The sequence below is a fragment of the Saccostrea cucullata genome, unplaced genomic scaffold (assembly GCF_032062105.1).
Source record: "Saccostrea cucullata isolate Sc308-1 unplaced genomic scaffold, CSIRO_AGI_Scuc_v1 ctg2479, whole genome shotgun sequence".
NCBI classification, from domain to species: Eukaryota; Metazoa; Mollusca; class Bivalvia; order Ostreida; family Ostreidae; genus Saccostrea; species Saccostrea cuccullata.
Genome location: NW_026938970.1, coordinates 27,218 through 88,795, shown reverse-complemented (window position 1 = coordinate 88,795; position 61,578 = coordinate 27,218). Strand labels below are relative to the sequence as shown.

General features: G+C 34.0%; 1 protein-coding gene, 1 long non-coding RNA gene and 3 pseudogenes across 2 annotated transcripts; all 5 read right to left on the bottom strand.

The window, feature by feature from the left end:
* Positions 1 to 857: 857 nt before the first annotated feature.
* On the bottom strand, positions 858 to 19,657 carry LOC134251966 (uncharacterized; the record flags this gene model as incomplete). Its single annotated transcript, XM_062734377.1, has 5 exons — positions 19,601 to 19,657; positions 15,250 to 16,147; positions 10,624 to 10,836; positions 1,837 to 2,337; positions 858 to 955 (listed from the first exon to the last, which is right to left on the bottom strand). Coding segments are annotated over exons 2-5 (1,638 nt in total), but the record flags the coding sequence as incomplete, so codon positions are not given.
* On the bottom strand, positions 16,979 to 18,449 carry LOC134251965 (uncharacterized; annotated as a pseudogene).
* A 187-nt stretch (positions 19,658 to 19,844) lies between the features above and the next one.
* On the bottom strand, positions 19,845 to 28,309 carry LOC134251961 (uncharacterized). The gene is made up of 3 exons (XR_009988860.1): positions 28,192 to 28,309; positions 23,093 to 23,224; positions 19,845 to 19,972 (listed from the first exon to the last, which is right to left on the bottom strand). It is a non-coding gene; the product is annotated as an uncharacterized LOC134251961 (long non-coding RNA).
* A 14,861-nt stretch (positions 28,310 to 43,170) lies between these two features.
* LOC134251963 (complement C1q-like protein 3) lies at positions 43,171 to 46,625 on the bottom strand (annotated as a pseudogene).
* Positions 46,626 to 48,534: 1,909 nt separating this feature from the next.
* Positions 48,535 to 51,313, bottom strand: LOC134251960 (uncharacterized; annotated as a pseudogene).
* Between the last annotated feature and the right edge of the window lie 10,265 nt (positions 51,314 to 61,578).

Below are 61,578 nucleotides of genomic sequence, written 5' to 3'. Positions count from 1 at the left end.
AAATAAAGGACCTGACCAAAATATGCTAAAATCTCAGGATCGAACATCCTTAATTTCTGAGTTGCTGCGAAGTGGTTAGTTTTATCGATCATATAGGACTACACCAAACACCCAAGCTGTCATACCAATTAACCTGTCACAGATACCCAACATGAGCTTGGGATTAATTAAGATTCACTAGGTTTGAAGGTCTTAATTGATAGCCACTTGCAAGAATGTTTGAAGTCGTGATGCCAGGTGTGTTCAGTAGACCCCAAAATTCACTGCACTTTGAGATAAGCCAGGTAAAAAGGGTCTTGAGATGTTGAACATACTTCGTATTCAAGATTACCGTGTTTGACAAAACAGGTGTTTTTTTTTAAATCATATTTATAGAGAATATGGACGGGACCGGCATCGACTTCGACAAAAGCGGGGTATTAGAGATATCCCATGTTCGAGATAATGAGTGTAATTTGTGGCAAGTTTGGTTGATATTGGCTCAGTGTTTCTTGAGAAGAAGAGGAAAACTTTAACATGCAGTTAACTCTGACAATGGCGACATCGACGACGACTGACAACGGACAAATTTTGAACATGAAAAGCTCACGTGAGCATTTGGCTCAGGTGAGCTAAAGAAGTAAGAGACAAGGTTAGTGAAGTCAGATAAGCTCAATTGAGTTTTTTGCTAAGATGAGCGAAAGAGAGTGATCTGCATATATTTAAAACCAGGGAAAAATCCATTTTTACTCCCTTGACTTTTTAGCATAACTTCTTATAATTGACATCTAGTATGAAATATTTACATTTCAGTTCAACTTACATCTGTTATATCAGTTATCTATTATATATATAACTGTTACATCAGTTATACTTACATCTATAGATGTTCCTTCTGTGTGTGTGACAATAATGAACAGTGGTGCCTTAGTGCCTCCAAAAGTCTTGATTGAGGTTATCCAAAACTTCAGGTAGTCTGACAAAGAAATAGGGCGTCGTAATAGGATAAAACAGAAAAACATCATTGACGAGAACTAACACTTCTATTGTACTTACAAGAGTGAACAGGAACAGGCTTTTTCTTTTTTTTTTAAATGCAAAAACGCTCAATAATTATGTAAAAACGCTCATTAGACTTTTAATTTTATGTAATTGCAAAATGTATAGTAAATAATGAATATTAAACTGCCTGTGAAATCCCTTTTAAAAATCACTTACATAATTATATTCAACAATTTACTACTGTGTATAGAGTCAGTAGCAAATTGTATGTATGCAACAAACCATCAGGCAATCTCATAATTATTATAAACTTATCAAGGCTTAAGCATGCTAGCCTTTCTAGAAAGAAGGATTTTTTTTTTCAAATTTATCCTGTAATTTCCTATTAAATCATTTTGGCCCATTGTGGTCCTTCCTTTCTCTCTGGGTACACGATTTGAACAAACTTTAATCTTCACTATGAGAGGACTCTGGATGGTTCTTAGAGAATTTTTTGAATGCCATTAATTGATCATTTACTCTCAATTATCTTTCTTTTTTAAAGATGGCTTGGTCCTTCAGTTGCACAGAATTGAATAATGTATACCCTAGGACAATTTGTAAAAAGTGTAATTGAAACTTGTCTATATAACTGGATCTTTAGAAAAGCAAATGTGAAGTTAACAGTCAGAAAAAAAAAGCTCCCTGGCTAAAGTGAACTACCCCCCCCCCCCCTTTGAACTTTCTCTAATTTTTTTTAATTTTCTCTTACATTTTTTTGGCAAGCTAGAGTGTCTTATACTGCATAATGTTTTTTCATCGACATGAGTGTAAGCCATACAGACAAAATTTTGACATGACAATACTATGTCTTACCTTTGTAAGTCCACACAGAGAAGATGGATCCTTCTTGATTATCTTTTTCCCTATCAACAACATCCTCAAACTTCTTGGTCATGTCCAACACAAGGATAAAGAAGGCCTTTGGTGTTACGTAAATTTGGTGACAGGCATAATACGCTAACTGACCAGCAAAATCAAGCATGCTGACAGTTGGTAAGTTCTCTTTTTCAGACAAGATTTTCTGAAAAATTTCATCTTTCACCCTTTTTTCTTCTTTTGAGGAAAGAACAAGGGCCATTACCTCTACTGTATTGACTTCTTCTTTGCCTTCATTAGGTGAACTAGACAACTCAACTTTCTCTTCTTCTCGGCTATAGAGCATGGTTTCCCCCCTCTCTTTGTAATGACTTTTCAGTCCCGAATTATCTCTATTTTCATTTGGATTGGAATGGTCAACTGCACTGCTTATTTTTGGCTTCAGGTCCGCGGCATTTATCCTGATAAATGTCTTCAATGGTGAATCGTCATCAACTACTGTAAAAACATGTATTAAAATAATTTTCATTAAAATTATCTTATCTGATATGTACATGTACAGTACTCAAGAAATATTTACTAACATTACAAATTATTACAGATAATTTTATCATATTCGCCTTCTTTTAAATGCATATGATATGTTTTAAACAAGAGATGTTTGCAAAACACTTATGCCGCCTTCCCCAAAAATAGGAATTTCTCCAAAAAGGGCAAAACTCTGTCAAAAATGGTATGATTGTACCCAAAACAGAATTTGGCTTAGATATTCATATGATAAATCTGTATACTAAATTTCAATTCAATTTTGTACAACAGTTGCAAAGAAAATAAACAGAAATTGCAAATAATTGAATTTTTTCTAAGTCTAAGGGGCATAACTCTGACAACAAGAGGCCCATGGGCCTTATAGGTCACCTGAGCATTATGCAACAACTTTCCAGTGATTAAATTTAATTCATCATAACAATACACTTAGCAGTTGCTTAGTTTGTTTACTTAATACCCATACACAAGGTAGGGGAACAAAAAATGCATTTCAACTAATGAGTTAAATTCAGCAATAATCAGTAGTGTCCCTACCACACATGAACCCCTGACCCTTAGGCCTTGATATTTGATTAATACCAAGGAGCAGATTTCAAACCATTCATTCATTTTCAGTATATAATTACACCCCCCATATTACCCCTGACCCTGGGGCCTTGAAATTCACAATTCTGGAAGATTCGGGCCCTTGTAGATAATAACTATATAGGTAGTTCGTCTGCTTAATACCCTAGAGCAGAGAAGAACATTTTTAAAGATTTAATGAATTTTCACTATATAATCTATAGAGCCCCGCCCTAACACAAGAACCCCTGACCCTGGGGCCATAAAATTCACAAATCTGGAAGAGGCACTCTTGCTCATCTTTACTATGTGTTTAGTTAGTTTATTTAATACCCAGGAGCAATGAAGAAGATTTTCAAAGAAATAATGCATTTTCACAATATAATCAATAGAGCCCCACCCTAACACCAGAACCCCTGTCCCTGGGGCCATAAAATTCACAATTTTGGTTGAGGCACTCTTGTTCATCATAACTATGCACTTAGTTTATTTAATACCCCGGAGCAGAGAAGAAGATTTTCAAAGAATTCATGTATTTTAGCTACAAAATCTTTAGATCCCCGCCCTAGCACTAGAATCCCTGACCCTGGGGCCATAAAATTCACAATTTTGGTAGAGGCACTCTTGCTCATCATAACTAGACACTTAGTTTGTTTATTTAATACCCAGGAACAGAGAAGAAGATTTTCAAAGAGTTCATGTATTTTCATTATATAATCAATAGAGCCCCCCCCCCCCCCAATAATAGAACCCCTAATCCTGGGGCCATAAAATTCACAACTTTGGTAGAGGCACTCTTGCACACCATAACTAGGCACTTAATTAGTTTATCTAATACCCAGGAGCAGAGAAGAAGATTTTCAAAGAATTCCTGTATTTTCACTATATAATCAATAGAGCCCCACCCTAACACCAGAACCCCTGACCCTGGGGCCATAAAATTCACAATTTTGGTAGAGGCACTCTTGTTCATCATAACTATGTACTTAGTTTATTTAATACCCAGGAGCAGAGAAGAAGATTTTCAAAGAAATAATGCATGTTCACTGCCTACTTATTTAGCCCCACCCTAGCACTAGAACCCCTGACCCCAGGGCCATGAATTTCACAATTTTGGTAGAGGACTCATTGCTGATTATAATCATGCAAACAGTTTGACTGCTTGATGCCCAGGAGTAAAGAAGAAGATTTTTAAAGATTGCATTAATTTCTTGGTTTTGGCCCCGTCCCTCAGGCCCCTGGGGGGCAGGGATCATGAAATTCACAAATTTTGTTCCCCTTCACCCATAAATGCTCTGTGCCAAATTTGGTTGAAATTGGTTCAGTGGTTGCAGAGAAGAAGCTGAAAATGTTCAAATGTTAACGCACAACGTACGACGACGGACGAAAACAGATAGCAATAGGTCACCTGAGTAAACTCAGGTGACCTAAAAATAGTCCGATTGTAACCAGAACTTGACCTAGATATTCATGTGATATATCTGAATACCAATTTCATTTCAGTATGTGTAACAGCTGGGAAGATAATGTACGGAAACTACAAATAATTGGAATTTTTCTAAGTCCAAATGGCATAACTCTGTCTAAAATGGTGCGATTGTTGACGTTCCAAAACAGAACTTGACCTAGATATTAATGTGATTTATCTGTATACCAAATTTCATTTCAATATGTGCAACGCTTGTGAATAAAATGAACAGAAACTAAGGGACCAACAGACAGCAGCAAAGCAATATGCCCTCCCCTCTTCGAGGGGGGGGGGCATAATGAATAATATTGAATATAGACAGGTACATATTTATCATTATAACAGCTAATTGATCTGAAGAGTCGTACAACGTTGAGTTGAAAGGTGCGGATCATTAGATCAAACAAGACACGAAGCGTCCAGTTTGTTCTGATGATCTGTGCCTGTCAATGAGACGTGATACGACTCTTTGGATCAAGTTACTGTTATACACTGTAATGATAAAGAAGAAGGTACAATTTGGACTTTATTGTGCCCTTAAAATTTTAATGTTCTTAAAAAAAGTTATGAAATTGTCTCTAACAAGAGTTGAGTAGATGGATATGATAAATCATTAAAGAATATGACGTGAAGGAGGACTTTCCTGGAAATATGACATTATCAATTTGGTATATATTTCTAATTTTAATGCAGAAAAGCCTCCTGTGCTTATTTTCCTTTAAAAAATAGTGTCTGCCACCATTGCCCAATTCAGTTTTTGCATTTATTATGTAAACTGCTTTGATAAATCACATGTCTCAAAATCTTTTTGGGTGACGGTAGCAGAGTATGTTTTTTGAAAGAAAGCATCACTGAAAATCTGTGTTCTGAAACTTTTTAAGAAAATATGGGAAATTGCACAAGTTAATGACAACACAATAAGCATTTAGGGCATGGAATTCCAATGAATCAGAAAGAATGAATCTTAATTTCTTATATAACTTTCATTATTTTAGAAAAATATAGGGCTTAATTTGTATTGAAACTGTTACTTGTTCTTTATTATACAATTTAATACCCTCCTTAAAACTATCAAAATATAGTTTTAAAAATAAATAATATTTTTCCTTGTAACAAAGCATTTTGTTAAGGAACATTTTGATTTGCTAGAAAAAAAATGTTATGTTTCTGTGTACTACATCATCAATTTCAGAGAGAAATGATATGGATTGAGAAAACAATTGTGCACGGGTATGTTAAGGAAGCATATAAGTATTTTCTCGAGAAATTTAGACTTTTTAAAGAAAATTAAGTTTGATAAATTACCAAAACTGCTAATAAAGGTAAATTAAACTGTTATTAACTATTGCATACAGATAAAAGAGTGTCTAACGCAAAGACGTGCACCACCGCCACAGCATCACATGACTTCTATTCATAGTGAAATTTTACTTAATAAAAAAAGCTAACAGAACAACAATACCACGGAGTCTAATAATTTCTTTAAGTAAAAAATAGAGTTGAAAAACATCTATTTTGCCTAAAAAGTGCTGCTAGAATCCCACTGTCCTTTCAGTAAAATAATTATTCCACACATTGGCACGAAACCTTACCCAATGTTTTGAATTTTATACATTTGAACCGAGATTTTTCGTAAAACCACGCTTAACTCGGGATTCTAGCAGCACTTTCTAAGATTGTCAGAAGGCAAACTTTCCATCTGTACAAATCTTATGTTTTGAAATATCCAGCTTATTGTTGTTCTGTTGCATTATTTTTGTAACGAATGACAAAGGAAAGACTGACCGAGATTCATATAGAGCTGACTGTCTTCGAAAGAGAATATAATTGATGAAAATAAATTAGCATACCTGTTTAACTAAGTGAACTCCATATGAATGTCACACAATATTCACAATATTTCCTTTTAAACTCCATTTTACGTATCTTTGTACATGCCGTCTTAGCCAAATTCTCTTTACATGACATGATGAATTCCCAAGTTATTTGAAGTACACATATGACGTCATCGGTGATAGAGTTTAATCAAATGACAGATACAGCATAACAAAATAAAAACATTTTATTTTTGTTAATGTTTACACACGTATCTATTCATTTTCTAGAGTTAAGGAAAGGATTGCACGGGTCCGTGAAAAAATTCTGCCCAATGACTTTTTTTTCATTTTTACATATAACGTTCCTAATGTCAATAATACCATTATATCAAAGTATCAAGCATGATCATCAGGCTCATAAGGAAGTTATGGTTGCCATGGTATCACCATTTTTAATCTTTTGATATCTATGAGGTGAATGTTTAATAATGCCATATATGCAACAAAATTGAAGCAAATTAAAAATTTTCTTGCAGATATTTAATAATATGCTTTATTTTTATTGAAAATAAAAATTGCTTCGGAAACTATTGATAAAAGTAGTAATGCCATTGTTTTTTGGGGAAGTATTAATTGTAAATTTGCAGTAATATTTTCACCTAAATAGCAGTTTTTAACGTCTAGACAAAACATAGGTAATCAAAGATTACGAAGCTCACCTCGACGAATGTTATCAGTTTAAGTAATGCAAATCCTACATCATATTTTCTTAATATTAAGTATTCATCCCAACAACAATATTCTTGCAAGTTGTTCTTAACCCTCTACAAGGCATTTACACATTTAGTGTTAAATCTGCAGATATCAAAGACTTCAAGTTCATTCGGATTGATCTGTTACCAAAACTTTAACCTGGTCTCTTGTATGGAAAATATAGGTCAGATCCAGCATCCCAAGCAAGTCTGATAGTGTCCATCCTAAGATGCATCATCCCTGCAAGTTTGGTTTAGCTAGGGCTTACAGTTACTTGGGAATGAAAAATGAAAGTCAGATCTAGCATCCAAAGCAAGGCTGGTAGTGTCCATCCCTAGATACATAATCCATGCAAGTTTGCTTCAGGTAATGCTAATAGTTACTTGGGAATGAAAATGTAGGTCAGATCCAGCATCTGAAGCAAGTCTGGTAGTGTCCATCCCTAGATACATCATCTATGTAAGTTTGGTCCAAATAGGGCTCATAGTTACTCAGGAATGAAAATGTAGGTCAGATCCAGCATCCGAAGCAAGTCTGGTCGTGTCCATCCCTAGATACATCATCCAAGCAAGTTTGGTTTAGGTGGGGCTTATAGTTACTTGGGAATAAAAATATAGGTCAGATCCAGCATCCGAAGCAATTCTGGTAGTGTCCATCCCTAGATGCATCATCCATGCAAGTTTGGTCCAAATAGGGTTTATAGTTCCTGAGAAATGGACATGCTCCAAAAACTTTAACCTGGTCACTCATCTAGACAATGTAGGTCAGATCCAGCATCCGAATCAAGTCTGGTAGTGTACATTCATAGATGCATCATCCATGCAAGTTTGGTTCAGGTAGGGCTTATAATTCCTTGGGAATGGGCTGCTCCAAAAACTTTAACCTGGTCACTCATCTGGAAAATGTAGGTCAGATCCAGCATCCGAAGCAAGTTGGTAGTGTACATTCATAGATGCATCATCCATGCAAGTTTGGTCTGGGTAGGGCTTATAATTCCTTGGGAATGGACCTGCTCCGAAAACTTTAACCTGCTCCAAAGACTTTAACCTGGTCACTCATCTAGAAAATGTAGGTCAGATCTAGCATCCGAAGCAAGTCTGGTAGTGTATATCCCTAGCTGCATCATCCATGCAAGTTTGGTTCAGGTAGGGCTTATAATTCCTTGGGAATGGACCTGCTCCAAAAACTTTAACCTGGTCACTCATCTGGAAAATGTAGGTCAGATCCAGCATCCGAAGCAAGTCTGGTAGTGTACATCCCTAGATGCATCATCCATGCAAGTTTGGTTCAGATAGGGGTAATAGTTACTTGGGAATGGACTTGCTCCTAAAACTTTAACCTGCTAACGCCGACGCCGACGCCGGGGGTATAGCATAAGCTCATCTCGACTTCGTCGAAGTGAGCTAAAAATTACCCAATGAATTTTCCCAAAACTAATATATGCTGTACTAGTCATTATAAGTGACTTATGGTTAAGATATGAAGTAAGGTAATCAGATTAATTTTGAAGGTACACGCATTTCAGCCCCCCCCCCCTCCTAGAATATTAAAAGATTTCACAGATTTTCATATGATGGTTTGTTGTTGGACCCTAAATATGCATAATCTGTTTAAAGACAATAAAGGCCATATGTATAGATAAATAAATACTTTTTCTCTGAAAATCTGGCAGCTGATGCTCATTTTACATGTGAAGCACAATTATTTACTTATTACCGACAGTGGTCACGAAAATAACTTTTTTTTTTTCAAACTCAATTTTTTATCTCCAAAACATTCATTTTGTTACTATAATCAATATATATAAATGATATATTATAAACCAGTGCACAGTCCTCAAAGGCTTTATTCCTCGCTTGGAACACTCAGCGAAGTTTCTTCTCAGTGACCTGGAATCGGGGGGGTGGGGGGTGGGGGGGTGTCAGACATTTAAACAGATTGAATGAATAGAGGTTATTTTCTAAAACGTGTTTACAACTGCATTATTTATATGTTTTTTTTTATATAAATGTATTCATCATTAATAATCTTACTGGCCAAATTATAGTAATTCTGATTATTCTAAATATTCACATTTAGTCATTTACAAGTAGTTTTGCTTCCGATTCTTTTCAAGTAAGTACACTTCATTTCCTGTACATTGATGAGCGCTATCTCCATTGTGACGTCATAATGATAGAATTGACGTCAAAACTATAGATCTACTGTTTTGATTATAAAATAATCATTGATTGAAATCACTTTCCGTCGCTTTATGATAAATGCTGGAGTGAAACATCTATGTTAATGTTCATGTGATTAAAAAACAAACAGTTTTCAAATGTATTCCCATAAGCATGATGAGTTCACATGTTTCTTTTATTTATTTATGTTCATTTATCTTCCCTGATATTCTTTCAGAAGTGTGTTGTGTTTCAATACGACGCATAAAACATTTTACAACAATCGTTTACAATATATGTGCGACGATGATTGAATGTTTACGCGGTCGATGTTTACTGCTGAAAATGCTAAAGATCTAATAGGAGAAAACAAAATCCTCTGTGATATTTTTTTTTTAAAAGATATCTCTTCTAGCCCTAAGTGGTCATCGCCGTAATACATTTATCAAAATCGCCTTCCTTCATCAATATTTATACATGTATCTAGTAAATCACGCCGTCTGAATCTCTTATTGGAAATTATTTACAAATAGATGTAGATCCTATGATAAACAACAATTTTAAATAAAATTCTAATTTCAAAATGAAGATATAAACCTCAAGTTATAAATCAAATTTATTTTTAATGAAATAAATTTCAATGTTCAACGAAAAACGATAGATAGACGTGTCAAATCGTAAAACATGCACGTTGATAAAAAATATGATCAACGCTCACCAACACTTTCAGTGCATCGTCACAATCTTTAATATCTTATACTCTCTCTACTTTAGAAAAAAAAACTTTTGTCAAGCGCAAACATACGACGCTCCTTATTCCGGTAATAGTTACAGCAAACATTCTTTTTTTACTCACCATATGACGTGATCACGTGACGCCGTGCAATCGAGTCCTTGAATTACATATGTATATACCAATATTACGAAAACTTGTTTTATGAAATTGACGTCACCTCGCCTACTATGACGTAATAATGTAGCACTAATTTAGTCAAGGTAGAATATTTTGTATGTTTCCTTATTACCCCTGCGTGGTGATTTGGAATATTGGATAAAACTCTGTAAAATTAACAGTTACAAAAACAAGGAACTTTAGGGTATATACTAGTAATAAAAGGCTTTATCACCCCAACCCTCAAAAAGGTGAAAGTTAAAGTTTGTTAATGTAAGTTCAGCTCGAAAGTCTTGAAATCCAACAATTGCTTTCTAAGAAAGAGAAAATAAATAAATTCTTGATTGTGTGTTGTTTGACGTCTCATTTTATCAAAAATTTTCAGTTATTTTTCTCTGAAAAAGAGACACTGCCATTTATCAGTGAAGGGCTTCAATTTTTACTTTTACGCAGGAAACAGAGCCACAGTAAATATGGTAAAATGGTATTAGTGAAGGTCTTTAGGTCTTTGGCTTTAAAATGTAAAATCTGTAAAAGAGCAAAAAATGTCTATATATCCCGTGTAAGTGTATCAGTTACCTTCTAAAATTCCATCTTTAACAATGAAAAGATGTTGATGGACTTCCAATCCCCTGGTGGACTCTGTAACTTCACCGATATTTTGACTTTGCCCTCTTAATCGCTTCAGTAGCGTTGTTTTTCCAGCCTCAGCACATCCAACAAGTATTCCTCTGGCATGGGTAACAGTTGTCTTCTCCTTTCTCAAGAACGTCTTTAACTCATCAACTTTATCTAAAACATCAAAGGTTGGATAAAAAAGTCACAATCATGTTCTATTTAAGAAGAGTTCTCAGAACACAATAGAAATTTTTTTCCATTAAACAAAGAATAAAATTCAGAGGCCCATGGGCCATAATAGTCACCTGAGTATAATACAATACTGTAAAGATACATAGACATAAAAAGCCCATCAGCCACATACAGCGCTATGACAAAAGTATTCGCGATTTTTACGCAATGGCGTCTTTCTTGCGCTGCGCCTCGCTCGGGGAATGGGCAATAACTCTAATTAGATGCCGTGTTGACATACGAAATTTTTACAGAGTTGTCTTCACATCGGAAGTGACGTTATATGTAAGTATTTTTATCGTCTGCTGTCTTGGATTTTATGTAAACACACAGATATTACGATGGGTAGGAAATCTACAGAAATATCTAATGATGTCAAAAAATTAATTGTGGAAATGAAAAAGGAGGGGCAAAAAACATCAGTAATTGTGAATTTATTACAAATACCTGAGTCAACCATCAGATCTATTTGGAAAAAATATTTGTCAACTGGTGAAGTCAAAACTTTGAAAAGAAAAGGACGTCCCCGGAAGCTGTCAAAACGAGATCGGAACTGGATTATTAGACATACTAAAACTAACAGAGGACGGGTTTTAAAGGATATTACTAATGAATTTAATGAAAGCAGGGATGCTAATGACTTTGTTAATCCACGGACAGTCCAAAGATTTTTACGTGATCATGATTATAAGCGAAGAGTTGTTAGAAAAAAAATGGTCGTTTCCGAGATCAACAGAAAAAGGCGTGTTGCATGGTGTTTAGAGAAAAGAAAACTCACAGTGAATAATTATTGGAACACAATTATATTTTCTGATGAAAGTCAGATAGTTTTAGGAGAGAATCATAGAATGTATGTGTGGAGAACATCTAAAGAATCGTACTTGCCGCAGTGCATGTGCCCCCCTCGGCAGAGAAGGATTTCGGTAATGGTGTGGGGATGCATCACTTACCACGGGGTTGGTACACTTTGCATGGTCAATGGAAATATTAATGCAGTAAAATACATATCCATTTTAGAAGATCAACTTTGGCCCGTCATTGCCCGACATTTCCTCAACAAAACCTATCGTTTTCAAGACGACAACGCCCCCGTCCATAGAGCTCGTATTACTGTAGATTACAAACAACAAAATAATATTCCTACAATTGTATGGCCAGCTCAATCACCGGACATTAATATCATAGAGAATTTATGGCTAAAAATCAAGAGAACTCTGCAAAATCGAGCTCCAAATATAAAGACTCCGGAAGAATTGTTCGATGCTATTTTACACATCTGGACTTCCTTCGACGAAAACTATATCAAATCCTTGTATGAATCTATTCCCCGTCGACTATTAGCAGTAATCAAGTCTAAGGGCCACCTCACCAAGTATTAATAAAGGTAAGTCTGTTATTTGTTTCACAATTTATTGTTTATTTTTACGAAGCGCATCGTGTTTACGTCCGCCATTTTTGAAAAATCGCGAATACTTTTGTCATAGCGCTGTACCTCATCTGACCACATTGGTTAAGAAAAGGCACAAATCACTTTATCATTGAAATGTTTACATAAAGAGGTGTGGGTGCCAAACTTGAATTTTAAGAACCCTCTCTACACTGCACGCTAAAGAGTTCTGATTCTAAGGTATTTTCTGCAGTTTGAGTGATCTGCCCTTAGATATAAATTCTAAAACATAAAAATTTACAATATATTACTCAATATGTAATGAATTTAAGTATTCTAATATTTTAAAAGGCCAAGATAAAGTAACTGAACGTGTTGTTTACATGTATTTTCTCCATTGAAGTAATTAAAGTGATTTCTATTCACTTATACTGTGATGTCTTTGAACATTTTTCCCGGGGGTAAATGCCATGCACTATAATGTGAAAATTAAATAAATAAGCTCAATATTAACTCCTTTATACAATATATTTTTCTCAATGTCCAAAAAAAATTTGCACTTGTGTAGAGAGGGTCCTTAAACTAGCTGATGCTCCTTCCTTAATGGTATCAATATTACAAATAGCTTTAGTTGATTGATCTTGAGCAAAAGTTTTGAAGATTTTTACCTAATAAATTTGAACAAGCTTGAATCTACAGTGGACGTTCAGATATCCCGATGCTTGCCTTCAGTATCCAGACAATTTTTCACCAGAACGAAATTTTTAATTGTGTTATTTTGTCTTGTTTAACTGGTGATTCAGATATCAGGATGGTTCACATATCCGGGAAAAATTGACTAGGAACCAAACCGTCCAGATAAATGAGACTCCACTGTACACTTCATGGGGATGCTTTCATATAAAAATTTACCAACATGTATGTGCTGTTCCTGGGCAGAAGATTTGATCTTTTATATTCCAATGTACATGTAAAACTTTGATCTTCCTTTGTGACCCTACCCTTAGAGGTTATCATTTCAAAAGATCAAGAACATTTGATCATGGACATGATGGACATGATGTAATCTAGAATTTCTCAAATCTTGTAAAAAAAAAAAACATCTTTTCTATGCAAATTTATATTCTATAATTGCCAATGAGCATAGCATTTCAAGTTAATAATACAGTGATTTTCCCTATAAAGTCAACATAGCCTCACTTTAACACTAGAATCCCTGACCATTGGGCCAATTTGGAACTTACAATTGACAATTTTAGAAGAAGCACTAAAGATTGCTCATCATTACTATACACTGAGTTTGTTGTAGTTTGTTTTCTTATTATACAGGTTTTGAGAAGAAAATTTTCAAATAGATAAACATCTCCCATCAATCAATAGAACCCCCTCCCTTCCTAAGAACTAATGACCCTGATGCAACAAAATTCCTCAATTTTTTACCTACATCATGTACATGTAGTTTATCTGATTTATTTACAGGAGAGAGAGAAGACTTTTAAATAAATTATACAATGTTACACTATGATCATTAGAATCCAATCTTTAGACTCTGGGGGTGGGGGGATCCATGGAATTCACAATTTCTTGATAAGGCCAAAAAAAATAATAGTCTTGTTTCCTGCTACCAGCCAGAAAAAAATAGGGTAGGTAGGTTGGAAAATTAGTTTATTTTTTCCAACAGTATTTTTTTGGATATGAACTACTACAAAACCAAATTGAACATGTCATAGCTTAGGTAGCTAAGGTCAATATCATCTTTTAAAATGAAATTCCATGTCTTTGGATGCACATCTCGAGCAATTTTACAAAAGTCCATATTTTATTAAACATATATGTCATGAAATACAACTTGAGAATATATAAATTTTTTCACTTTGAAACATGAAATTTCTAAAATTTTGAATTTTTTCCCCAAAAGCTAAAAAAAAACTTTAGGGTCGGGTGCAAAAAAATTAGGGTAGGTCAGTTAGCAGGAAACAAGACTATTTTTTATTTTGGCCTAACTTCTACTAGATGATGTATGTCAACATTGGTTGAAATTTGTTAAGCAGTTTATGAGAAGAAGCTGTAAACATGGTAAATGTTTGAATGTAAATAGACAACTAATGACGCTGGACAAAAACCATATAACAAATAGCAAAAGGTCAGTGGATTTACTCATGAGACTCCTACACTTTTAGTAGATTTCAGCCCAAAACTTTTAATTCTTAACCATATCATTTTTTCATAACCTTTATATTTTATATACAAAGTACATATTATAAGTACAACTGTATTATATAGGTATTAAATGTATACACTATGCTTTTCTCATGTTACTAAATTCCAATTTTCCATTTTAATTTTCAAGTGATTTACATTCTCAAATAGATAAGAAACACAATCAGTCCTAAACAGTTCTTTATTTTAGAGTTATTTCTCTTTGCCCAGCCCACCATATATATAGTTAGAAGTGATCTGCATTTGATCAACAAACCCTTTTTATGTACCATGATGTACAGAGACAATTGTTTATATGCCTCAGTAATATTAACCTGTCAGTGATTAAGTTCTAAATGGGAGATTATTTAATTCCAGATAATGTTTTAAATGTTTCCAAAAACTTTACATTTATCAATAATCTGATTCAATTTTTTTCTCTGGACATGCTGGAAAACCCTGCCTTGCAAATGTGTTTAAAAGTATTCTGATCAAAAAATGTATCAGTACTACAATTTATACTTAAAATAATAAAGAGATAATAAATTTATCTTTTCTATCTTAGAAATATTTCTTGTTACTTCGTGTAACAAATTATAATTAAATAAACATGTAACATGTGTAATGTTAATACATGTATTATTTTTAATGTTTGGTATTTACACAAAAAAGTATTTAACAGTATATAAAGATTTAATACTAAAATTATTTGACTGTACATACAGAATATCATTAGATAAAACACACAATCATATAAGAATGTAACTCACCAGTCAGATTGTCCCCTTCAACGATAAGTCTGTAAATGTTTACTGTGTTGTTGTAGTATGATCCAACCCAGAGAAGCTGTGTTTCACAATCATAACTCAGGCTCCATGGTTTGTCTATCCAGTGTTGTTTTGTCTCAATCTGTGACAGAAAGAGACTGTCCTGGTCAATGATATGTACTGTGCCTGTGTTAACATCACATACCAGGATGTGTGACAGCGCGTCAGTACAGATTCCTTGTGGATCTAGTCGTGATCCTGATGGAGGACCTGTGTAGGAGAAGCGATGTCTACCTCTTCTGTCTGTCACCACTACACCATGCCAGATGTCAGACACAATAACATCTCCATTGCGGTTCTCTGTGATGTAGAGAGGTCTACTATACAGTCTCTGGCCTGTGTTGTCGTGCTGTATGGTCTGTATGTGTTCTCCTGTGTCAGAGTAACGGTTTACCTGGCTTGTCCTTGTATCAGTATTATCCATCCCGACCAGCAGGTCTCCAGTGGAGGGGGAGCTGTAGACACAGTATGGATACCATGGTGATGTGATCGGTATCACTTTGGTCTTTACTTTATCTGTAGACAGTTTAATGAGGTTATGGTGACTGTCTTCATAAATCACACCACTATCTCGAGTCACAGTATGTACTCCACCAATATATTTATATAAATCTGTCACACGATCTAGAATGTCACCTCTCGTGTTAGTTAAGATGAGATTGCCTTTAGTATCACTGATCCAGACCCGGTCTGATGACACGTGGGTAATGTAACTACACTCACTAACACCAGACACTCTGACAGATTCCTGTAACACCAATCTATACATCACTGACACCTGACTTCTGTTTCCTGTGACTTTATAATCCTGTGTGGATTTCCTTCAGTCAGGAAGATCTCTCTGTAAATTACATCACTGTTCTAGAACTTTCTACATCAATAACAAGACTCTCTTTATACATTACTCCTGTATCATTGTCAGATTCAATGTTCTGGTTTAAAAAAACTTTACCATTAAATAGAATTAAAACACTTATAAACATAATATATTATATTACAGTAACACTCGGTTATAACGAAGTCACAGAGACCAATAAAATTACTTCACTATATCTGTATAAGGAATTCATTAAATTTATACAGCTAGGGATCCAAGATTCCCTAACTATATCAGTGAATTCACTATATCCCCGTGTTCGTACTTAACAAGTTTTGCTGTATATATAATTTTTTTATAAATACCTTTACATTGGGAACTGAGTCCTTTTGATGTCTCAGTAGATAGCAGCCTCCAAGTGTTCACAATATTACCTATCCAACAAATCAATATTTACAAATCACTTAGTAAAGTAAAACTATTTTAATAGATCAATAAAAATATATTTTTATTTGTATATTGCATTTCTATTAAATTGAACTTGTATCATTGATGCGGTATTTTCCCTTTGAAGTTGCCTAAATGGTAAATCCAGTTAAAATGAAAGGGGGTGGAGCTTAAGTATGCGTTAACTTCCTATGTGATAACTTGTTATTGCACACTTTTAAAATAAAGAGAAAGTGCTAACAAACAATTTATTTTTTTTTCACAAACCAACAAAAAAAAGGTTGACACATGTACTGTCACGTATGATTTAAACCAAATTTTTAAAGTTTTCCTGCATTAAGCCATGTCACAAGCGTTTGTCTCAAAAATTGAACAAAATTTTACAGTTTTCAAACTGAAACTTGTTGGTCAAATCCGCCATTGCCCTGTTGTCAATTTGCTAGAGGCCATAGACTGCAAACTTTCACAGACTTTTTTCAGCGTGTTTTCAGCACACATAGGTTCTTGGTTATCATTTTCGTCATACGGTGTTTCCATTTTCATTGCATTCGGCGCCGGAGGATCAAGTATTTTACTGACATTCTCTGCTACCTCTGGACATGATCGTTTGTACTTCCGCACAGCTCGCTCTGACCTATGTCCAGTTCTCTCCATGATCGCCTGTTCATCCATTCCAGCGCTGTATAACTGGCTAGCACAGGTGCGCTTTCCACTGTGGTTAGTAAAGTTTCCAACGAGACCCCCCTTTTTGCAGATGATTTTCATGAAGCTTTTAATCTTATTAACACCAACAACTTGTGCACCATATCGAATAGGGTTCCCTGCAAGTGGACGTCTGTAAAACTCTCCCTCGTTTCCAAGTGCATCAAGGTACTGATGAAAATAGTCGCCTATGCATCGATCTCCTTAAAAAAAGTAACAAAAATAAATTTATATTCATCAATGTAGGTTGTAGTTTTAAAGGTTAAAAAATCAATCTAAAGGAAAAATACTGTACCTGGTTGACAATAGTGCCGAATGTCTTTACTTTGCAGAGATAGGTGGGCAAGTCCTCCCTTAAAAGTCTTGTTTGAACCGCCGAAAAAGTGGATGTATTTACCTCGCCCATCCTCACCAATCGTGACGTTTGCACATGTCAAGTCTCTATGCTCATCAAATCCCCACAACCCGAATAATTTACACATGTAAAAAAACACTGTGTACTGTAGCGTTTCCGCGGACTTGTTTCCCAGTACTTCTCTTTCCCAAAGAAGTTCTTCGTCTTCTTGAGTTATTGGATCTGCCTGTTTGACTTAAGTTCCCAGTCCTTTAGACAAGAGGGATTTCATTTGAGCATCCAGCGTTTTTCTAAACTCTGCAAATTTCAAGTCTGAATAGAAGTTAATGTCATGTCTCTTGTTGTCTCGTAAATACCTTAACAATCCACAAACTAGATAGTAGACCGACTTAGGTGGGTATTCGCTTCCGTCCTTCTTGCGTGCGTCGCATACAAAATGTGTCAATGAATAGCTCATAGTAGAAACATTCATGTGTAGAAGTTCCGGTACTGCAAGTTCAAAAGGCAGATTTTTGTTTTTTTCTTGGCGCCACTTTTCGAAAACCCCAAAGGCCCAACAAGTATTTCTCTTTGTATTTTGATTTTCTTGACTAGAAATCAACTTCTCAATTTCGGAATCAGAAATTCCCCCGAAACGCTTGGTCGACTCATCGCTGTTCGTTTCACTGAATCTATCGGTGGCACCTCCGTCCATGCCGTCCAAATTAAAATCTCCAAACAGATCGAGGTTCAGTGCATTCGCGCCTGTCGGGTTAATGTCAAAGTGGTTCATACCATCAATGAGTTCCTCTTCTTTTTCAATGGCATCACATATCTGTGATAGAGTGAAATCATCCTCGGTTATTGCTAAAAAATCAATCTCATCAAAATTGATGGTGCTGTTATACTGGAAATGTCATCTGTACACGAGTTGCGCTATACCACAATGCTTTGCGACGGTGGGCGGAGTTTATCAAGAAAATTCTAGACTTTTCTAGATTTTAACTTATTTCCTCTGCACTAACGCTATATAGGAATGTAGGCGGAGTTATCCATGATACAAGTTATTTATAGAACAGTTACTCGTAATAACTTAATTTATCTTACATCCACATTGGCCGAAACTCGTTGCTGCTCAACTCGTCCTGCCCTAATGTGGATGTACGATAAATTAAGTTATTACTTGTTAACTGTTCTCTAAATATCACTTATTGTCCAGTTTTTCAACTTTATAATGTACAAAATAATTATCATGAGAATAAATCTAGCTTTCTTACATGTATAAAGTCATAGTTCTGTATAAATTTTACATTTTCTGAAATGACACCCTCTATATACATATAGCTATGACCTACTGCCTGTCGTGAAATGGTATATACCAGTATATAACCAGATGTCTCTGTCAAGACTGTAGCTCTACTGGTTTGTAACAGAGGAAGAGATATGTAGCAGTTTATATATAACTAGATGTCTCTGTTGAGACTGTAGCTCTACTAGTTTGTATCTATAGCAATGGAAGAGAATAGAAACAGTTGGACTTAAAACTCTGCAACAGCAATAAATAGATAAATGATCTTTGATTAAGTCTCTTTTCATGGAAATGTTGCGGACTAAAACTAAAGTACATGTAGGAGTAAGGTTTGTAAGAATTGTAGAAAAATTTCCATCTTTGATTGCCATCTTAATTTAGTCTAAAACCTATGTACTTATCAAAGTGAAATCAGATCAATAGTGTAGGAGGAGCAGCAATTTGAAAGTATTTCAAACAGATTTCTGTAACCATGGCAACACTATTCATCAAAATCAAAAAATGATAGCTAGAATAATGTGTCTTAATATATGTGCCTAGTTACATGTATATTGAAATCAGACAAAAACTTTAGAAGGAGTAGTATTTTGAAAAATTGTTGACGGACAGACAGCTAGAGGACACCTTACTTTCGCATTAATTCTTCTGGTCCCTGTACAAATAAGTAACAGAGAAATGTACATACCACAGAGATTTCTTTATCCTGTAAAACAAGGAAAAACTGCACGGTTTCCGTTCATCCTTGCCTTGGCTTAGAAAATAAAATGAAGGAGAATATAATTTATCATTCAAGAGTAAAAAATATATGTTTTATCAACAATAACATTTAATTTTTTTTGATAAAATAACTTAATTCAAATGATTGTTTTTACTTTGTTTTTAGCCATTCTAAACAAAATATCTACATTTAACAGTCAAATATACTATCCGGTACATGTATTTACATTTACTCTGGGCAGGAATGTTCTAAAAGATTTGAATGTTGAGGAAACATCAAAACCGGTGAGGCAGCAATTTCTTTATCCTCGTAACAGCTGCACAGCACGCCCCTAGATATCTGTAAAGACAAAGTCAGAACATTAACCCGAAATACAAGTGTTACATGTCGTATTTACAGTAAGCTTATAGAACTGTGATAGTGTTCACAAAATTACACTACAATATTGTCTGAGAAATAAGTACTAAATTGTCATCCAATGTTTTTTCTTTTTAAAAAATATTTTGGCCCTAAGATGAATTTCACCCTTTTTCTGGTAATGACCTTGACCTTACTACATGTACGTTGGCCTGAAGTTCAAGTTTGAAGATCACAAATAATTATTGCTTTAGTTTTTGACTTCCCTTACCTATATCATGGATTGCATATCCTTTAGAAAGTAATGAAATGGTTTCAAATTTTATACTTTTTCTATCAGTTGAGCTTGAAATTGCTGGAATGACTTTTAGTTAAGCAGGGATTTTCCACCCCATTTTGGGAATGGGGCCAAGGCCCTTACCATTGGGAATTTTATGACATTTTTCAACTTTTTGGGAAATTTTATATCAAGATGTATTTCCATAAATAAACACCTATGATACTTAAAATTGATTTTTTACTTCATTATGCAGAACTTTTAGAAAATACATCTATTATTATAAAGTTTTAGCTAAGATTCCTAAAATTATGTTCATATCATTAAGAATTCAAACTTGAACATGTTTGTTTTACACGAATTTTTCAAAAATTTAACACAGGCTGTTCATTTTGGGGAAAAATGGAAAGATTTTGCACTTGAGAATGGGACCCATATTCGGCCCTTCACGGAGCAGCGGAAAATCCCTGTTAAGGTCATGATACACTTTCAAGAAATATATCTGTAAACATGATAAAGTATAAACTTTTATTTTCTTTTTTTCAGAATACTGTAGAATGAATAGAAAATTGTCTATTTCCTAAAAGTAACCAAGAACTTTATGAATTATTTTTTTTTTTGTGTCAGATATCATGATTCATCTTTCAATTTGACTCCAGTTATAAAGTGACCCAAATAATTCAGTTTTACTGAGAGTAAATATAACCTTAAATATTTCTTGAAAAATCTTGGATCAAGTTCGACACAAACTCTATGCCATATGTCTTATTTGTGATGAGCCTCTAAATGTACTCCATTATACGTTACAAACTAGGGTAGGGAAAGAAATTAAACATTTTCGAGAGATGCCTTGAATTTCATCAAATGACCTTAGATAAAGGTCATGACAAAACTTCAGGCCTTAAACAATCTTTATATAAGATATGAACTTTCCATGTTTTTCATAAATAAGTTTCAGTTGGTAGAGCACTCGCTCTGTCATAGGAAAGTCATGAGTTCAAATCTGGGTCGTGACTAATCTAAGTCGATAAAAAAGGAAACAAATGTTCCTTTGCCATGCACTCGGCACTTTGAAGTAAAAGTTGCGGTTCCTTTGGATGAGACCTTAGAAACCAAGGCCACACGTCACAGCAGGCGCTGGCAAGTAAAGGACCCCTCACTGTTCAATGGCCCTGAATACCTAGTAATACCTAGTACATGTAGTACCTAGTAAAGGTTAACATTGGAAGCCCTTCAACGGTATATGGTGATATCTCTATATGAGTGAAAAATTGTCGAATGGGACATAAAACAGCATCAATCAATCATACGAAAATTATTGTATACCATACTTGAAATTGACACTTAATTGTAAGTGACCTTAAACGTGCTGGTCATTTAGTCAAGGTCATTACACACTCTTAGATTACAAACAGTCCTTGTCAGTACAAGCTTCCAATAATTGTCTGTTACAAAATTATAGCGTGACATGATTGCAATGACAGAGAGGTAGTGACATGATTGCAATGACAGAGAGGTAGTGACATGATTGCAATGACAGAGAGGTAGTGACATGATTGCAATGACAGAGAGGTAGTGACATGATTGCAATGACAGAGAGGTAGTGACATGATTGCAATGACAGAGAGGTAGTGACATGATTGCAATGACAGAGAGGTAGTGACATGATTGCAATGACAGAGAGGTAGTGACATGATTGCAATGACAGAGAGGTAGTGACATGATTGCAATGACAGAGAGGTAGTGACATGATTGCAATGACAGAGAGGTAGTGACATGATTGCAATGACAGAGAGGTAGTGACATGATTGCAATGACAGAGAGGTAGTGACATGATTGCAATGACAGAGAGGTAGTGACATGATTGCAATGACAGAGAGGTAGTGACATGATTGCAATGACAGAGAGGTAGTGACATGATTGCAATGACAGAGAGGTAGTGACATGATTGCAATGACAGAGAGGTAGTGACATGATTGCAATGACAGAGAGGTAGTGACATGATTGCAATGACAGAGAGGTAGTGACATGATTGCAATGACAGAGAGGTAGTGACATGATTGCAATGATAGAGAGGTAGTGACATGATTGCAATGACAGAGGTAGTGACATGATTGCAATGACAGAGAGGTAGTGACATGATTGCAATGACAGAGGTAGTGACATGATTGCAATGACAGAGAGGTAGTGACATGATTGCAATGACAGAGAGGTAGTGACATGATTGCAATGACAGAGAGGTTGTGACATGATTGCAATGACAGAGAGGTAGTGACATGATTGCAATGACAGAGAGGTAGTGACATGATTGCAATGACAGAGAGGTAGTGACATGATTGCAATGACAGAGAGGTAGTGACATGATTGCAATGACAGAGAGGTGGACAAGGTGATTCAGGTGAGCAAAAACTACATCCTTTTTTTCAAAATGTCAATACTACTTTCTTTAGAAACAAACCTGATGTTTATTTGTTAAAATTCAAATCCATTTTATCCGATGATGTATTATTAGTTACATAGTCTTTTAGTGACAGGGTATGGGATGATACCTGGTTAGTAAATTTCATACCTGGCGAGGCGGAGCCGAGTCAGGTATAAAATTTACTAACCAGGTATCATCCCATACCCTCTCACTAAAAGACTATGTAACGAATTTACCCCACCGATGAAACATTCACGTTTTATCTGCAGTTTATAAATGGTTTTCTCTGCTAAATGCTTTATCGCGCTTATACTCTGCCTATTATGACGTCACATTTGTGTTTGTGACATTATACATCGTCCGGGTATAGATTTCACTGACCGGGTATGGATTTACAACTGACCATGTATAAGTAATCCACCGCTTTCATGTGACAGACTTCAACCAATCGTAAGCCAGGATTTCACGGAAAAATCAGCAGAGGTGGGGTAATTGAGCAACACTGGATATCTTCCAATAGACACCGTCTTAGAACCTGAAATACAGAATTGGAAAAAGATTGTGATTCTAATTTAAGCCACTTATTATCTGAAATATTCAGATTATGTCATAAAATTCCAATAAGCAGATGTCATCATGTCTTTTTTTTCACTGACACAATTCAAGGACCAAATTGAGTCAACTAACAAAGTATGATGATTCAATCTCTTGTTTTCCTAAATACTGGGATGCAACTATGAAAGTCAACAAGAGGCCCAAGGGCCACATCGCTTACCTGAGCAAATCGGCTAGGAAAAAGCACAAATCAGATCAGAACTGAAAATTTTACGGAAAGGGGGGGGGGGGGGGCTTGAATTTTAATACTACTTGAGAATGCCTTCATATTAACACAGCATATGACTTTACCATGTTTACTGTTCTTGATACAAAGATTTTTTAAAAAACATTTTCTTCCTATATATAACTCCATCATAAAAATTTGAATTTGATTCCCCATTGTCTCCCTCCTTATCCCCAAGGGCCATGATTTGAATAAATTTAAATCTTTGATACATGAGGATGCTTACATGTCAATATGACTAAGCATAGCTTTTCTGTTCTTGAGATTTTCCCCCCTTTTTATGTAAAACTTTGATCCACCATTGTGGCCCCATCCTACCCTGGGGGGTCATGATTTGAACAAATTTAATTCTACACCATGTACACTACCCAAAAATGCTTGCATATAAATACTAGTATCACTAATCATGGCATTGCTATTCTTGAGGAGAAGATTTCTGTAAATATATTTTAATGTAAAACTCGGATCCCCCATTGTGCTCCCACCCTATCCCTGGGGGTTATAATTTGAACAAACTAGAATCTACTCTATTTGAGGATGTTTCCACATAAATATCACTGATCATGACTTTGAAGTACTTGAGAAGACAATTTTAAAAGATTTCCCTATCTAGTCCTAATTAAAACTTTGATCAGCCATTTTGGCCCCAACCTAACCCGGGGGTCATGATTTGAAAAAACCTTCAATCTACACTACCTGAAGATGATTTCACGAGTTACTTCTTTCCTGGCCCAGTGGTTCTTGAGAAGAATATTTTTAAAGCTTTTTCCTATATATTCCTATCTAAAACTTATATTGGCCATTGTGGCCCCACCCTAACCCCGGGGGTCATGATTTGAACAAATTTGAATCTACACTACCTGAGGATGCTTTGATCCACATGAGTTTCATCTTTCCTGGCCCAATGGTTGTTGAAAAGAAGATTTTTAAAGTTTTTTCCTATATATTCCTATCTAAAACTTTAATCGGCCATTGTGGCCCCACCCTAACCCCGGGGGTCATGATTTGAAAAAAACTTCAATCTACACTACCTGAAGATGATTTCACACGATTTCATCTTTCCTGGCCCAGTGGTTCTTGAGAAGATGATTTTTAAAGATTTTTCCTTTATATTCCTATCTAAAACTTTGATCAGCCATTGTGGCCCCACCCTACTCCTGGGGGTCATACTTTGAACAAATTTGAATTTACACTATCTGAGGATGCTTCCACATGAGTTTCATCTTTCTTGGCCCAGTGGTTCTTGAGAAGATTTTTTCAAAATGCCATTAATTTTTCTTTAATTCATAATTATCTCCCCTTGGAAAAGGGCGTGGCCCTTCATTTGAACAAATTTGAATCGTCTTCACCTTAGAAAACTTTGTGCAAAGTTTCCTTGAAATCGGCCCAGCAGTTCTTGAGAAAAAGATGAAAATGTGAAAAGTTTACAGTAATGGTGTTAATGGTACAGGTTCTTGGCGCATTCAAAAAATCATATATTGAAAATTTGCAACTGACACCCACATTCAAACTTCCTATGGATACATAGCAACAGCGAAAATAACTTAAACAAGAGCTGTTTGTAAAACACTTATGCCCCCCCCCTCCGACAAATTGAATTTTTCCAAGTCCAAGGGACATAACTCTATCAAAAATGGCACAATCATACCCAAAACAGAACTTGTCCTAGAAATTCAGCTGATAAATCTATATTCTAAATTTCATTTCAATATGTGCAACCTCTGCAAAGAAAATGAACGGAAACTGCAAATAAGTGGAATTTTTCTAAGTACTACAAGGTGCATACCTTTGACAACAATGGTGTGATCGTACCCAAAACAAAACTTGACCTAGATATTCAGCTGATCAATCTGAATACCAAATTTCATTTCCATATGTTCAACCTCTGTGAAGAAAATGAACAGAAACTGCACATAAGTGGAATTTTTCTAAGTCCAAGGGGCACAACTCTGTCAAAAATGGCAAGATCGTACCCAAAACAAAACTTGACCTAGATATTCACCTGATGTATCTGTATGCCAAATTTCATATCAGTATGTGCAACGGTTGTTCAGAAAATGGACGGAAACTAAATGGACCAACATACTTACCGACAGACAGCAGCAAAGCATATGCCCTCCCTTCTTGGAAGGGGTCATAATAAATCATTTATGTTATTGTTAAATTTCATTGTAACTTTATTGTGCAATTTTGTAAGAATTTTCATCCGAAATACGGATCGAGATCATAAAAAAAACTAAGCACGGTATACACATGGTATAGAAATCAGATTGCAACAACAAATTAAATAGGATTCTGATGTCAAGGCGCCACAATGAGCATATTTAAAATCTGTGCAGTCTTGTAGAGAATACTTATCAGATTAAACAATGTGTCAACTATGCCAATAAACATGCCTAAGGGTTTTTCCTTAGTGGTTTGATTTTCCCCACAAATAGCTCAACCAGAAGAAAAACAGAAGACTTCGGCCTACCAGTAATAATTACGGACTAAAAAACAATGACTCATCTAAGGTAGATTAAAGTTTGCTCAAATTATGACCCCGGGGGTTAGGGTATGGCCACAATGAGGGATCAAAGTTCTGCATAAGAATATGCATAGGAAAAAAATCCCCAGAACAGTAAAGTTTTGTTTAGTAGAATTGACATTTATTATCGTTTTACAAACAGCATGACAGCTTGCTTGATATGGCGTGCTAAAATTTTATATGCCGATTATCATTTTACTTTTCGATTGGACAATTGATTTCAATGGAACCAATAATACTTTGCATATGAAACAGAACCCAACAATACCACTGACAATACTGACCAATCATATTAAATGACATGTTAACGAGTATGCAGTAAACAACAATTACATGTGGACAAACAAAGCAAGATTTTTTTACCTGATAGCTACAAAGTATAACAGTAGCATAGTAGCCTTGCTTACTAATTCCATTCTTTGAGTTTTCTTAACATGCACGTATATCAAACCCCATGCGGTCAAATCACTACAACTATAATACAGCTTTTATAAGGACAGAAATCGGTCTTAGACAGACCACGTGTTGCTGGAGAGTGCAATCATTGAGTGAACAATCATTCAATGTGATTGGCCAGTATTATCAGGATATTGTTGTATTCGGAGTTTCATATGCAAATTATTATTGATTCCATTGATATCAAACATCCAATCGATGAGTAAAACGATAATCAGCATACAAAATTTTAGCACGCCCTATCAAGCAAACTGTCGCGCTGTTTGCAAAACGATACTAAGCATCTGAATGTAGTGAAGTTTAAATGTATTCAAATGATGTCCCTTGGGGTGTGAGTGAGGGGTAACAATGGGAGATCAAGTAATATTCATATTGTGAGAAAAAAATCTGTAAAAATCTTTTTAAGTATGACAAAGCTAAACATGTATGTTTTATTAATATAGTGACATTCTCAAGTAATAGAAATTTCAAGCCCCTTCCCCCAAAAAGTAAAATTTTCAGAACTGAGCTGATTTATTAGTTTTTTTAACTAGCCCATGTGCTCAGGTGAGCAATGTGGCACATGGGCCTCTTGTTGTAATCCTGATAATGATGATCTAATTGATCAAGCATCTCTTGTTTTTTAAGTCATATATATTTTTTATTTATCATATTTCATGGTTGTGATATGCAGTGGCACATGTAGGGTGGAGGTGTATTTTGTGTGTGAAGGCAGGGACCTATATACTAAAGGGATAGGCAACTCCTTCATCGCCATGTTTTTGTACCCAAAACATCACGCAAGACACTACGAATTTTTCAATTAACATTTATTCCCAGTAAACAGGGTGTTTTCTGATTATTATCATTTATTCCTTTTATGTATTGGAATTGATTTATTAATAAATTTTAAATGATAATAATAATATAATTTAAATATAAGGAAAACAAAGACCGAAATCGGCGATTTCTCGGAAATATGGCCGATCGGGGCATGTGTGATTTTGCATAAAACAAAATTACTACTAAGATAAGGAGTATAATACGTGATTTAAACATATCTTGAATGATTTTTTGACAGATAATTAAAGGATTTGATCTCAAATATGTGATAGCGTTAGAAATATAGTTAATTAAAGTTGACTTACGAAATCCCGCGACTTACGAGATATCGCGAAATTTGCGGTAGTTGCCTATCCCGTTAGTATATAGGTCCCTGGTGAAGGGGAATAAAGCAACTTAATGACTAAATATCTAAAGTTTTACGATTCTCCCTAGTACCAATACTAAAAAAGGGTCCATTTTTAAAATGTTTGAAGGGGTTATCAAACATCAATCATTTATTTAGTTACTTTACTGCGAAGATTTAACAACTTAAAATCCAAGAGAATGCAGAACCCCTGCCCTTCTAGATCCGCGCATGATAATATCAAATTTCAATGACCTAAATTCTTTTGAAGCCACTAGCAGTCACTATAGCCCCCAGATTTGGATCTTGGTGACAACATTATCAGTAAAAATGTTACGGTGAAATGAAATTATCCTACAAATTTCTTTTTTGTTAAAAAATTAAAACATTTCAATTGACTCTGATATGTTGACAAAACTTTAGAAAATTATACTTCCTTCTTCCTTATTTACTCAAATTCTATCGTAAACAAATAAAAACAAGAAAGAAAAATAATATTATTTTGATTACCAATTTTTCCAGATGTGTAACCCTACATTGTTGCTATTTACAGTAATTTTATAGACTAATATATCCACATGAAAATGATGAATTGCCCTTTTCAACGCCAGTCTCGTTTGCTTCCACCCTAGTTAGACTGGTACCCTGACATTGGTTCACAGGCGCAAGCGCCCTAAAATATAGGAAAAAGAGCACCAAAGACCCAGATTTTGAAATCATTTCCTGGTTGAACAAGATGAAGCAGGGTAATAAATGGGTAGGCTTTACCTGATTGGCTGAATTCAGGTATGTAAATATTTTCATTTTAAAGTAAAAATATTAATGTTTGAAATAAATAATGGAATGTGGGAATATTACAAAAAATATAGAAATACCAGGGGAGATTGTAGGAGTGGGGATTGATATTTTTGGCAGGGTGTCATTTACTGCCGATCTCTGTAAGTTCTAAATAACTGCAAATTTGACCTATAAACGCCGCGGAACGGTATATTTTTTTCCGTGTTTTTGATAAGTGCTTAGAACGAACTTTCAAATGATAACATAGATTTGTTTGAACGGGAATTAGTAAATTACTTGGAGGGCCTAAGGTTTGTATAGAGTTCTATGGGAAATTAATTGGTACTCTTTTCCCAAAAAAAACCTTGTAATTCCTAGCGGTAGCGACTGGAATCAAGGGCAGAGAACCAGTGCTACCACCCTAGTCTTGTCCAAAGTATTTTGAATTCCGATCCCGATATTTTTTGTCATCTCACGAGAGATGACACAATTCTACTTCATCACTGTTCAGTTCAGTGGCGTATCCAGAGGGGGGGGGGGTTAGGGGGGTTGCAACCCCCCCCCCCTTTGGATTTGCAAAAAAGAAAGAGATATAAGAAAGTTACAATTTTTTTGTTGTGTTTTTACTATAGAAAATGTAAGGTGAAAGGCTAATGTTGTAAAATATAAAGAAATTCGGTTATAAAAACAAAATAAAACCCCATCCCTTTACAAAATAGGATTTTCAGGTTCGGAGATTTATTTTCCTTTCTTTTCAAAAACTTTCTGGTAATGTATACAAGTACTTTTTCCCAGATTGATCAACGTCCCACTTTCAAAAACCATACTCCACCCTGTATCGATATTCTATTGAGTTATTTAACTAAATGTATGTGTACAAAGTACTTTTTAACTGCCGTTTTCCCCTTCAACCCCCCTTCTGAAAAATACTTCAATCCCCCTTTGAAAAATTTCTGGATCCGCGCCTGCAGTTTATTACAGAACCACATGAGATAGCGCTAGCCTATCTGGCCTCAGTGCGCTTTTATCTTGGCTTCAGCATGTTCAGTGCAGACGTGTTTATTTTGAGCAGCAGTGGTTTTCCCGCGGTTTATCAGTGAACAAAGGATTTTTGTTATTTTTTAATTTAATTGCTTTATTACTCATCATGGCTACTGGTCATGAAGAGGATACCCTACTGGGGTCATGTTTGATGATGAACTAACATCAGATTCAAAGCAAATTTTTAATGCTTTGAATAAAATTCAAAGTACTATGGACACAGTTGCTACTGGCATCAATAAAATGGGGGATGCTTTTTCTGCATTAGCTGCAGCAGGCCCCAAACCTATGGTTACTGACCAGCCCTCCACTTCCAACAAGCGTTCTGCTGATTTAATGGAAGAGGGGGAGACAGATGACTCAGAATATGATGATACCGATGATATAAAAAATCTTTTGGAATCCGGAAATTCCGGAGCCAAAGATGATAAACAGATAGGTTCAGTCTTAGAAGAGATGGATGCTCTGTTAGAGAATGATGATGATGTTGATTCAGCAATTTCTGAAAAATTGGCCAACATAACTAACAAAGCATTTTCTAAACAGCATTCTATTGATTTTCTCGGCAGGCGTGCTCTATGCCGTATGCAAACTTTAAAACTAATAAAAACTCCAATCTGTGCTTCTTAAATTATAAATTTTGTATCAAACTAAGAAATTATACATGTATAAACATAAAAACACAAAATATTTAGAAGACCCAAAACGTGTAAACCCAAGTCCCACAACGTGTTGTCAGGTCCCGAAACGTCGGGGTCCCGAAACATCGCGGTCCCGAAACATCCATAATTCATTTTATTCATTTATTTTAATTAGGACAAAAATTAATCGTTCGAAAGTCTCAAATACTCCCGTTATATATTATTGTACTATCAAAATTTGTAATTTGTCTACAATGATATGGATGTCTGAATTTATGTTTACTGTGTATACACAGAATACAAATCTCAATGAAACTCAATTCGATCTTCGTATATACCCGACCAGTGCGTAATATTGTATGGTGTTACATAATTAGGTACATGACACACTGTAAATGATACTGTTTATAAATACTAAATATTATTTAACTTGCAAATATTAGATTTTTCATGTTACGGGTACGTTCCTGACAGGTGTTTAAAAGACATTCCAAATAAAAAAAAAAAAAATTACGATAACAGGTCAACTAGTCAAATTTTCACCTAGCCACATTTAATAAAGTTATTATTAAATTAAAAATATTTTTAAAGACATTATTTGAAACGATATCAAATGAAATCATGTTTTTACCATTTAGTACATGCACTTAATTTTTCTTTAAATTCAAATCCCCCTCCCCCAACAAGCAAACTTTTCAATAATAAGATGATTTGTGTCCTCATAACTTTTTTTTTTGAAAATGACAGCAAACCACTTGCTCAAACGCTACTCGGAATTCCTTGGATGGTTTGTGCCTACATTTTGTATGAAGAGCTAGATTCTTATTCTTTGGTAGGTTTGTTTCAATTTTTATATTTTGAATATGACAGCGAATCACTGGCTCAAAGCCTACTCGAAATTCTTTTGTTGGGTTGTGCCTCCACTTTAAATGAAAAGGTGTGGGAGTCAGCCGATGATTATCAGTAACCGGTCGGCAGGGCATGCTGGCTCTGTCTTGGCACCTGATCCCCTTATGATGTTATACAGATCCTTGTTAGCTCTGCTCCTCATTTGTATTGTTAATTGGACTATTGAACTGGAAAAGCTTTCGTTATCTCAATATTTCATTTTAATCAAAATAAAACTAGAGTATGTAGAAAAAATAATCACGAAGGTGTTTGTGTTTACGTTAAATAATTAAACTATTTGCACTGATTCCGAGTGTTTTGGTTAGGATGCAGTGCTCATGTATTATTAGTCCTAAGTAATTTATATACACGGTAATTTTATTTTGGTAAAATTTTACTATAAAAAAGAGTAAAATTTCATGCATTTTTTATCGCGTAAATTACAGTTAAATATCTTTCTATCATTCAATCATTTTTCCAAGGTATAAAAAAATCAATAAAACATGTACTCAGTATATTATTTTCCTTTTTTTTATATTCATAGGAAGCAGAATTTGTGCAAAACCTTTTGCGTGAAAATCAAGAAGAAAACACTTGCCGTGGCCTTCAACTCGACATTTAGATATATAGACGACGTATTGTCAATTTCCATAACTGCGTCGATATGATATATCCTGGTGAGCTTGATATAAAAGATACCACAGAGTCCGACATTTCTGTTTCATACTTGGATATTTTACTTGAAGAAGACACTAATGGTAATCTAACAACCAAGCTATATAATAAACGGATGACTTTAACTATTCTATCGTCAACTTCCTTACTTGTGCAGCTATATATACCTTCATCACCTGACTTTTACTAGAGGTTAAGCAAAAACAAGCTGCGAATAGCCTCGTTACAGAAAAATATATGGATATAAATGTTATTTTGTCCCTTTGGATTCGCAGTTGGTTCCAGTATGTGTATACGTGTATGCCTATATGCAGATAATTTGAGAGGATTATTTTTTTATTTTGAGAAGTAATTCGGATGGTTTTACTCGAGAAAGAGATGGCAAAAATAGTCAACAAAGTAGAGAAACTTTTTATACCCCCCGCTTGAAAAGCGGGAGGGTATATAGTAATCGTTAATTCCGTCCGTCTGTACGTCTGTCCGTCCGTCCGTCTGTCCGTCCGTCCTTCCGTCTGTCCGTCCGTCCGTCTGTTACGCTTTAGGGTACCCATCTCTTATCCGCAACTCCTCTCATACCACTGAATGAAATTTGATGAAACTCTCAGAGAATCTTTATTACATATTGCCATTGTGCACCTCCTATTTTACTTTTTGATCCGACACACACTTTGGGTTTCCCGGCCACAGCAAAACATGGACTTTGCAATTATAACTATATGGAGGCGGGGGGTATCATTTAGTGAGCTCATCGCTCACAGTACCTCTAGTTTTTAATTTTTCTTTATTTCATGCCATTCCTCAATTCTTTTATGAGGGGGATTGATGTTTTTCTTTTTTTTCATATCAACCACGTCTACGATAGCACTTGCACTTGTATTTTCTACTCTTCGGACAATAGACTGAAGCTGCGCATGACCCGCCGTGGAATCCTTTGCTCTTACAACTACTCACACATTGCTTGTTATCGCAGTTCTTCCGACATCGTCCGTTATAACAGGAAACAGGATCCATGACCAATAGGGACAGAAGACAAAACACAACAAGTATCAAACTCGTCTTCATCTGCAAGATAAAACTGCCATTTATATTTCAAAATTTTAAGTATGACGGTAGATGACAGAGAAATCAAGAAACGTGTTTGTCGTTATCTACAGAATTAATATTCCTATAAACTGTCTAGTAGTTCAATCAACGCTAAACAAAACTCAACAATTATCATAATGGTTTTCATCTACAATTGATATGTTTATACAGTGACTAGAAACAAATCAAGATTATGAGTCATTTACCGATCTTCTTCTTTGAAATAAAACAAAAGTCATTGATACAGTCAAAGGATTCAATGATCACAAACGTTAGGAAAAAACACAGGAAGCGATGTGAGGTTTTCCTCTTCAAAATAAAATATCTTTTGTACAGTAAAATACTAGTAGTTAACATACCGAAAACGGAAAACGACAATTAAATCACGTGATGAAAAGGTCTTCGTGTTAGGTAAAAACACATCGTTCTCCAAAATTACTATTCATCAATTACATTTAAAATGCAATAGTTAAAAACAACTATGAAAAAAAGATTTTGTCTTCAACATTACCAATATATTTAGCAAATGAAAAAGAAATATACTAAAAATGAATATGATAAGATCTGTTGTTTAAATATCTTTATCATTGTTCTTTTAATTTCATATTAGCTTACTAAATTTATATGTGGGAAGTTTTTTTTTTTCAAATGTCATATTGAACTTGAGATTAAACTTTAAAACAATTGCAATTTTCAAGATTTTTATATCATTTTTTAAAGGCATTTCTTATCCTTCGTTCTTCAAAAGAGGATAATTGTTAATCCAATGGTCATGGTCCTCATGGATGAATAATAATGATAAAAATGATTAGCAAAAATTGTATTCTACGTGCATAAGATAAATTTTGATCCACAATAAATTTTTTGAACAAGTTTGAATAAATAATTCGAGAGTTGACTGTATAAATATCTTACCTTGAAAATCGGATTTAAATTTCAGTGTTTGGGATTTGACAATTCAAATTCCCTAGTCCATCTGGAAATCAGTATCCTTTTTATATTAATCATACGTAAATTTCATTGGTTCTTTTGCATGATCATGATACATTGACGTGTAACTTTATAATTTCCCCCTAGGGAAGATGATGTCATTTCAAAAATAAACAGTTATACACAGTAGCTAAACACTGGAATTAGTTAAGGATAGGATGTGGAGATAACGAACAATATTCAAGCTCAAAGGCCATAAAACAATATACAAAATAAGAGCAGAGCAAACACGAACCTCTGAAACATCAGAGGTGGGATCAGGTGCCATAAAGGAGTGAGCATCCCCTGCCGATCGGTAACACCCGATGTGTGCTCCTTGTCATGATCGGGAAATAACGGAAAAATCTGTCGTCAATTCAGTGTATACATAATGGACTAGAAATTGGTATGAAAAACGTCAGACAGCATTTGACTCAATGATAAATTGTATTTGCTGACAAGGTCATTGTGTCGACCATAGACCATACGAAATTATGACTTTAAACGAGACTGCTAATATTCTTGTTTCATCAACTTGCTTGTCAATAATTTACCTCGTTTTAGGGGGAAAATGGTTTGAGGATAAAATTGAAAGGTTTCTTTTGAAATTGAAAGGAAGAGAAATCCTCATGATTGAATTGTCATCACATGCAGACAATATCGTGATTTTTAAAATTGCTTTCCATTTGGAACAAGTTTTTAAGATTTTCAAATAGGATGGTTAAATCGAATCTTGAAATGAAATAAATGTGGGGCGGGAGAGTCAATTCTTATTTGAGTAATATTTGAGTAAAATTTGTGAAAAAAAGTCGCATCGAACGAATTCTGAAAGTACAATAGAGGAAGAGTATGAGTTTTATATAATAAATGTAATTAAAATAGAGAATTCTGACTTTAAGGAATACGCTAATACTTTATGCTGTGTCCTGCATTCAAAAGCCATCAATTAAGTATTCGTCCTGGCAAAAAATTTCCCTTATTTCTGTTCAATCCTTTTACCTGAGAGACATATAAGGATTCACCGTCTAGTTAGTAGAGTATGCCAGGGCATCAACGATAGTTGGAAACTTTAGATAATTTACATAAGTGCGAAGCCCGTCATGCATAAATTATCCCACATTTCCAACTATCGTTGATGTCCCCGACACAATGACCTTGTTAGAAAATACAATTTATTATAGAGTCAATTGTTCACTGAGGTTTTTCATACTAATTGTTATTCCATTATTTACACACTAAATTGACGACGGATTTTTCCGCTATTTCCCTATCACGACAAAAGGCACACGGGGGATGTGACCAGTTGGCAGGGGATGCTCAATCTTCCATGGCACCAAATCCCACATCTGATGGTTTGGAGGTCCGTGTTTGCTCTGTTCCTATTTTGCTTTGTTTTATTGGCTTTCGAGCTAGAATAATAATCTATATCTCCATATATTTCAGGATACAAACAAAAATTGGATTCCTGAATTGGTATACATTCCTGGGGCCTATTTTTGTTGCAAATGAATATTCTTATAATTTTCCAAAATATTAAAGAATTGTAGACCTTCTCTGATGTTCAAAATTGTACCTGTCTGCAGTCATTCTTATTAATATATAAAAATATTTACACTTTAATCTTAATTTTGTGAAACTAAATGAAAATAAAACACTATGCGGTTAAATTTGTTCATTTTACTCATTTAGGCCTGACAAACATTTGCTTGTATCCTCATTCCTTAATAGGCTAATAGATATTTCACGTCATGTCATCTATACAGTTACAAACTCTATGCTAACGAAAACATAAGAAAGTCAACCAATCTTTCAAATTGTATATTGGCAAAATAGTATTCGTTTTGTTAGATTGAAAGTTGCTTGATAGATTTTGATGTACATTTTAACCATTTGATTAAGCTCATCTATTTTGTAAACAGTTGGAATGAACCTAAAGGGACAAATTAATTTATTTGCATTTGAAGTGTTATATTTATAGATGTTTTATGATAAATGATAATTGCTATAATAAATGGTAAATCCGACATTTCAACACAATTTACACTCTAGACATTAAAAAATACAGAACACATACTTATTTTATGTGGGCTTTTCGATTTCACTGGGGTCACAGATTTTCTTTGGAAACTTGTCAAAATATCCTAAAAGTGAGTTAAAAAAATGCAATGGTAGAATAATAATTTTGTGTTTCTTTTAATCCGCAAACATAACACTGATGAACATTCAGCGATATCAGAAACTCCATTAACAATATTAATCTGTGAAGCATAAAACACAAACTTTTCCAAATTCCAGAGGTGGGCCCAAGTGCCAAGATAAAATAAATATTAGTCGATAACGCCAATCGTGCACCAGTAGGGGATGTTCACTCCTCCATGGCACTTGATCCATGCATCTCCGATGTTTTGCTCCTATTTCGTATTGTTTAATGGACTTTTTGATCTTGAATACTGTTCGTTATCTCCTTGTATTTCACTATGTATTGATATAGTTGACAAATTCAGTACACAGGCAAAAGCCGAAAACTTGTTGTCAAGCAAGTCAGTCAAAACACGTTAAGTTATATCATTTGCAGATGTCCCTATATATATCGACCATATAAATAAGAAATGTGAACTTAAACGAGGTTTGTTTAAACTTATTAAATTCAATTTATGTGCATGCTATAGCCTGTCTCAATTAACTTAGAACATGCTCTTAAGAAGCAAATGAATCATCTCGTTTTACTTTCAATTTAGTTGATAAATAACAGGTAGTCAGACAAAAAAACCCAAACATGAAACAGTTGTTGGATATTCATTTTTTTTTCTTTTAGGTCAATTCGAAAACATTGAGTTGCCACATGCATACACTTATATTTGTTTTTTTTTCAATTCTTCTTCATACGAATATAAAAACAATTCAGCTTACAACAGAACACACAGCTAGTACCATTCGAAAGAGCAAGAGCCATCTTATTCATAAAATGGCCCTGTACGTCTATCAATTAATTAACTATCACCCCCTTTCCCATTTCATATATTAAAATAAAGTAGACACTTTGTGCTTTCATTTTCTATAAAAAAAAATTCGTTTTGAAAATCCAGATATTGGAAAACAGGTTTGAAAAATTGAAATGTTCTTTGAAATTTGCAGAAAACATGCTTATTTGACTATCTTTAGCAAAAAATTAAAATATGAGCACAGGCCACGATCCAAAAAATTAAACATGTTTTTTGATCTTTAGAAACAGAGCTTTCATTATGTATATGCATATTTTGGATCAGAGGTTGTGCTCTATATATGAAATATTGAAAATATGTTTCAATTTTAGGTCATTTTCAAAGGAATTTTTAGGATATGAGGAAAATTTGGAATTATAGGACGTCATAATGCATTAGCTAGATGGGAAATTACGTCACGATTAATAGATACGTGGTCACATACACTCCAAGTGATTAATACTGCATTCTAATGCAATTGTTTTGTAAAACACTCTTTGATTGGCTAATACACTGATGTTTGAAGCAGTAAAACGAGCATTAACGAGCGTGAAAGCTTTTTCATTGTGACGTCATAATAAAGCGACGCAAAAATACAATGCTCCGTGGCGTATTTCATGTAACAAAATTCAATAAAATAAGACATTTACAACAAACAAAATGCATGGATTGCATTAGAATGGGAATAACTAAACTTCTAATTTGGTATTTGCGACCGTTAATGCTGATTTAACGGTCGCAAACATCCGTTTTACCGGCTCCGCTTACGCGTCGCCGGTAAAACTCAGTTTGCGACCGTTAAATCAGCATTAACGGTCGCAAATACCAAATTAGAAGATAGTTATTCCCTAATTTGCAACCTAAACTGAGCGGTTTTGATTTTTCAGAAATTTTCAGGGCCAAATAAGACCCAAAGTGGCTCTTGCTCTTTCAAAAGGTTTTAAAAACACAGGTCTCTGAAGACTGTATCAATGGTGTCTATAGGGAAATTTATCAACCTATTATATGTAATAATGAACCTTTGCATACCTTTGTCTGAAGTCAGAATGAATTTAACCAAAGAATTGTGTTGATGACCAAACAGAAAAATGAATGCAAATGATAACTTTTACTGAAGAAACAGTATGTGTCTATTATCCAGTTCATTGTATATGACCTGCCGTTAGTCTTCTATCAATTGCCACAGATTTTATTGATGTTTCAATATGTGTTTTGTACATGCGAACGATGATATTTAAAAATACTACATTTAGATACTGATTAATTAAAACCAAATAATAACGTTTTATTTGGTAAAAAACTCAATGTACTGTATGCATGAGGTCGCCCACATAGTGCAGTGGTAAGAGTGTCTGCTCTAGAGTCCTTACGTCGCGGGTTCGCGGCCCACTGTGGGACGTGGAGATCGGTGCCTGGGATGAGACAGTATAAAACGTATAAAACGAGGTCCCTTGTCGCAGTAAGTGCAGACACGAAAAAGACCCGTTACTACTTAATGGCTGCAAGCACTGAGTACTGAACAAAAAATGCTGCTCTCCACAGGCAAGTGGTGTCGTCTTCACATGAGTGAAGAAAAGTTCTCGTGAGGGACATTAAACAGTATAATTATATGGCACGCCAAATTCACAAAAATGAGCTAAACCTAGATTCACAATTGATAAACTAGGTTTATCGACTATAAACTATAGTTTACAAATCGTGAACTATAGTTAACAATTCGTTAACTGTAGTTTTCATCTGTAAAACTATATTTAACGGTTGTTAACTATAGTTTACGAATGTTAATCTAAGTTTATCTGTTTGTAATTAAACTAGGGATGTCAACGAATATTCGAGTACTCGACTATCGTTCGATCATACTGACTATCGACTAAATTTTTTTTAGTTGATTAATCGTTTAAAATGTGTTTCATCAAGGTAATTTTGAATTCAAGGCAATAAACTTATATTTGCCCATTTCATTTATTTACAGATCAATATTTTCATATGTAAAATTAAGGGTATGGTATAACTGATCAAAGGAAATTATTTGTACGTCGATGTATGTTCGGCAAACATGTCTTTAAAATCTACAGTTTTGGTATAGCTTAAAAAAGGTAGACAGTTTTATCAAACATATGTGAAACAGAACTGTATTCTGCAGTGTAACATGAAACATGATGTAACATATTCTGATCAGCCAAACATATACACAGTCTTTAAGTAAAACTTTCCTATAGTAAGTTCTCCGCGCATAAATGACAAAAAAAACAGATTGGAAAAGAATATCAAACATGTTTATTAGTAATTCTCTATCTATGACTGTTTTAAATGAAGAGGGCAATTGTTTAGTTTTTGTAGATTCAACCAAGATCTGACAATTATTCAGAAAGAATATCAATTACTAGTAAACAGCTATAATATTACAAAATTGTAAATGCATATAAATCGGAGTCAGTTAATATGAGAGTAATTAAACCCTGTTTTCTTTTTCTGATATTAATTTCATACAATCATTGATTGTTTGCACAAAATTTCATAATTTAAAAAATCAAACGAATATTCGACAATCGTTCGACTTAAGCATTCGACTATTCGACTAAGCTGTCCGAGTAAAATTGACATCCCTAAATTAAACGTAAACAATAGATTTTATTGATAAACATAGATTTACGTCTGTTATCTATAATTTACGATAGTAAACTATAGTTTAGAGTTGTAAACCATAATTTACAAATCGTGAAACTGTGTTTATCAGATAATCTATGTTTTGCGATCGCAAATGATGGTTTTCGGTGTTAAGTATAGTTTACGTTTGTATATGTGTAACTTAGATTATCGCGTTAACTATGGTTTACAGATGTAAAATATAGATTAACATTGTTAAGTATAGCTACAGTCCGTAAACTATAGTTTACAATCGATAAACCTAGTTTTTCGACTGTGAAACTATGATTAGCTACTTTTTTTGAATTTGGCATGCTAAACATAGTTTCACAATTGATAAACTATAGGTTTATCGACTGTAAACTATACTTCACAAACCGTATAAGCACCGGCGGTTGGATCAAGGGCCCAAGAGGAGAAACATTCCCTGTCAACCATACAAACTCGACGTGTACCGTTATTTATTACAATTGTTATCAGATTGAATGTAAAAAAAAAACATAATGACATCACGAATTGTGTCAAAATACACCTGTTAATTTACGAAGAATTTAAAGTTACAATATGTAATTTTAAGAGATTGATGAATGTGATTAAGAACACGTTATATATCAAATGCCATATTTGTGCACCTTTTGATGAATATATTCCGTATAACCTTGACATATGTTTTTTGTCACCTGTATAACGATGAAGGAGATTGCAGATATACAAATAAACATATGTTCATGTAGATAGCGAACAGTTTTCAAGGTCAAAAGTCAGTTAAACAACACAAAATAGGAGCAGAGCAAACACGGACCTCCACAATGTATTATTAGCAGTAGTTACTGTATAAGTTTTTAACTGGTTTTCTCCAGATACCCTATAGAAAGGTTAAAAGGTCACGAGAAGGGGCAGCCTTCGAGTGACCTTTTAACCTCTCTATAGGTAATCTGGAGAAAACCAGTTAAAAACTTCAACGGTAAGTCACATGTACCATAGAGCTCTCAGATTCCCTAATATGGCATAGCTGCAGATCTGTAGCATTATGGTTTTATATATTTGTCTTTGACCATAACGCTACAGATCCCGTAGTGCAAAAAAGGTGCAATTTACAGTGCAATATTTTTTGCGCTCTTTTGGGGAGAATTTCTCCACTTTCATGCATCGTTCAATCAACTACCTTTCAACCCCTAATTCTAGACGCATTATTTGATTAATCTGTATATTTTATCCATCTACCAACCTTTTATAGTCGTCTCTACAAGTGATAAACTTGCTTGATTAAAATTATTTGTTGGATTACTGAAAATTCAAATCCAGCGAGTTTATTGCCTGTATAGACAACTATAAATGGTTGGGAGGTGGATAAACTATACATATTGGCTACAGAATGCGTCTAGAATCAGGGAGTGAAAGGTAGTCGATTGACCAAAGCTAGAAAGTGGAGAAATTCTTCCCAAAAGAGCGCAAAAAATATTGCGCCGTAAATTGCACTTTTTTGGGGATTTATCTCTTAATCAAGCGGATTTTCATTTGACACAAGAACCGGTTACACCCGAGAATGTTATACAGCAGTTGGACCGTTCTGACGATCGATGTGGGAAGTTTTACGATGATATGGAAACCCTTCTAAAGTCTACCGAGAGTAAAAACACAAGAAAAATACAAGTTGGAGTGTGAAAACTTTTAAAGAATAGCCTACCTATCTGCGCGTGTATTAGGTACAGTAAGTGAAAGTAAATTCCTGAACTTGAGAATTTAACCGAACCTGCACTCATTAACAAGTAGGCCTAGGTAGAGGTAAATTTGTGGTGGAAGCTCGCAGAAAGATGGCCAGCCATACCCCCCCCCCCAAAAAAAAAAAAAAAAGAAAAAGAAAAAGCACTGTACATGTTATGTGTCGGAATACTAAGGTACTTTCGGGAATATGGCATACATTGCAAATCAAGATATTATCATCTCTGCTTGAAAGATGTCGACCTAATTCATTTTTTTTTTTTTTGCCAATATTTTGTAAACATGTGTATGTACGTGACACATTTTTAAAGATTGAAAATAAAGTTTTGTTTTGAATGCAATTCAAGGCTCCGCCTATAGGTTATGAGGGCTCCGCCCATGGGTTATGGTGTAGATAATCCACGGATAAAACAATAGAAAAAATGGCGACCTATGGTAATTTATTATGGTAGGATTTCACATACTTCGATGCGAGAATAACAAATGATTTTAACCTTCATAATTTGATCTTTAATTATCAAGAATCATTACAGACAATTAATCTGGCGGTAGTATTAAAAGGGACAGTCAATTTGAATTCAAATTTCAAAAATATGACAAAAAAAGATCTGAATCTTGTAAGATTTTCTGTCAATTGATTTAATTATTTTTAAGGGTTGAGTTTTCAAAGAATCACCCACACATGACTACATAGAAAGTAGAAACTGTTGAATAACTTTTATTATTATTATTGAAACAATGATCAGATTTGAGCATAGTTATTTCTTGAAAGATATTAACATTGTAAAAGCCCATAAATGCATGTTAAACGTAATTAATCTTTCGTTATGACGGGATTTATACATGTTAGTAAACCATCCAATTCTTTGAAGAAAAATAATTTTTTTTTATCATTTGAAATAGATTGTTAAATCTGTCGTTCTGTGTAGGTTTTATGAGTCTTGTTAAGCTTATTTGACTGAATATCTTTGTTTAAAAAAAGATATATTTTTATGTGTTTATTGACTTATATCATGCTTGTACATCAATTTCTACCATGCTTGTACATCAATTTCTACACAAATGTCAACTATACCAACAAATTCAGAGTAGACCTGACCCAAGAGGAATAATTTTTAAAGACATCATTAAAGTTTGGTAAAAGAAAGGGTTTATTCCCCGAATGGCTACTGGAATAAAACAACAAGTAATTATCACACTCAATTAAGGGGCCTTCTAAGGGGTACAGGTAGACTAACCGGTATGAATAATCTACCATAATTGAAACAAAATAAAATGGAAATTCATCTCATTTTATTTTAATTTGAGCACTATATAAATATTTTGTATACATATTTTTTAAATAAATAATTTTACAAGCACAAATCATATTAAAAACTATAAATTATCTTGAAGTTCTATTGATTAGCAGAACTGATTTTTACTTTATATATGAGATAACACTGTTTCACTTTCATATAACACATATTTACAATTTATTTAGTCCATCTCCTTCTATTTCTTTGCAACTAAAGGATTGCTATGAAAGGTGAAGAAGTTCATAAACTTCATCTGGATTTTATGATTATTTAATAGAATGTTTTGATAATTCAAAATGATAGATAAATAAAATAAATTAAACAAAACTTTATAGAAACACTTTATTTATCATACATATATATCTACCGGTATATTATTTAAAAAAAAAAACATTTGTGCTAATTTATCTAAAAGAGTTTGAAAATGTAGCACAAAAAGGGATAATAATTTTTAAGTTCTCAATCAATACTATTAATAATTTGGGGAAAAAATTAAATTAAAGGTACAATAAAAATTTCACTTTTCTTAAATCTTAATTTTATCTACTTATATTTATATATATTTTTATTCAGTATATTTCGGAAAATAGAAAACCGTCTGAATTAAAATATAATTGAATGAATATATCTGATTTACAAAATATTGCTTATCCAGGTAAACACAGGTAAGTCTACCTGTACCCCTTAGAGGGCCCCTTAATTGAGTGTGATAATTACTTGTTGTTTTATTCCAGTAGCCATTCGGGGAACACACCAAAGAAAGCTCTCTCAATAGAGCAATGTGCCGGAGAAGCCAGAATATGAGTAATTATATACCTCCCCTGAACTTCCTAAGTCACCGACAACTTTTACATGGTCTTCTCGTTTTAGCTTCAGTATAACAGTTCTACTAATTTGCACATAAGTCCCACTGGGGTGATGACCAGAAACATGAAGAGAAGCAACAACATTCTTATTGACGTATATATGTAACCATATTGGCTTAGGACAGAGAGCGTCAACGACAAACAAGTAAGTTCCCGCCACAGGGCACGTGAAGACTCCCGTTCTGTCGTCATATCCGTTCCCATCATTTGTCAGGATTCCATCGAATTTTACTGTCTGGCCTGCTCCAAGCTTCAATTTTTTTCTCTTTTACGACGACAGAAAAACTCACTTCTTTCAAGTGTTTATGGGATGAAACTGGATAAAAATAACATTTTTTGGTTTACAAGAAAATTTAGGAAATTATGGCTGCAGAATATAAGGGAAATTATAGAAAAAACAGAAACATAATTGCATTGTAATAGTATAACTTTTCGAAGGAAATGCAAATATCTTTTTTTCTTTCTATAGGATGTAAATGAACATTGAATCGTAAAAAGATCATAAAAACGAATGTTTCCGCGAAAGAAATACAAAGTTTAAAGATAAATTGGAGCACTTTGCCATTCTAAGTGTCTTTTCCCTAGCTGAGGAGCAGATGCCCTAAAGTGAGGATGTTAAATGAAATTATATGGATACAGTCAATGTACTGTGGAATCATCATTGTTCGTGGGGGGGGGGGGGGGGGCAATGTTCGTGACTTTCGTAGGTCACCCTGACCCACGAATTTACATCCCTACGAATGTATACACAAACATTTGTTTTATTATTCATGAAAAAATTGAATTTCGAAAAACAACTTGTTATCAATGAAATTACGTCCCCACCAATCCAGAAAAACATTGACACCCCCCCCCCAATAAAAAAAATTCCACAGTATACAATAAATAGTATTCTTCATTATATATCAAATCAAAAGCTGTATATCTTGACCGCTGACTATCAAATTTTTTCTGTCAGTTAAGATACAAAGTTTGTGAAGAATTTAATGTATGAAAATATTGATTTACAAATTGTTCAAAATTATGTACTTACCAGTCCTAGATAAATCAACAAAGCTCTTTAGCGCTGTGGAATTAAGTTTAATGGTGGCCTGGGCATTATCATAAATAAAAGACTTTAGTGATGCAAGTTTAATGGATTTGTCATCTTTTTTAGTTAATCCTGTCGAACAGCAACATATCTGCAAAATCATTAATATTGTCAGATATAATAAAAAGCTTCATTTTTTATTCTGCACTAATTTTCGCGTGCTCTTCTCTTTACGTACTAGTATTTATTCCAAAAATGCAACCTGTTCCATCAACTTAAACAAACTTGATTCAAAAGACAAATGCTGTTCCTGCCATAAATTCTATTGTAAAAATTTTAAGTATGACGGTAGATGACAAAGAAATCAAGAAACGTGTTTGTCGTTATCTACAGAATTAATATTCCTATAAACTGTCTAGTAGTTCAATCAACGCAAAACAGAACTCAACAATTTATTATCATAATGGTTTTCATCTACAATTGATATGTTTATACAGTGACTAGAAACAAATCAAGATTATGAGTCATATAACGATCTTCTTCTTTGAAATAAAACAAAAGTCATTGATACAGTCAAAGGATTCAATGATCAAAATCGTTATGAAAAAACACAGGTAGCGATGTGAGTGTTTCCTCTTCAAAATAAAATATCTTTTGTACCGTAAAATAGTTAACATACCGAAAACGGAAAACGACAATTAAATCACGTGATGAAAAGGTCTTCGTGTTAGGTAAAATCACATTGTTCACCAAAGTTATTATTTATCAATTACATTTAAAATGTAATAGTTTAAAACAATTATGAAAAAAAGATTTTGCCCTCAGCATTATATTTAGCAAATGAAAAAGAAATACTAAAAATGAATATGATAATATATTTTGTTTAAATATCTTTATCATTGTTCTTTTAATTTCATATTAGCTTACTAGATTTATATATGGGAAGTTTTTTTTTTTTTTCAAATGTCATATTGAACTTGAGATTAAATTTTAAAACAATTGCAATTTTCAAGATTTTTATATGAAATTTTTTAAATGACATTTCTTATCCTTTGTTCTTCAAAAGAGAATAATTGTTAATCTAATGGTCATGGATGAAATATAATGATAAAAATGATTAGCAAAAATTGTATTCTACGTGCATAAGATGAATTTTGATCCACATTAAATTTTTTGAACAAGTTTGAATAAATAATTCGAGAGTTAACTGTTTAAATATCTTATATTGAAACTCGGTTTTAAATTTCAGTGTTTGGGATTTGACAATTCAACGTTGTTCCCTAGTCCATCTGGAAATCAGTATCCTTTTTATATTAATCATACGTAAATTTCATTGGTTCTTTTGATCATGATACATTGACGTGTAACTTTATAATTTCCCCAGAGGGACGATGATGTCATTTCAAAAATAAACAGTTATACATAGTAGCTAAACACTGGAATTAGTTAAGGATAGGATGTGGAGATAACAACAATATTCAATCTCAAAGTCCATAAAACAATACAAAATAAGAACAGAGCAAACACAGACCTCTGAAACATCAGAGGTTGGATCAGGTGCCATGGAGGATTGAGCATCCCTTGCTGACCAGTCACACCTGGCGTGTTCTCCTTGTCATAATCAGGAAATAATGGAAAAACCTTCGTCAATTCAGTGTATAAATAATGAAATAGAAATTGGTATGAAAAACTTTGTATTTCCTGTCAATGTCATTGGATTGACCATAGAACATACAAAATGATGACCTTAAACGAGACTGCTAATATTCTTGTTTCATCAACTTGCTTGTCAATAATTTACCTCGTTTTAGGGGGAAAAGGGTATGAGGATAAAATTAAAAGGTCTCCTCGTGAAGAGAAATCCTCATGATTAAATTGTCATCACGTGCAGACAATATCGTGATTTTTAAAATTGCTTTCCATTTGGAACAAGTTTTTAAGCGTTAAGATGGTTAATTCGAATCTTAAAATGAAATAAATGTGGGACAGTAGATTCAATTCTTGTTTTAGTGGGGGAAAAAAAGTCGCTTCGACAAAAGAGGAAGAGTGTGAGTTTTATTTAATTAATGTAAATTAAAATAGAGAATTCTGACTTTAAGGAATACGCTAATACTTGATGCTTTGTCCTGCATTCAAAGGCCATCAATTAAGTATTCGTCCTGGCAAAGAATTTCCCTTATTTCTGTTCATTCCTTTTACCTGAGAGACATATAAGGAATCACTGTCTAGTTAGTAGAGTATGCCAGGGCATCAACGATAGTTGGAAACTTTAGATAATTTACATAAGTGCGAAGCCTGTCATGCATAAATTATCCCACATTTCCCATATCGTTGATGTCCCCGACACAATGACCTTGTTAGAAAATACAATTTATTACAGAGTCAATTGTTCACTGAGGTTTTTCATACTAATGGTTATTCCATTATTTACGCACTGAATTGACGACGGATTTTTCCGCTATTTCCCTATCACGACAAAAGGCACACGGCGGGTGTGACCGGTTGGCAGGGGATGCTCACTCTTCCATGGCACCAAATCCCACTTCTGATGGTTTGGAGGACCGTGTTTGCTCTGTTCCTATTTTGCTTTGTTTTATTGGCTTTCGAGCTAGAATAATAATCTATATCTCCCCAAAAGAGCGCAAAAAATATTGCGCCGTAAATTGCACTTTTTTGCACTACGGGATCTGTAGCGTTATGGTCAAAGACAAATATATAAAAACTTAACGCTACAGATCTGCAGCTAAATATGGCAAGGGGATGATGTACAGGTTCCAAAAAAATTTCCTTATTTGGTTTGTCACCTGTCGTAGTTATAGTAGCTCGCGCTATACATTGTTCATTTACATTAAATTTTATTCAACATTTTGCGCACTTGCAGTCAAAAAGCGAAAATCATTTGCCACAAGAACCGGTTACACCCGAGAATGTTATACAGCAGTTGGACCGTTCTGACGATCGATGTGGGAAGTTTTACGATGATGTGGAAACCCTTCTAAAGTCTACCGAGAGTAAAAACACAAGAAAAATACAAGTTGGAGTGTGAAAACTTTTAAAGAATAGCCTACCTATCTGCGCGTGTATTAGGTACAGTAAGTGAAAGTAAATTCCTGAACTTGAGAATTTAACCGAACCTGCACTCGTTAACAAGTAGGCCTAGGTAGAGGTAAATTTGTGGTGGAAGCTCGCAGAAAGATGGCCAGCCATACCCCCCCCCCCCCCAAAAAAAAGAAAAAGAAAAGAAAAAGCACTGTACATGTTATGTGTCGGAATACTAAGGTACTTTCGGGAATGTGGCATACACGAAATGGATTGCAAATCAAGATATTATCATCTCTGCTTGAAAGATGTCGACCTAATTCATTTCTTTTGGCCAATATTTTGTAAACATGTGTATGTACGTGACACATTATTAAAGATTGAAAATGAAGTTTTGTTTTGAATGCAATTCAAGGCTCCGCCTATAGGTTATGAGGGCTCCGCCTATGGGTTATGGTGTAGATAACCCACGGATAAAACAATAGAAAAAATGGCGACCTATGGTAATTTTTTATGGTAGGATTTCACATACTTCGATGCGAGAATAACAAATGATTTTGACCTTCATAATTTGATCTTTAATTATCAAGAATCATTACAAACAATCAATCTGGCGGTAATATTAAAAGGGACAGTCAATTTAAATTCAAATTTCAAATATGACAGAAAAGATCTGAATCTTGTAAGATTTTCTGTCAATTGATTTAATTATTTTTAAGGGTTGAGTTTTCAAAGAATCACCCACACATGACTACATAGAAAGTAGAAACTGTTGAATAAGTTTTATTATTATTATTGAAACAATGATCAGATTTGAGCATAGTTATTTCTTGAAAGATATTAACATTGTAAAAGCCCATAAATGCATGTTAAACGTAATTAATCTTTCGTTATGACGGGATTTATACATGTTAGTAAACCATCCAATTCTTTGAAGAAAAATAATTTTTTATCATTTGAAATGGATTGTTAAATCTGTCGTACTGTGTAGGTTTTATGAGTCTTGTTAAGCTTATTTGACTGAATATCTTTGTTTAAAAAAAGAGATATTATATTTTTTATGTGTTTATTGACTTATATCATGCTTATACATCAATTTCTACACAAATATAAACTATACCAACAAATTCAGAGTAGACCTGACCCAAGAGTAATAATTTTTAAAGACATCATTAAGTTTGGTAAAAGAAAGCTCTCTCAATAGAGCAATGTGCCGGAGAAGCCAGAATATGAGTAATTATATACCTCCCCTGAACTTCCTAAGTCACCAACAACTTTTACATGGTCTTCACGTTTTAGCTTCAGTATAACAGTTCTACTAATTTGCACATAAGTGCCACTGGGGTGATGACCAGAAACATGAAGAGAAGCAACAACATTCTTATTGACGTATATATGTAACCATATTGGTTTAGGACAGAGTGCGTCAACGACAAACAAGTAAGTTCCCGCCACAGGGCACGTGAAGACCCCCGTTCTGTCGTCATATCCTCTCCCATCATTTGTCAGGATTCCATCGAATTTTACTGTCTGGTCTGCTCCAAGCTTCAATTTTTTCTCTTTTACGACGACAGAAAAAACTCACTCCTTTCAAGTGTTTATGGGATGAAACTGGATAAAAATAACATTTTTTTGGTTTACAAGAAAATTTAGGAAATATGGCTGCAGAATACTATAGTATAAGGGAAATTATAGAAATTGAGAAAAAACAGAAACATAATTGCATTGTAATAATATAACTTTTCGAAGGAAATGAAAATATCTTCTTTTTTTTCTATAGGATGTAAATGAACATTGAATCGTAAAAAGATCATAAAAACAAATTTTTCCGCGAAAGAAATACAAAGTTTAAAGATAAATTGGAGTACTTTGCCATTCTAAGTGTCTTTTCCCTAGCTGAGGAGCAGATGCCATACAGTGAGGATGTTAAATGAAATTATATGGATACAGTCAATGTACTGTGGAATCATCATTGTTCGTGGGGGACCAATGTTCGTGACTTTCGTAGGTCACCCTGACCCACGAATTTACATCCCTACGAATGTATACACAAACATTTTTTTTATTATTCATGAAAAAATTGAATTTCGAAAAACAACTTGTTATCAATGAAATTACGTCCCCACCAATCCAGAAAACATTGACCCCACGAATAAAAATGATTCCACAGTATACAATATAAATAGTATTCTTCAATATATATCAAATCAAAAGCTGTATATATTGAAGGTTGACTATAAATTTTTTCCTGTCAGTAAAGATACAAACTTTGTGAAATATTTAGTCACTATGAAAGTTTGAATTCAGAAATGTTCATATGTACTCACCCGTGTTAGATATATCGACCAAGCTCTTTAGCGCTGAGGAATTCAGTTTTATGGTGGTCTGGGCATTATCAAAAATAAGAGACTTCGGTGATGCAAGTTTGGACTTGTCGTCTTATTTAGTTAATCCTGTCGAACAGCAATATATCTGCAAAATCATCAATATTGTCAGATGTAATGCAGGCTTCATTTTAATGTTACAGAATATTTTTTGCATGCTCTTCTCTTGACCTTTATGTACCAGTATTTATTCCAAAAATGCTACCTGTTACGTCCACTTCAACAACCTTGATTCAAAAGAAATGCTGTGCTTACCATAAAATTCTATTGTAAGTGTTGTTAAGGACTTTTTTTAACATTGTGAATTTTAATTGTAAATTGTGGAACAGATGGTGAATCGAGATTTCTGTCCAAACATAATAAATGTTTGGGATTTTTTAAGTTTGAAGTGACAGTAGTCTAAATTTGTTACATTTTTGTGATATTTTTGTAAATATAATTACATGTATTACAATAAATTTGTGAATGCAGTGTTCACTAGTTATATTAAGACCAAAAAGTAATATAAGGTTAAAAATCATGAGCTTTTTTTAAATTTTAAAATAATAACGTCAACAGAGAAATATTTCAATAGAAATATATCTGTGCAGTCTCAGTCTCAGACTGGTGTAACTGCGGATTAATGACCTCGTAGCCATGTGAAGTGTTCAAAACTTTATTCTGATTATGGCTTCACAAGAGGTAAATGACTGAAATAAAATTGAAATAAACAATAAATTTCTAGCTTTCTCTACAAATAATCTTCTTCTTCTTCTTCTTCTTCCTGTCCAGTGCTGACCTTGATGTCGAGTGTAATAGCACGTCGAACACAGCTAAAAGCCCTCTTATTTACAATTAAAAGTCTGTTAAAAAAAACAATGTTCTGCATGTCACTTAAGGGTGATAGGAAGCAGCTATGGTGTTGGTTAGCTGCTTCTTGAAGCCGTCGATGGTACTGGCTTCTTTAACATGATCTGGCAGGCTGTTCCAGTCCCTGATGGTCCTTGGGAAGAAGGAGAATTTGTACACGTCTTTGTATGCTGGTGGCTGACGGTATTTGCTGCCCCTTGTCCGAGTATCCCCTGGTGTTAAGTACAATGTTGCTGGGATATCAATGAGGTCATTGCTGATCTTATACATCATGATGAGCCGTGATCTTAGTCGGCGTGTTTCAAGGGGCTCCCATTGTAGATCCTTCATCATAGATGTTACACAGCCTGGTGTTCTATCATAATTTGCCCTTAACAAACCTTGCTGCTCTTCTCTGGACACTCTCCAACATTTGTATTTGGGTTTGCTGATGTGGGTCCCAAACAGTCGCTGCATACTCCAGGGTGGGCCTGACGATTGTACTGTAAGCAGCAGATTTAATGTCGGCTCTACATCCCTGTAGGTTGCGACGAAGAAAACCTAGGGTCTTGCTTGATTTGGCTCGGATATTGTATATGTGTTTCGTCCAGTTCAGCCTATTGTTTAATGTTACGCCTAGATACTTTCCCCTGCTGACTGACTCTAGAGTGTGGCCATGGAGGAGGTATTTGTTGGTTATGGGACGCTGTTTCCTGGAGACATGGATGACTGTGCATTTCTGGGGGTGGAATTCCATTTGCCATTCTCGTTCCCATTTCTCTAGTGACTTCAGATCTTTTTGGAGCTCATAATTTCACAAAAATGACCTCATTAATTTTGAATACACTATGAAATATAGGCCTAAATTACCTAGAATTATTTGACAATAGATGCAAACACTGTATAAACACATAGACTTGGCTTAAGATCGAACGGTAAACAAGAAAAAATAATCAGCCTGAATTTCCTCTGTCAATACTGACAACAGATTTTTAACGCATAGAAAATATTGCAAAATGTGAAAAAAGTTGTTTAGCACATTAGACATGTGCACACATTAAAAATCACATCGCTGTGGCACCTCACAGGTATCAAAACATCAAAAATACTCTCGAGTTAACACAATCCGCATTCGGCATTGCGCCAGCTCCGGCCATGCTGAATCCCAGACGTATATATCTAGTCCGGTCTTGGCGGAAATAAGATATCCGGAAAACGTGACAGCACAATATCTATATTTATTTAATGGATTAACATATTTCAGTACACAAACATAAACTAGAGTTATTTCCATATTGGGGGTCAACATGCTCATATTCTTTCAATATTCAACCAACTTCAATTTTTTCTGGCAATTGTGTGTGGTAAGCAATGTTTTCTTTAAAAATATAACATTTGTTAGAGCTTCCTTTTTTCATAATTTTTTTTCCCAAAAAATATTTTCCGCTAAATATTTCTGATACACCCTCTTATATTAATTAGGACAAAGAGGGCAAATTACAAGTTGACCACCAAGATGGCGGCCAACGGGGAATAATTCTTAGTTATTTTGGATCTACTGGAAACTATCTATTGCAGATATAACTGTCTACCCTTTGTTCTCTGTTAGGATGTATACACATTTGAATAGTTTTAAAACAAATCAAAATTCATGGAGAAAATGCTTTTGTAGATTTACTCTTCTAGCTCAACATCCTCCCCACCCCCGCCCACCACCAAAAAAAAAATAAAATAGTTACAGCGACAACAGATAATTTACCATGCTCAAGCAAAGACAGAACTAGGATTGTACATTATAATAATAATAATAAATAATTTAATTATAATAAATAAATTTATTATATAATATGATAAAATAAATAATACCAAATAATTTGAGCTACCCCTTAACCGAATAAATATGAAAAATATCCATGTCTCTTGGCATAAACTATGAGTCAAACAATGTCTACATACATTATTGTCAGATACAATGTTCATAACCGTCAAAAATTAATTCTAGAAAGTAATTATCTGAAGCTATTTATTATTCAACAACAATTATTTCTCATTATTTTATATTCGGCGAAATAATAAATATGGTAATGTGTATTATAAAATGTTAAAATGATTATTAAAGATACCCAGAAAAGAAGAAAGGGTTGAAATGTAATACTTTATTGTTCTGTAATATATATACGTTAGAAGTCTCCCCTGGTGTATCAGGGACGTAGCAACAGGGGGTAGGGGGGCAGGGGGGCCTGGCCTTCCCACTTTTTTCACCAGCATTACCTTTACTATAGAAAATGTTCACTGAGTTGATAGTTGCCCCCCCTCCCCACTTTTTGACCATAGTGTAGTGATATCAAAGTAAAGTTGGAAAAAATTGGAAATGAAAGTAACTTGGCTTTGAAAAAAGATCCCCCTCTGATGTTTTACAGATCCTTGTTTACTCTGCTCCTGATTTGTATTGTTTATTAGACTTTTGATCTGGAATAGCTTTCGTTATCTCCATATTTCATTTTTATCAAAATAAAACTAGAGTATGTAGAAAAAATAATCACGAAGGTGTTTGTGTTTACGTTAAATGAGTATACTATTTGCACTGATTTCGAGTGTTTTGGTTAAGATGCAGCGCTCATGTATTAATAGTCTTAATAGTCTTAAGTAATTTATATATACACAGTAATTTTATTTTGGTGAAATTTTACTATAAAAAGAGTATTTCATGCATTTTTTATCGCGTAAATTACAGTTAAATATCCTTCTATCATTTGATTACTTTTTCCAAGCTATAAAAAATTCAATAAACTATGTATATACTCAGTATATTATTTTCCTTTTTTTATATTCATAGGAAGCAGAATTTGTGCAAAACCTTTTGCATAAAAATCAAGAATGAAACACTTGCCGTGGCCTTTAACTCGACATTTAGATATATTGACGACGTATTGTTAATTTCCATAACTGCGTCGATATGATATATCCTGGTGAGCTTGATATAAAAGATACCACAGAGTCTGACACGTCTGTTTCATACTTGGAAATTTTACTTGAAAAAGACGTTAATAGTAATCTAACAACCAAGCTACATAATAAACGTGATGACGTTAACTTTTCTTCCTTACTTCCTTACTTGTGCAGCAATATACCTTCATCACCTGCATACGGAGCATATATATCTCAGTTGATTCGATACGCAAGAAAATGTTCTACGTAGGAACAATTTTTAAAACGAGGTAAATTATTGACAAACAACTTGATGAAACAAGAATATCAGCAGTTTCGTTTAAAGTCATCATTTTGTAAGTTCTATGGTCGATACAATGATCTTGTCAGCAAATACAATTTAGGGTTGAGTCAAATGCTGACTGACGTTTTTCATACTAATTGTAAGACCATTATTCATACACTGAATTGAAAACGGATTTTCGCCTTATTCCCGATCATGACAAGGAGCACACGGGGGGTGTGACCGATCAGCAGGGAATGCTCACTCCTCCATGGCACCTGATCCCACCTCTGATGTTTCGGAGGTCCGTGTTTGCTCTGCTCCTGTTTTGTATTGTTTTACGGACTTGGATATTGAACTGCTCGTTATCTCCATATCCTTCTTTCCCTCTATCTTAAAGCTTTTTGTGCACCACCTGATTGCTTTTTAAGTGTCTCTAACAATATACTATTAGCTGGTCTGTTTTTGTCTTGCAATAACGAAGAATTATGTCAAGTCACCAGTCAGTATGGTAAACTAGTCAATTTATCATTAACTATATATTTTGTTTTAAACCTAGCCGATGAATTTTTATATAATTTTATGTAATATGTTATGTAGTTTTACTCATTTGGTGGTTCAATAAATGACATTTTAGTCAATTGTGTTCTTAATACTATATATAGGGAATTTTTTGCCCCGTCTTATTTTCGCCCCCTTCGTCCTATCCTTCTTTGGACGAATTTAAAAAGGGACGAATACAGTATAATTTCTTTAACAAAACTATGACTGGGTGAATTTAAAACGAGACAAAATTGTTTTCAAGTGTGAAGGGGCGAAAATGACCCTGTGTAAAGTTATTTTACTAGAGGTGAAGCAAAAACAAGCTGCGAATAGCCTCTTTACAGGAAAAAATATGCATATAAATGTTATTTTGTCCCTTCCGATTCGCAGTTGGTTCCAGTATGTGTATCTATGCAGATAATTTGAGAGGATTTTTTTTTATTTTTTGAGAAGTGATTCGGATGGTTTTCTCGAGAAAGAGTAAAAAATAGTCAACAAACTAGAGAAACTTTTTTAAATTTTTTTTTTATTTCACCCCATTTTTCAATTCTTTTATGAGGGGACTTAAATAATGTTTTTCTTTTTTCATATCAACCACGTCTACGATAGCACTTGCACTTGTATTTACTACTCTGCGGACAATAGACTGAACGTGCACATGAACCTCCTTGGAATCATTTGCTCTTACAACTGCTCACACATTGCTTGTTATCGCAGTTCTTCTGACATCGCCTGTTATAGCAGTCAACAGGATCCATGACCAATAGGGTCAGAAGACAAAACACAACAAGTATCAAACTCGTCTTCATCTGCAAAATAAAACTGCCATTTATATTTCAAGTATGACGGTATAGATGACAAAGAAGTCAGTAACGTGTTTGTCGTCATGTACAGAATTAATATTCCTATAAACTGTCTAGTAGTTCAATCAACCCTAAACAAAACTCAACAATTTATTATCATAATGGTTTTCATCTACAATTGATATGTTTTATACAGTTTACTTATCTTATGCCTAGAAAGAAATCAAGATTATGAGTCATATACCGATCTTCTTCTTTAAAATAAAACAAAAGTCAATGATACAGTCAAAGGATTCAATAATCACAAACGCTAGGGAAAAACACAGGAAGCGATGTGAGTGTTTCCTCTTCAAAATAAAATATCTTTTGTACAGTAAAATTATTAATATACCGAAACCGGAAAACGACAATTAATCACGTTATCAAAAGGTCGTCGTGTGTTAGGTAAAAACACATCGTTCTCCAAAATTACTATTTATCAATTACATTTAAAATGCAATAGTTAAAAATAATTATGAAAAAAAAAATATTTTTTTCCTTCAACATTATATTTAGCAAATGAAAAAGATATACTAAAAATGAATATGATAATATCTTTTGTTTAAATATCTTTATCATTGTTCTTTTAATTTCGTATTAGCTTACTAAGATATACATATGGGAATTTTTTTTTTCAAATGTCATATTGAACTTGAAATTAGATTTTAAAACAATTTCAATTTTCAAGATTTTTATATCAATTTTTTAAAGGCATTTTTTATCCCTTGTTCTTCAAAAAAGGATAATTGTTAATCCAATGGTCATGGATGAATAATAATGATAAAAATGATTAGCAAAAATTGTATTCAACGTGCATAAGATAAATTTTGATCCACATTTAATTTTTGAACATGTTTGAATAAATAATTCGAGAGTTGACTGTTTAAATATCTTACCTTGAAACTTGGCTTTAAATTTCAGTGTTTGGGATTCGACAATTCAAAGTTGTTCCCTAGTACAGCTGGAAATCAGTATCCTTTTTATAATAATCATACGTAAATTTCATTGGTTCTTTTGCATGATCATGATACATTGACGTGTAACTTTATAATTTCCCCCCAGGGAAGATGATGTCATTTCAAAAATAAACAGTTATACACAGTAGCTAAACACTGGAATTAGTTAAGGATAGGATGTGGAGATAACGAACAATATTCAATCTCAAAGTACATAAAACAATACAAAATAGGAGCAGAGCAAACACGGACCTCTGAAACATCAGAGGTGGGATCAGGTGCCATGGAGGATTGAGCATCCCCTGCTGACCAGTAACACCCGCCGTGTGCTCCCTGTCATGATCAGAAAATAACGGAAAAATCCGTCGTCAATTCAGTGTATAAATAATGGACTAGAAATTGGTATGAAAAACTTCAGTCAGCATTTGACTCAATGATAAATTGTATTTGCTGACAAGGTCATTGTATCGACCACTGAACATACGAAATGATGACTTTAAACGAGACTGCTAATATTCTTGTTTCATCAACTTGCTTGTCAATAATTTACCTCGTTTTAGGGGGAAAATGGTTTGAGGATAAAATTGAAAGGTTTCCCCGTGAAGAGAAATCATCATGATTAAATTGTCATCACGCGCAGACAATATCGTGATTTTTAAAATTGCTTTCCATTTGGAACAAGTTTTTAAGCGTTTCAAATAGGATTGATAAATCGAATCTTGAAATGAAATAAATGTGGGACTGTAGAGGCAATTCTTATTTTAGTAATATTTTTGTGAAAAAAAGAAGTCGCTTCGAATGAATTCTGAACGTACAAAAGAGGAATAGTATGAGTTTTATATATCATTAATTTAAATGAAAATAGAGAATTCTGACTTTAAGGAATACGCTAATACTTGATGCTGTGTCCTGCATTCAAAAGCCATCAATTAAGTATTCGTCCTGGCAAAGAATTTCCCTTATTTCTGTTCATTTCTTTTACCTAAGAGATATTTAAGGAATCACTGTCTAGTTAGTAGAAAATGCCAGGGCATCAACGATGGCTGGAAATTACGTGAGATAATTTACATAAGTGCGAAGTCGTAATGCATAAATTACTCCACATTTCCAACTATCGTCGATGTCCCCGACACAATGACCTGGTTAGAAAATACAATTTATCATAGAGTCAATTGCTGACTGAGGTTTCTCATACAAATTGTTAGTCCATTATTTACACTCTAAATTGACGACTGATTTTCCCGTTATTTCCCGATCACGACAAAAGGCAAACAGCGGATGTGACCGTTTGGCAGGGGATGCTCACTCTTCCATGGCACCTGATGTTTTGTTAGTCCGTGTTTCATCTGTTCCTATTTTGCTTTGTTTTATTGACTTTCGAGCTAGAATAATAATCGTTATCTCCATATATTTCAGGATACAAAAAAAATGGATTCCTGAATTGGTATACATTCCTGGGTCCTATATTTTGTTGCAAATGAAGCTTCTAATAATTTTCCAAAATATTAAAGGATTGTAGACCTTCTCTTATGTTCAAAATTGTACCCGTCTGCAGTCATTCCTATTAATATACTTAGTATAAAAATATTTTCACTTTAATCTAAATTTTGTAAAACTGAATGAAAATAAAACACTATCATTACGCGGTTTAATTTGTTCATTTTACTCATTTAGGCATGCATGACACACATTTCTTTGTATCCCCATTCCTTAATATATATTTCATGTCATGTCATCTATACAGTTACAAACTTTATACTAACGAAAATATAAGAAAGTGAACCAATCTTTCAAATTGTAAATTGGCAAAATAGTATTCGTTTTGTTAGATTGAAAAGTTGATTCATAGATTTTGATGTACATTTTAACCATTTGATTAAGCTCATCTATTTTGTAAACAGTTGGAATGAACCCAAAGGGACAAATTAAATTATTTGCATTTGAAGTGTTATATTTATAGATGTTTTATAATAAATGATAATTTCTATAATAAATGGTAAATCCGAAATTTCAACACAATTTTCACTCTAGACATTTAATCAAATGAAAAACAAACATTAACAAATAAAGTACACATACTTATTTTATGTGTGCTTTTCGATTTCATTGGGGTCACAGATTTTCTTTGGAAACTTGTCAAAATATCCTGAAAGTGAGTTTTAAAAAATGCAATGGTAGAGTAACGATTTTGTGTTTCTTTTAATCCGCAAACATAACACTGAGATCCACAGATTCTGATTATGCGAAAATACAACACCGTGGAAATGAATACGCTTACTACAGTGTATATTATTATTATCATGTCTCCTGCAGACTACTTTAGCTTAAAGGAGCCATATGCATCAGTATTAAAAACAAAGAGAAACAGTTCTAATTAGTTTGGTTTAAAATCTTGTTCATATATAATAAGCAAGATTTCATTTTAACATCGATGCACCTTTCTGATTCAAAAAACTATATCTGAAAAAAAAAAGACGAGTGTTTGGTAATTGACAAGGCAGGTTAAGACACTACCTTGGCTCCTGCTTGTGGTGTTTTTAAGTACGATTTAAGAGTTTATTGCAAGGTCTTAATATTTATTTCATAAAGATATTTAATTTTATGCAATTTATCATCAATGTTGAAGAATTTTTTGTTTCGAAAACACTAAGTATAAACCTTCCTACCTCCAATTCATATTTGTATACTAACTATATCATCGACATCTATCAAATGAATCCTGTTTCTTAAATCCTTTGATAGGCAGTTTTCTTTCTGTTTCAGTATCTGAAAATTGATAAAATTTTACAAGAATTCAGGAAATTTTATATTTATAAATTAATATAAACCGTCCTTATTCACCATCCCCTTGTTATCGCCATGTATGTCTTGAATAAAAAATAATTTGTCTTGTTTTCAAATGAGCATCATTTCAAGATATGAATGGCAAACTATTTTTTGAAACATTTTTTTTTATTTTCATATGAAATACCTGTCCTTTAGAACTATTTAAATGCAACAGGCAAAAATGAACATTCAGCGATCTCAGAAACTCCATTTACAATATTAATCTGTGAAGCATAAAACACTTTTCCAAATTTCAGAGGTGGGATCAAGTGCCAAAGGTGAATTAATTGTAAGCAATCGTGCACCAGCAGGGTATGCTCACTCCTCCTTGGCACCTGTGCCCATCTCCGATGTTTTGCTTCTATTTTGTATTGTTTAATGGACTTATGATCTAGAATGCATTTCGTTATCTCCTTGTGCTTCACTATATTGATGAAGTTGACAAATTCAGTACACAGACAAAAGCTAAAAACTTGGTGTCAAGCAAGTCAGCCAAACACGACTCATCGTTAAGTTATATTTGCAGATGTCCATATAGCGACCATATAATTTAGAAAATGTGGCTTTATACGAATTCTGTTGAAACTTCTGTGAAATCAACTTAATTACGAGGGTCGTTCAATAAATAATGCAACATGTCATCTAAAAGTAAGAAAAGTAGGTAATACATATTCTTAATAGTTTCAATCCCTAAAGGCATTCCCTGTTACCAGTTACATGTGTCTTAAGTCTTTAAGTCCATGAACAGAAATCCTCAGCATACTTATCTTTAAGGATACCCCAAAGACACTGAGAAATATCATTTCCCATGGCATATCTGACATTGTACAATCTTCCTTTAATTGTTTCCATTTGTTTTGGGGACGGAAAGATCTCACGGTGGCTGCGATTAAACAAATATGGGTCATTGAAAAGTCCTGTATACTTTCTTTTCTTCAAAATTTTATTTTTTCTCTAAGCGTATATCCAGCTGCGTTATTAAGCACAGGAAAATATTATGGTCACCGAATTTTGGACTTTCTTTGCAAAAAATCTGTTCAACTTTCCTTTATGCAATTTGAAGATAAAACTTACTATTGCTAGTCCTTCATTTGGATGTATGTTCATGTTTTAATGGACCTCTTTAAATACATGAAAACTAATAAAACATATTTGCAGCCATTACTTCTCTTTATTGTAATTAAATGACACCCTTTTCTTTGATTCCACATTTTTTATCATTAATCATATTTTAACGACTATAAAAAGAGCAACAGTGCTTCGTCATACATTAAGCAAGTTTATCAATTCTTCAATTTAGATTTAAAATGTGCAATGCAATTGGTATGCAATTTAACGAATGTTCTATCTTGGGCATTTGTGAGAAAATAGTGCACCTATCTGATTGAAACATTGTTATATGTTGTTCCTTTGTCCGAACTCTACAAAATGCTGTGACGTTTTAATGTTAAGTATTTTAACAATGTCATTCCATGTAAATATAGCATTTTCAAATTACATGTGGCACATAAAGTCGATATTTTGTGATGTCCCCACAAATTTCAATTGACCATATTGACTGTTATATTTGAACCCTCGTTTTTTTCTTCTGAATTATTGAATCCATCTGAAAAGTATACAGCCTTAAAGATTATTTTTTCCACTTATAAAAAAAATTATCTTAAATATGAGGTTTGCGGAGATTTATATAAAAAGCGCAATTTCAAATACGCTCTTATTTTCATCTTCTTGGCGGAGATCATTTATAAACAGTTTTCAGCTCAGTGTAGTGACCATGCTTACTTTAAAAATGAATTTCTTTGCGAAGACACTATGAAAATTCGTGGGGTTTTCTGTGTTAAGTAGATCTTAAATAGAACTTTTCAATTATGAAAAAATAAAATCAAATGCCTCAACATTTATTATGTTATACTGAGTATTGCATTACTTATTGAACGACCCTCGTATGTGCTACACTTGTAATAGCCAGTTGACTTAATAAAAATTAATCATACTTAGAACATGCTCTTAAGTAGCTAATAAATCATCTTGTTTTCAATTCAATTTGTTGATGGATAACAGGTACTGTGGTTTCATTAATATTCGTAACTGCAGATCTGTAGCGTTATGGTTTTATATATTTGTCTTTGACCATAACGCTACAGATCCCGTAATGCAAAAAAAGGTGCAATTTACGGCGCAATATTTTTTGCGCACTTTTGGGGAGAATTTCTCCACTTTCCAGCATCAGTCAATTAACTACCATTCACTTCCTAATTCTATGCACATTATTCAACTAATCTTTATATTTTATCCATCTCCCAACCCTTTATATTCTTCTCTACAAGTGATAAACTCGCTTGATTAAAATAATTTGTTAGATTGCTGAAAATTCACTTCAAGCGAGTTCGTTGTCTGTAGAGACAAAAATAATTGGTTGGGAGGTGGATAAAATATACATATTGGCTACAGAATGTGCCTATAATTAGGGAGTGAAAGGTAGTTGATTGAACAATGCTCGAAAGTGGAGAAATTCTCCCCAAAAGTGCGCAAAAATATTGCGCCGTAAATTGCACCTTTTTTGCATTACGGGATCTGTAGCATTATGGTCAAAGACAAATATATTTAAAACCATAACGCTACAGATCTGCAGCTATAATATTCGTTAAGCA